We start from the raw sequence: 53,918 nt of genomic DNA on the forward strand, positions 1-53,918 counted from the left end.
CCGGCATTCATTGAACATTTACTTTGGGTCTAAGCACAATCATTAAGACGTATTAAATAATACCCACCATAATACTATATTACTTATCATAGTATTTATTTGTGAAGTAGGAATTTTAATTACCCTCATTTTACAGATGAGAAAACTGAGGCGGAGACCAAGTTGGCTGACCGAAAGCCCACATTCCTTACCACCACACTATGTTGCCCATGATAGCACCAGTCATAGTGATGATCGCTCATACTTAGTGAGCATGTGCACGACACTGGACACTTTACAAATGTAATACAAAGAGGGAATTCACTGATTAGGAAAAAAAAAAAAAACAGCTTCTAAAATGTCCACACTTTAAGGAAGGAGCAAAATTTATCTCAGAGATACATGGTGGTTTTGTTTATTTCAGTGGTTTTCTATCCTACTTACATATTAGAACCACTTTGTAGTTTTTAAAAATACCAACATCCCCCCCCCCCGAAAAAAAAAACCCAACATCCAGAGACACCTGGCTGGTTCAATTGGTTGAGTGTCCAACTTCAGCTCAGGTCATGAGCTCACTATTTGTGAGTTTGAGCCTCATGTCGGGCTCTGCTGATAGCTCAGAGCCTGGAGCCTGCTTCAGATTCTGTGTCTCCCTCTCTTTCTGCCCCCTGCCCTTCTCACACTCTGTCTTTCTCTCTCAAAAATAAATAAACATTAAAAAATTTAAGAAATAATGAATAAAATAAAAATAAAAATACCAACATCCAGAGGCACCTGGCTGGCTCATAAAGTATATGACTCTTGACCTCAGGGTTGTGAGTTCAAGTCCCACAATGGGCATGGAGCCTAGTTAAAATTTTATATATATATATATATATATATATATATATATATATACCAGTATCCAAAACCTACTCCCGGTCCTGGGGGTGGGACCCAAGCATCAGTCTTTGGTGGTTGTTGTTGTTGTTTTAAAGAAAGGTAGACTACCGGGGCGCCTGGTGGCTCAGTTGGTTGAGCCTCTGACTTTGGCTCAGGTCATGATCTCACAGTCTGTGAGTTTGAGCCCCACATCGGGCTCTATCCTAACAGCTCAGAGCCTGGAGCTGTTTTGGATTGTGTGTCTCCTCTCTCTCTACTCCTCCCCTGCTTGTGCTCTGTATCTCTCTCAAAAATTTTAAAAAAATAAAAAAAAAAAGAAAGGTAGACTACCATATAAATACTTCATTTGGTTGTGTCTGGAGTCTTGGAGGCTTGACTACCCTATGTTCTCCTACTAATGGACCTTGAGAGCTTATTTGGAGTTTATAGCAGGGTAGTGCAGCTACTTGTATATCCTTGACCAAAGAAAGATTCTCTTCTATTGGGGAAGGTCGTCCTCTTGGACCAAGCACGCAGCTTCGGGAGGGACGCACAAGGAGCAGCGAGAGAGAAAGAGGACATCCGCCTAGACAGCCAGAACAACCAAATCAACCATGGCGATCAATGGGGTGACAGATGTCACAGCCAGATCACCTTAAATTCAGGCATCAGTAATTTTAAGATCTTTGCCAGTGACTCTGATGCCCAAGCAGGTTGAGAACGACTGGTTAACTTTAATCGACACACTTAAGACCATTTTTGTGTGTGTGTGAACATGATTGGGAAGAAAAAAAAAGTCATATATCCTACATCATAACGTTAGGAGACTTTGGAGTCTTCTTCAAGTAGGAAGAAGAGTTGGGAACCCTAGAACAGGGAGAAGAGAATATTTGGAAAGAGATCTAGACAGTCCAGGAGGAAAGACTAAAGATCCACAAACAGGACAGAAGGCGAGACCCTGACAGAAAAGGTGGTATGCTGGGTTACAAAACACAGAGACAACACTTCACTCTTCCCCGAATGCGCACCCTTTGCAATATGATTTGCAACTCCCCTCATCCAAAACTAGAGTCCTCTTCTCCTAGTCTTGAACCTGGGCTAGTCCCGTGGCTTGCATTGACCAGCAGATGCAGCGGGAGTGACGCAATGCCGGTTCTAAGCCTAGATCTCAGAGACCTTGCATGCTTCCACTCACTTCCATGTGTGTGAGCCTGGGTTAATCTGCTACAAGTTGAGAGACCGCATGAAACAGACCCTACGCATCCCAGTCCAGCTACCAGACATGTGAGAGTTCAGCCGAGATCAGCAAAGGGACCCACAACTAACTCAAGACCCACGTGAGAGTCCAGCTGAAACCAGAAGAACCACATTGTTGACCCTCAACTGCTAATGCACAGAATTGTGACCACTGCGTTTTGGGATGATTTGTTATGTAGCAGTAGCTAACCAATACAGATGACTAGGGGGATGGCCTGTAGAACAGTGGAGGATCACAAGAAGGTTGACATCTAATCCTGTTTTAGGTTGTCTGGTCTGTGCTGTAAACCCTCTTGCACCACCCACAATGGGGCCCAAATCTGCAGACACAACCACCTTGGTAGATGACATTTCCCACTGAATAAAGGGGATCCGGGTGATGAGTAACAGGAGCACAGTCACAGCAGGAGAGGTGCAGAGGGGCTTGAAAATCTTGCAGAAGCAGGAAATCAAAGTGGGGGCCATTAGGAGGAAAACAAATCCCCCCAAGAACTCAGAGGACAATGTGGAACAGGTCTCAAGTGAGCCTTCCAGGATATCAAAGGAAAAGGTGAGTCTGTTAGGCTGGAGGGCTCAGGAACACACCTGCAGCAGCCCCAAGGGTCTGTTGGTATTATTCGTCACATCAGCCCTAACTGGGAGATGTTTATGACCTTCATATTATAAGGGTAAGGATTACAAGGTTAAATAACTTCCCCAGGATGACTCATCAGGAAGGAAGTGGAACCAGGCCTCTCTGCCTTGAGGGCTCTCTGGATAAATCTAATTAGGTGGTGAGAGCTCTGACCACCTATTCTTGAAACTCCAAACCCCCAGGCCTTCCAGGATGTGGTGATTCACAGCATGCTGGCCTTATTTGAAGGCTAGGTAAAGTGACCCCCAAACCACCGGATTTAAATCATCCCGTCCCACTCAAATGGGGACCGTTTCACTCTAGTGGACGGTTCCATTGGCCTCCCTCATCCCGTCCACCCTAATTCCAGCAAAAGCCAGTGCTTCGGGGTCCCTGTGACCACCCTGCCCTCCCGGACCCGGTGGGATCAGGCCCTCAGGTCAGGAGCTGGGACCGGCCTGGGGTCGCATTAGCATCGCCCCCCTGCCCCCTCACTCCAGTGATCTAATTCCATCCAAGATGTGGCACTTCTTCCCCAGAGACTGCACCTGTCTGTGACACTGAGAGCAAGCCTCAAGCACTCCAGGATGTTCACCGATCCTCCGCATTGTCTGGGACGTGAAACCAAGACATGGGCATGCTAAAGAGGGGGGGTCACAGGGAATATCAGGCACCCAGAAGGAGCCCCATTCATGTCTTGTGTTTCTCTCTCTCTCTCTCTCTCTCTGCCAGTGCAAGGTCAAAATCATCTGTATACAAGTGAAATTTCCCCGTTTAAGAATTACACTTTCTTCATTAAAACACACACACATATATATACACGTGTATACACACACACACACACACACACAAACACACATATATATGAATGATGCTTTCTTGAGAAAAAAAAAAAACTGTGCCATCTGATTTCTCTTTCAGATTCCAAAAGTACAGGCTTGATTTTACCTCCGCAGATCTCCAGAGGGTGGGAAAGAGGACAATTAAGCTCATTAGATGCCCATCTGCTCGGTTTGCACATCTCACAAACACACTCTGCAGTCTGGAAAGACCCAGAGCTGCAATCCCCCTTAGGCCCTGGCGGAGAATGTAATCCTTACAGCACGAGCAGAGCCTTGCCTTAGGAGACCAGACAGGTCAGATAAAAATTAGTTGAATGTGAAGCACCTTTTCCTCTTCCTAATTGCAAAACTAGTTTCAAGCCTCACATTTGTAAGGAAGTTTTCTTACAATTAATCATGTATTTTATGGGAGGGCAGCTGTGGAGACAGCTGTGGAGACATCTTGGTTCTGGTCTCTGGGTTTCAGATCATGCCTGTGAGTCTCTCCTGCGGTGACTCACACATGCATGCCTCACACCCATCTCTACGAAGGCCATGACTTTCCTCCGTTAGCATCTGTCACCTGAGGGTGACTTCACCGGCCTTCAGAGCCTCCTTTCCCGGAGACCTACGGCTTGTGGATTCATCTCCGGACTGCTCTGCTTACTCTATCCATAACTGTCCCCGAGCTGCTGGCTACCTTAGAAGGTCTCTTTGGAGCCTCTGCATAGCCCACACACTTCCTGTTGCTAACAAGTGACTCTAAGCTAATCACAGCAGCTTGCAAGATAATTAAAATCCAGGGCCTGGAGGGTCAGCCATTGATGGGCAATTAGGACCCCAATTACCAGCCACCCACCATAAAGGACCATCTGTGCTTCACTCATATCCGGTGAACTCAACCTTACTTTGAACCCTACAAGTGTGGAAAGTCACAGGAAGATACAGCAGGACACAGTGAAGGGAATGAGAAGGTCCTGAGTTTGAATCCTGCCCTTCGGCCCTCTGGCCGAGCGGCCTTGGGCAGGTTAGTGAACCTCTCCAAGTGTGAGGCTCCTCATTTGTAGAATGGGGACACTACTCCCTGCCTCACAGGGTTGTCGTGGATGAGATAAAGTTCCTATCAGCAAACCACAGGTGTGAGTGAATGATGCTTACCCACGTTGCTGGGCAGCCCATCCTGCCCTCAGAAACTAAGGTCAGGGCTTTGAAGCCTGGCTCCCTCTGTCAGTGATTAGCGAGATGACCAAGATCTAGTCCCTTTAAACATACACTCCCCATATGCATATTAGGGGTGCACCCCACTACTGTTCAGCCTTCCCACAATGGCGTGAGGCCAAGCAGAAACCCCAAGGCAAGGGTGCTCCCCCGCCAGAGGTTAATTCGTTCTCAGAGCTTTCAAGTGCTGGATAAAGAGAGCACCACGGGCAGGCTTTAGGAAGAGGAAAGTCCTCTTGGTTGGCCTGAGTGTGGGAGCAGGGAGCCCAGGATGGCGGGCACAGGGAGAAAGGGAGGGCCTCCGTCCCCAGAAGCAGCTTCCCCAGCCAGCACACATCATCTCTTCTGGAAAACGACAGGGTGCTCCCACCTTTCAGCTGACTTCGATTGGGACATCTAGATCTATGGGACCTGGGGGTGTCTCAGGAGCCTTGGATGTCTGACATGAAGTTTCCCCCATGAAGACTCCGGTCTCAGGGCCTTCAACCCCAAAGCGGGCCCTGGCCAAGGCCTCTTCACAATCAGCTCCCTGGAGTCTTCTGGCTCTCTCCCCATCCTCCAGTGGGAGCCCAGGAAAGACCATACCAACCTTCATCTCTGCAGGACAGAACTGAGTCCACTGCACCCCCAGTCATCTCTCTCAAAGATTCCAGAGGACAGTATAGCAAAACAGCCCCAGAGCAGACCTAGCATCAAATGCCCCTGATAAGCTGCACAACTCTGTGCAAGACCCTCAACCTCTCTGAGCCCCAGTTTCCTCCTCTGTGAGATGACAATAATAATTGTACCTATTGAGGTTGCTGCGAGATTTCCCTGAGAATGCATGTAGTAGGACCTAAAGTAAGTGCTTGGAAAATGATAGCTATTTTTCCACAGGGTGGAAAAAATCTGGAAGGAGGGAGCATCATAGATACTAAGGAGGAGAGTCATAGACAGCAAGCTACAGGGCAGAGAGCACAGGACTGACAATCAGAAAATCTGGATTCAAATCCAGTTCCATTGTTTAGTAGCCGTGTGGCCTTAGACAAGTCATCTGACACCCACACAGTGGGAAGGACAACACATTTCACAGTGCAGGCACGATTATGCATGTGAAAGTGCAGCGTTCAAGGACTACAGTAGGGGAGGCGTTATTTTACAGACTCAGACAAGAGACCTTGGGAATTATCTTCACAAGGGCATGTACCTTGCTTTATTTAATGTCACATCCCTCTAGCACAGAGCCTGGTGCCTAACCAAAGCTCAGTAAATGTTTATTTTCGAATTAATAGATTTATCCCAACACACTTCACTTTACCAAAGAAAAAACCCTGAAGCACAGAGGTGACCAGACATTCGAGGAAGGGCTGAGGCAGGTGCCATGTGTCCAATTTCCTGCCTGCTGGTTCACATTCTAGAAAACACCATTCTGAGCACCAGGAATATTCCCACTGCCCATTCTCGTTGGTCCTAGCTTATTGTACTCAGCCGGTCCTTCATCCCAACCCTGACCCTCAGAGCCTTAAAGGGCTCCTACAAAAACCCCAGTTGCTCCCTTCCAAAACCTGTCTTCAGAGAGTCCCAAATCAGCCTGCCAATTGGCCCTAAGTTTTGGAATTAAAAACCAGTCATTTCCACCTGACCAGTCCTGGTGGACAGCCACTGATTTCTCGAACTCCAGGATTTGTGAAAAAAGAGAAATATGGGTGCCGACATGGAATTTAGAGAAGCAACAGAAAATAAAAGGCACTGGTTCTGAAAGTCACAGAAGGTTCCCAAATCAGTGACTGGATTCCCAGCTGTGCCCTGGGGAAGACAAGCCCTTGCCCAGCCCCCACATCTATCTGCTCCTAATCACGTCAAGCCACAAGCCTGTCAGACACTAAGACTTAGCAAACCAGGCACTTGGCCAAGGTCATGCCAATACCTGTCAGGCCACAATTGCCAGACTCCTCTGTATTTACAAGGACTTCCAGAACACAGCTCTACACAGGTTTGTCACGGCGAATTTAATCAGGATAGGAACACTGAACCCTATTGAACCCTGTTGCTACTTTAGAAGTATGCTGTCCATTTTTGGAAGCTGGGAGACCAACTATAGAGTTTCAAAGACTGAGCTCTTTCTACCCGCTGGAGACTTGTCAGCCCTTTGTCCCAAGGTCTAGACCAATGCTCATCAAAGTATGGTCAGAAGACCTGCTGTATCAGACTCTCCTGGGGAGCTTGCTCTGGGCCCCATTCTGGTACTGGAGCAGAACCTCTGGAGACAGGGCCATGGATCTTAAAAAACCCCTGGGGCACTGAATTTGACTACCAGTCTGCAATCCCCTTACCCCAAGGGTTAGTGCTGGATCACTGTGTTCCAGAGGAGGGAATAGAGGCATTGATGCTTTGAGGTAAGAAACAGAAATTACTCGATGTCAAACGAAATGGGAGTCCCAGAGCTTGTGGAGGAGATGGGGTTCCTGCAGGGCTGTCCCAGGCTCGCACTATGCCACCCCCATGGGCTAGCGGACTTCAGTTGGGGTGTGGCTTCCTGGGCACCTGCAGAGGCAGGATGCTAAGAGATTTGGGAAGCCACACTAAGAGTCCTGTGCCAAGCCTGAAGTCAGGGAAGAAGCATACAGTAGAGGGCATCTTAGGAACCCACCCAGAGTGTGGGTGCCCAATACATGCTGGGGACCAGCACCCAGGGTGGGGAATGAGTATCAGAAAGAACAGTAGGGATAAAGGTAACCATTCCCTAAAGACCAGTTATTTTGGCCTCAAATCCCCTGGTTTCATGAATAGTCCAAAGGAGTGGAGGTCTTCCAAAAAGACCAGCCTGCTGAGGAACGGCTTAGATGTAATTTTCCTTTAAAAAATAAAGAAATGTGTCATTCTTCACGTCTCAGTGTCACAGAGAAATTTGTACTCATCACATAGATAATATGCCCACCAAAAAAAATTCATGAACCATATTTCTGCTTGGCTTATGTGAGGTCATCATTCAAGCTGTGAGTTTATGAAAGAATTCCTCAAGTCTGACTCTCAGCTTCCCAGCATGACCTTGGAAAGTCCTAACCCACTGCTGCTCAGCACTTGCACGTGTGCGACATGTGTCCTCGCCTTTTATGTAAGATGGGTCTGATTTACACACTGAAGAAAAAAGCCAAGCAGGACTGAATTCGCTCTTGTACAAGTACAGAGTTCTTTTTATTAGCATGTGAGATCATTTCCCAAAACACGTCCCATGGAACATTAATTCTGAAAGATATACTAAAGGGTGTCTCGGGCCAATAGATGCGAGAAACATTGCATACTCTGTTCCTCCCTACCAGGGATTCACGATGTAGTACCGCAGCTCTGAGAAAGTTTTTCGGTGAAGCATTTACTGTTTGGCCTGCTCAGTACCCCTCCCCATCTGTCCCCACTTTTATAACAGCATTCTAGCTTTCCTTTAGGGAAATACTCCCTCCCTCCCCCTCGCCCCACTCAACCATGAAGTTCATGTGGCTTTGCTTATTGAAACCATTCAGTGACAATGCTGCCTCATCCTCAACACACACACACACACACACACACACACACACACACACACACACTTCCCTTACAGGTAACACAGCCAAACACAATATCCAGCACAGAAGTACACACGCACAAGATTATTGGAGCTGAGTCATATTTTGTACCTCCAGAGATTTTACCATTCATGTTTTCCCTTAATTCTTACAAACTATCTAGAATTATTCCATTTATTAGCCTCTGTCTGTTTCTGTTGCTTGCAACCCAAAAACTCTAGATGAAGCAAGAGACCTATTTTCCACAGGCAAAAAACATGAAGTTGGACCCTTACCCTACACCTTATACAAAAATTCATTCAAAATAGATCAAAGACCTAAACATAAAAGTTAAGACTATGAAACCCTAGAAGAAAACACTTTAATAACATGGGATTCAGCAACGATTTCTTAGCCATAACACCAAAAACACAAGCAACACGGGAAAAAATTAGACTTATCAAAATTAAAAATGTTTGTTCAGTAGAGAACACTATAAGCCGAGTGAAACCCCACAGAACGGGAGAAAATATTTGCAAATCATATGTCTAATGAGGGATTAATATCCAGAATATATAAAGAACTCCTATAATTCAACAACAGCAAAAAATACATAACCCAATTTAAAAATGGGCGAAGGACTTTACCAGACATTCCTCCAAAAATAGCATATAAATGACCAATAAGCACATGGAAAGGTGTTCAATGTTACTAACCATTAGGGAAATGCAAATCAAAACCACAATGAGACATTACTTCACACTCAGGATGGCTATCATAAAAAAGAAAAAAAACAGGAAGTGCTGGCAAGAATGTGGGGAAAGTGAAGGCCTGCACTTCACTGGTGGGAATATAAAATGGTACAGTCACTGTGGAAAATGGCATGGAGAGTTCTCAAAAAATTAAAGACAGAATTAACCAAATGATCCAGCAATTCTGCTTCTGGGTATATTCTCAGAAGAATTGAAGGGCACCTGGGTGGCTCAGTTGGTTGAGCCTCAGACTGTTGGTTTCAGCTCAGGTCATGATCTCCCTCTCTGCCTTCCCCCCACTCAGGCATGCTCTCTCTTCTTCTCTTTCTCTCTCTCTCTCTTTCAAAATAAAAAAAAAAAAAGAACAATATTTTTATTTTAAAAAGGTAGAAGAAACCCAGGTGTCCATTGATGGATGAATGGATAAACAAAAGGTAGAATACATTTGTCTATACATACAATAGAACATTATTCAGCCTTAAAAAGGAATGAAATTCAGGCACATGCTACTACATGGATGAATCTTGAAGACATTATGCTATATGAAACAAGCCAGTCACAAAAGGAAATATCATATGATTCCTCTTATATAACATACCTGGAATAGTCAAATTCACAGGGACAGAAAGTAGAGGGTGGTTGCCAAGGGCTCGGGAGAAGGGGCATGGGATGTTATTGCTTAATGCACACAGGGATTCAGTTGGGGTACATGGAAAAGTTCTGAGGAGGGGTGGCTGTGATGGTTGCACAACAATGTGAAGAGACTTAATGCCACTGAACTACACAGTGAATGGTAAGTTTCATCTTATGCATATTTTATCACAATAAAAAAGAAGCCTATTTCACTTTCTATAACCAAAATTTCCCTGGATGCATCTGACCACAGACTTCTCCCTTTCACCAGAACTGCACATGAATAACACACAAAGCAAGGATCCCAGAGAATATCCTTTGGGAAAGGCCAGTATGTCATGTTGTGGCTGAACCTTCAAGGATAAAATCCCAGGGTGGAAGAGAGCAAGGGTCTCATCTAATGCAGGGAAGAAACACTGGGCCAGTCATCTAGGGAAGGAAGAGGGCTTCGTGTCAGTCAGTAAACGAGGATTCAGAGAGAAAGCACGCAATAGCAGAGCGCAGAGGAGACACCTGCTTCTCTGGGCCTTCATATCAAGATATCGATGAGGTAGCTCCCAAGTGGGAGAACCTAAGGATCCTTCTTCTGGAAGCAGGTTTGCAAGGTTGGAAATAAGAGACCCAGGCAAGAGGACTGAGACAATGCACCCCAATATGCATCCCCAGGGACTGGGGGCTAATTACCTCCACCATTATAGACTGTACTGTTTACACGCAGAACACAAGTTGCTTAGCAATCTCAGAACTTAAAAAAGGCTTTTTGAAATGTTTAGCGGTTCTCAGCCACTGAGCGGAACTCCTTTGGCAGGGAGTTTGATCCACCCCTTGGCCAGGGCATTCGGGCCGGAATGGCATTGAGATTGCCCAAGGGAAAGATGACAATTTAGGATAATAGTGTAGAAGTCTCTTGTTAAGTAGCCCCTCCCTCATTGCAGGCTTCCTCCTAAAACTAATCTCTGAAGGCTCTTAGTTTTCATTTGCATAAAGAAAGTAATAAAACATAATTAAAAGCGTTGAGCTTTTCGTCATGTGCCAGCAGTTGGCTTTGTATGCATTTTCCCATTTCCTGTAAAGAACTAAGAAGTAGATAACTTTGTAACTCATTTCCTCGATTTCTTCATTCAGATGAAAAACCTGAGCCTAAGAAAGATTAAGTTATTTGTCCAGGTTTCCCAGCTGGGAGCCAGGATCAAACCCAGGCAACTGGACCCCAGAACGGACCCTTTTCTCAGCCACTTCATCCCTCTTTCCAGCCGCTCGTGTACAGAGCCTCACAGTCTGCATCTTCCTTCTCAGTCACAAAGGAAGTGGATTCTTTATGTCCATTTCCGTCTTCTTTCTCATATGCACAATTATAACCGAAAGCACCTGTGAAACCCTCACGTCCCATTTATCTGTTGCATGGAGCACTTGTCTGCATAAAAGCAAGGGAATGGACAAGGTCACTATCAACCTGATTTTTTATGAGTCAAAAGTCCTCATCTTCAACACCTAAAATAGCATTTCTCATTGCCCATTGTCTGTACAGGGACTCTCAAAGACACAATTAAGGAAATCAAATGAAGAGTTCCTTTCTTCTGCTGCCGCAAGAGATAGCATTGGCATTTTCCCAGCTGCTAATGTTTTTCAGCTGGCTTTACACATTCCAAGAGACAGCGATCAGGGCCAGTCCAATATATCAGCAAAGTAGGCGAATGTCTACATTCTGGGGTCCAAAGGGTAAGCTGGGGGAGGGCACTGAGACACCCACCTATTTCAAAAGATCTTTCCCACGTGCCAGTCACACGCGTAACTGTAATTCTCCCTCAAACACTGTTGAAGTAATTGATGTGCCAACAGGCCCTAATACCACCTCATATGTGTATAACACTTTAATAACCCTGTAGAGGTTTGAATATTCTGAGGTTCCAAAACACTTTTACTTATCACATTTTGTCATCTTAAAAACGCTGCGAGGTTCATATCGCTTTTCCTATTTTATATGAGGATTTTCGAGCTCACTAGTAACTAGCAAAGCCAGGGCTAGTATCTAAGGCTTCTTTTTTTTTAACTCCAAGACCAATGTTCTCTGGATGTAAGATATTTTCACTCATCAACACTTCTTGCACAATTCCTTCATCTGCCAGAAGCCTGAGCCTAAGACAGGTAAGTTTCAGTAGCTGTACTAAGACAAGCCAACTCTGGTTGGAATTGACCAATCCGGCCTTAGCCTGGGAACCCCAAAGCACGAACTCTAATAAAGGCACATGCCCCAGGGCCTGCTTCTCTTTCTGCCTGCACCCTGCCTTGACCTCCCCATGCGGCCCCCCGAGGAATGCCTGGTTGGTATTTTGTCCAGGACTTGTGCAAAACTCAATTTCAATTTCTCTTGTGGTCTGTTTTTGAACCGTGGCTCCCTATCTGGCCCCCTGTACTTCACCTAAGAAATGCTAACTTAAACGGTTGTAACAATTAGCACTACTATCCTTATCAATAATAATCTTGGCTGTGACTTGCAGAATTTACAGTTAATAGTGACCATTCAAATGTGCCCTTCACCTGGTGCTAAGAGAAGGTATACACGGGGCCACCAGCCTGCTGGCCAGGGTTGCTTATTCATGGTCTTGCGATTCTTACCCAAAAGACACCTGGAGGGCCTGGTTTCACTTTTTTTCAACCGAGGCTCAGAAAGGCTTTTGCCCAACCATTCCTCAGATAACCCAAGCTCCTCACACTGCTGTTTCCAAATAGTGAAACACATCATGGCAGGCCACCAGTTCCATCTTTAATCAAATAGATGAATCGCAAGGCGACTTCCTTTGGCTTTTTTTAAAATAAGATTTCCACTCCTACCTCATGGCCTTGTCCAGCCTGACGTTTACAAAAAAAAAAAGAAATTACTGCTTTCAAGTACACCCGATGGCGTTTGTTGTTGTTGTTTGTCAAATAAAAGTTGACTGCTTGAGTTGCACTCCTCGCAACCCTGTGCCTCGCCCATTTTCTGATGTTTGCACACTTGCGCTCGCTTTGTGTCTCGGGGTGCTCCTGGTAAGGTACCCTTTGCCAACACTCGTCAAAAGGCTGTAATTCCCTCATCAGATATTTATTTCAGAGTATCTGCCGTCTGGACCACATCAACTCCCTGCCTTTAAACAAGGCTGCTGTAAACGTGGATGTGCGTGTGTTGAACACATACATATGCACAGGTAGGTATGTTTATACATGTATAAATATGTATAAACACATATATATGTATACATGCATGTATATGTGTGTGTATGAATATGTATGTAAAATTTCACACACCTTTCAAGAAAGCGCCTTCCAAATCTTTCAAATTCTGCACAAGGCAGCCAGATTTCTCCCAAACAGCTCCCCTAGGGTCTCCAGTGATACCAGGAAGAGCAATTCTCAGTCCCCCTGTGTTTCCATTTTTCTAAAAGCCTGACAGTAAAGGAGAGCTTCTCTGCTTTGATTCAAGTAGTTAAAAACTCCAGCACAACAGAAGACACAGGCACATTTTTGTCATGACTTACTTGACCACCATCCCAGCAAACTTAAATTACAACTCGTCTTGGGGCGCCAGGGTGGTTCAGTCGATTAAGTGTCTGACTTCAGCTCAGGTCATGATCTCATGGTTGGTGAGATTGAACCGTGCTTCCGGCTCTGCGCTGACAGCTCAGAGCCTGGAGCCCGCTTGGGTTTCTGTGTCTCTTTCGCTCTCTGCCCCTCCCCCGCTTGTGCTCTGTCTCTCTCTCTCAGAAATAAACATTGAAACAAAAATTTCTTTATTACAACTTGTCTTGACTTTTAGAAAAGACGTGCACTTCTTGAATACTTCATTTCCCTGAAAGACATTAAAATAAATAAGACCACTGACCGCAGCGGCATTTGGGGCATATACTGAAGAGTAGAGCAAGATGAGAGTCCGGTTGATACTTGAAGTTACTCTACTTTTTCTTTAACTGTGAGGCATCTCTCCCCACCCCCCGCCGTACCCCTCCCCAACATACACACACATATACATGCACACTCGCATGCACACGTGCGTGCCCACACGTGCACAGCCACGCAGAGTCACCTGCGCGTCCAATAGCATTCTTTGGCCGAAAGCCGCAAGTCCCTGTTTGCATACATGTTTCCCTAGCCATTTCACAAGAAAAGCAGGTGTGCGGTATTGACTTCCTCATTTCCCCAGAAGTTAAGCTGGACAAGGGCTGACGGTTTAGGGTCTCTCATTTTTTGACTGTTTTCCAGGCAGTCAAAGTCAGAATCCGCGCCCTCGCTGCAGTGCAATCTTGTGACTGGGGCCTCGGCTAACCCTTGGGACTCCCCCACTCAGCTGCCTTCCCCGCCCCCACCCCACCGCCCATTTGCTCTGCTATCTGCTGTTGTAAGGTGCCGGGCCCGTTGCTTCGTGAGCGCTCCTTGTACAAAACCTGAACGGGGCCAGATACAGATACACGCTCTGTACGCCCATCCTCAGACTCTCTTGAGGCGCTGTTTCTCCCAATGAACGACTCCCTCCCTCCCTCTGCAGCGCGCGAACTGGGCACACCAGGCTAGGTGTTCTGGTGGCTTCCTCACTGACTCCTGGCAGTGGCTCCTGCCAGTCAGCCCTCCTGAGCCATGTCCTGAAGCAGCGCCACTTGGTCTGTCGCATCCTTATTTGGAAACATTCAAGCTCCAGCGTTGCCTTCTGAACCAGGTGGAAACTTCTCAGGCTGGAGACCAACATATTCCACAACGGCTGTCTATCTTCTCTTGCAGACCGCTCACTTTCCACCTCCTAGACAGACAATAAGCGCTTTACATTTAATCCTCACAATAATCCTTCACCCTTGTTTTCCCAATGAAGAAATTGAGGCTTATAGATGCTAAGTAAGTTGCCCTAAATAACCCAAAGTATTTCATTTCCTAGGACTGTGAGCTTACCATAAACGTGGTGGCTTAAAATAACAGAAATGTATTCTCCTGCAGTTCTGGAGGCTAAAAATCTAAAATCATGGTGTCGGCAGGGCCATACTCCCTTGGAAAACATTAGGGGAGACCCTTCCTTCCCTTTGCAGCTCCTGGTGGGTCCGGATGTTCCTTGGCATTCATTGGCTTACAGCTGTATCACTCCAGTCTCTGCCCCCATCTTCACAAGGCCTTTCTCCCTTGTGTGTCTCTTCTGTGTCCAGATCTCTTTCTATCTCTCCCTCCTTTGTCTTATGAAGATACCACTCATCAGGTTTAGGATCCACCCTAACTCCAGAGTGATTTCATCTTGAGATCCTTAGCTAATTACATCTGGAAGGACCTACTTCCAAATAAGGTCACATTTTGAGGTGCATATGAATTTGGAGAGAACACAATTCAACCCAATACACCCAGCAAGTGAGAATTTAAAACTACTTCTGACTCCAAGCTTCAGACACTTCACTTAACCATCTAGAATGTTCCTCACCACATTGAATTTCTCTCATTTTTCTAAACAGAATTTTCTCTCTTCTGCCTCTCTGCCCTTGCTCAAACTATATACTGTTTTCTTTACATAAACCAACCTCTCCCTTTTTCTTTTCTTCAGCCCATCTCACTTGTGGAAATCTTCAATAGTCTTCATGATCAAGCTCAATGCCACTTCCTCCAGGAAGACATTCATGATTGCACCAACCAACCAAGGAATTCTCTCCCCCACCCAAGCTCCAACTTCTTCACTTGTCTCTGCTGGCCCATCTTATCTTCTCCATCATTCTAGGTTTTTGTGCCATTGTCCTCATTCACCACCGTGCCCACATCCCACCAATATGTCACAGCTCTATCACAAGCTTCTTAAAGGCACAACTACTTTCTCACACTGTCTTCTCCACAGCCCCTTGCACAACAGGAGCTCCTTACAATTAGCTCACATTCATCAAGTGAACTCATAATCATCTCTCTCTCCCTGTATTGAATAGTTCATGTGTTAGTGAGCAAAAATGCAGGATGCTTACAAAACAAATTTCCCCAACATTCCCACTTCCCCAAAATGGAATTTTTAAAAATAGCCCAATTTACTTTTCCACATCGAATCCAATCATTTTACTGATAATTTTTGTCCTTCGTTTGAATTTTGTCTAACAGCAGTAAATCCAGCCCTTTCCAGGTATCATCCTGGTTTTTTTCAGTTTCTTCCTATCTCCCACGCCACCTTCCCTGGCTTCTTAGGACAGGCAAATATACTATTCTCAGGGGCTGTGAGGGCCAGGACAATGTCTCCGTCCTTGTATCCCCAGCACCTAGCGGTGCCCGGGTGCCCAACAACGTCTGAAGGATGACGGGAACGAAGGTGTAAATGCTGCCTTAGAATAGAAGTCCTCAGAGTCCTCTAGGGCTGATCACTTTTGCAGGCCTAACACCATCCTCACTGCAACCCTGTGAAGTAGGTGTCATGGTGGGGGGGAGGGGTGTCATGTGTGGGGAGTGCGGTGGTTCCTGGGGATGAAAAGAGCTGTGTCTATAGGAAACAGTTTGGGACACCAAAAGAAGCAAATGACTCTGAGTCACATCTGGCCTCCACTCCTAGTTCAGATATTGAACATCTGAACAAACGGGGACAGGTCACTTATCCCTCTGAACTTGTTTGCTGTAAAACGGCCTTTCAACCTCATGGGGCCACAGGGAAGAGCTATTCAAGAAGAAACACTATAGGGGTGTCGGGGTGGCTCAGTTAAACATCCATCTCTTGATCTCAGCTCAGGTCTTGATCACACAGTCATGAGTTCAAGTCCCACATTGGGCTGTGCACTGGGCATGAAACCTACATCAAAAGAAGAGGAAGTAGGAGAAGGAGAAGAAGAAACAACATTATAAAAGCCCAATATAGGGGCGCCTGGGTGGCTCAGTCGGTTAAGTGGCCGACTTCAGCTCAGGTCACAATCTCGTGGTTCGTGAGTTCGAGACCTGCGTTGGGCTCTGTGCTGACAGCTCAGAGCCTGGAGCTGCTTCGGATTCTGTGTCTCCCTCTCTCTCTGACCCTCGCCCACTTGCGCACTCTCTCTCAAAAATAAACAAACATTAAAAAAAAAAGCCCAATATAAACAAAACACCATATTGAGGAGTATAGGGCTAAAAAAGGAAAAGAAGTAGTGGTCCCTGATTTTAAGGAGTTTCCATTCTGTTTGGGGGAAGGTAGACGTATAAAACTGATTTATGCAGAATGGAAGGTGTATGACAATGAAGACTGACATCTCTCGAGCTCTTCGTGGTATGGCAGATTAAAAGATGTTCATCTCAAACCTTATAAGGTAGGTATTAGTTAGCAACCCCATCTTACAGATAGGAAAAGTGATGGTTGCAAACGTTTCGCCTTTACTCCAAAGACACACTGACGTTAAATGACATTGATATTAAAAGGCCTGGGAAACCAGAATCTTCTCTCTTATCACCTCCCTGTACTGCTTCCTTGAGCATTTCAAAGAGGCAAAGCACACAGAGACGGGAACGTTTGTGCTCAATTTGGAAAAAGGAGAACGGGCCAGCAACACTGAATTATAAGGCTGTTGCTTTCGGCAATATTGAGGTCCCATGATTGTTGCTATTAGTGTGTGCCTGATTGCAAACTCAGAAACACAGGGAGTGGGAGTAAAAGAGGGTGCATGTAGGGGGCCAGAGATGTGAAAGGGGGACACCAGATGGTTCCATTCCAGCCAGGGGTCACACACCACCACCGGGCAGATGCCACGTAGGAAGGTCAAACCATATTAATGACACAGAGGAGAATTTGGTTAAAGCCTTGCCTAGCTGGATCCAGGCTGAAAATCACCAGTTTCCTTTTTTTTTTTTTTTTTTTTTTGGACCCATAATCCTTTATCATTTCCTCTAATGCTTTAGCTTAGGACCATGAGCCTTCAGGGAGCAAGGGCACATCTGTTCAGTCAGGAATTTGCCAAAGTAAAAGATCAATCTGGCTTTTACTAGAACTTAACATCTAGAGGAACCCAAATACTTCGCAACTGTATTAGCCAAAACTAACTTTGCATCATTATGAATCATGACTCCAAAGGAGAGGTGTCAAGGATACTCTGAAACAAATAACAACTGGGCTATCACCAAAGAAAAGAAGAAATAAAATAACAGGCATGTTTCTTTAGAGAGTGCTTGCCCTAAATGCTATATGGAAAGAATCATAATTGTATTATTTGGGGAGGAAAAACATTTAAGAATGCCTTTTTTGGGGATGGCTGGGTGGCTCAGTTGGTTGGGCGTCCAACTTCAGCTCAGGTCATGATCTCACGGTTCACGAGTTCGATCCCCGTGTTGGGCTCTGTGCTGACAGCTCAGAGCCTGGAGCCTGCTTCTGATTCTGTGTCTCCTCTCTCTGTTCCTCCCCGGCTTGCTCTCTCTCTCTCAAAAATAAATAAAGATTAAAAAAAACTTTAAAGAATGTCTTTTTTTCCCAAAGATTTTATTTCTTTTATTATAAGACACATAGGTAAAAACTTGCATATTCTGAAAAAGGTAGAAAATGGTAATAAAATGGACATTTTTCCTATTAAGAAATATGCTCATAAATATGCTTTATCAAATGTTAAAATGGTTATTGTTTTGCAAAATAACAATAAATAGAGCAGAGCTGTGGCATACAATGGTCAACCCAAAGTACTGGAAGTATTTATGTTTTGTGTTTTATAAAAATTCAGACCTTTGATCATATTTCAAAATTTGGCATTTTGCACTCCAGGTTATCAATAATTCAAATTTTTAAAATATTTTCATGACGGCCCCATGACTTTAAAAACAATGAAACATAAAAGGTGGTTTGACCGAGTAGAATTTGATTAAAATAATTTTCCCCTAAACAAAAAATTACAAGACACAGAAGCAAAGACATGACTTTTTGATCCCGTAAGTAGTATCTGTATCAGTTCCCAATTCTACAAATTTCTGGATCCCCGACTGTGGGCGCTGAACAAAAATTGTTCACTAAGCTTTAGCTTCCAGCAAGGTGCACCATTTCATTTCACAGCTTGATGGAGCCATGATGGTCATGATTATGATGAGCCCGGTTCTATAATTCTAGCTCCATGAATACAAGGTACAGAGAAAGAAGTTCTCCCTCCTTTGAATAAATCCCTTGAAGGCTTTTCTACATTTGTGTATGACCTAATGGCCTCAAATTCATGTATCAGAACACTGGGTGAAATTTTAATGATGAAAAGTTCTCGTTCTGAGCATTCTTTTGTAGGCTTCAATTCTCTACTATCCAAAGGAGAGAGGAACACAAGTGAACACCAAACATGTCCTCTAATGAGTCTTGGGTATTCAAGCAGCCAGGTCAGGCTTTTTCCTGTAAATAAATACTGATTTTACAAAGATCTTTCATTTCCCATGCATTATGTTGCCCTTAAGGCTAACACATTAATTCCCAGCTACAATGGGGGAAGCCATATGTAATAATACTTAAGGATCCAATCTAATATAGATTATCAGTCCCAATGGTGTTCGATGACGTCCATCAGGGGGACATCTGGGCGACTCTGGGTGCCTAGAGCACAGAGAGGTCATGGCAGGATTTGGACTTGAGCTTGAAGGCCATATTCTTGTTGTTTTTGGCCACGATCTTGCCCCAGAAGCGCCTGGCTTTCCTGGGGATGCTCTCCCTCCTTTTCTGGTAGGCCAGCCGCCGCTCATTCTTCTCCTTGCTGTCCCGCCGAAGGCGGACCTGCCGCACGATGCCCTCAAACAGCTCCTTCACATTGTGCTGGACAGCTGCGGAGGTCTCAATGAACTTGCAGTCGAACACCACAGCACACGCTCTCCCTTCTGGAAAGAAAAGGAGGGGAGAAGAAAGTCAGAGGAGCTACACAGGACACAGCCAAGCTGATGATTCTTGACCTCAAGCTGTCTCCAGGTAACTCTAGGTCAGTCACACATGTGATGGATATAGGAGGCCACTCCCAGAGCACAGAAAGAGGCAGAGTCACAGGAAGCAGGAGAGATGGACTTTAGATCTGGCCATCATAAATTCACTATGCAAAAGTCCAATTTCATCAAATACGGTAACATTAATTATAACAATAAAAACCACAGCCTTAATTTATTGTACTTACTATGTGCCAGGAACTGAGTTAAATACTTTTTTATAAACATTTTTTTAATGTTCAAAACAATCTTGAAAAATACACTATCCCTTTCAGATGGATGAAGGAACTGAGGTGGGGGGGTGGTCTTTTAAAAATATGAAGGCATTCACATAGCCTGTAAGTGGCAGGGGTAAAGCCAAGCCTGCTTCTTCCTCAAGTTCAGATTCTTAACTCTTTCTCCTAACTGAGTTTCCTGAATTGGAAAAGAATCCTACTATCTGACTTTCCTCTCTTAGAAAACAATTTTAAAGCTCTGATGAGGTACCTTGAAAAACTTTTTGATGATTTCACACATGTACAATACAGTGACAGCAAACTATACAAACAGGCTTTCTGGAGCAGCCTCAATGTCAAATGTTCCACCGTGTTCAACGGCCATGTATCCAAGTTTTGGTTAGGGAAAAAAAAAAAAAGATTACTACAGACAGTCCTTTCCTAAGAGTAAGACATTCCCAAACTAGTTGTATACCTTAAGTCTTCATCAGGTTTCTTTCCTCCTGAATGAGGCCTAGCAATGCAGTATTTTATTTTTTACCATGGTACCAGGAACCAAATCTATAGTAGGCCAAAAAAATCTCAAAGGCCCCAAAAGCAAATAGGCAGTATCTCTGAACTAGGCATGAAAAAGTATATGTGACACCATCAGGCTGATGCCTTAACTGAAATTTAGGAAGCAAAAGGCAGGGGACAGGAAGGAGTTTCTAGGGTCTCCAGGAACCAGAGGCAGCCAGAGTAGAATCCTTATTCTCATTGAAACTCTTGGAGTTTTCATCTTTCTTGCATAAAGAGACTACTTTTATTTCCCTGAACTCTTGAGAGCTCCCAGGAGAATAGAAAAGGACAAGGAATAAAGGCTGGGGAGTGCCAGTAAATCCCTGAGCACGATCTTTTCCCTAAAGGAATTGCAGGAAGGGGAAAGTGGAATCCTGCAAGTCGACCAGATGGATCAGGGAGCAACAACCAGCACAGAAACAATCTGCTGGGAATGCGGGAATCTTAGACACAAAACTCCAGGGAGCATTTTAATGAGTCCCTGGTTCCGGCTTCATGAAGGAAGAAAAGAGCACCTATCTGAAGAAAACCAGGTGACCCAGAGACGGTTTCTATGACACTGGCACCGCTCCCCTTACCTGATACAGACACTTCCCGGCACCGCACCAGGTCACTTTTGTTGCCGACCAAAATTATAGGAATGTCCTCTGTCTGCCGAGCCCGGCGGAGCTGGATTCGCAGCTCAGATGCCTTCTCAAAGCTGGCTCGGTCCGTGATGGAGTAGACAATCAAGTAGGCATCCCCGACCTGCATGCAGTGATCTTGGAGCCATTCATTCTCTCCCTGGTAAAAGGAGAACCTCCCTGAGCTCAGGCTGGTCTGGTACATGAAGCATCGGGGGAAACAGTACATGTATCCTATGTACCCTTGCTGATATGAGGAAGAAAGGAAACGTATTCCAGCTCCCCACATGCATGCCTCCCATGCCTGTACTATGTCTGGTGGCTATAAGCTAGCCCATCGGGTATTTCTGCCAAAAAGTTTTTACTGTCCAATTCCTCCTACAGCTTGAGTTGATAAATTATACAATGACTCTGCCAAACCACATTTCCAATTTTTATCCAATCTACCAAAAATGAGCCTTTTCTGACTTCCAAAAACTCCCTTTTGCCTTTCCCAAGTGATGAAATTTAGAGTCCTTCTGTGAGAACAGGAGACTTCTCAGTAAACAGAAGGTCTAGCAAATATCCTCAGGAGCCCAAAATCTTTAAAAAGCACATGTTGAAGACTAGTATTAAGATTGTCAATTCCACATAATCTGGTTTTATATATAGCTTTAAATTATCATCCATATTTGGCACTTGCCCTAAAGCGGATATATGTTTTTGTATTTTTTTTAATTGAACTGAGGGCAAATCACTGTCACTTGCTTAATATTCAGAGCTCATTTGCGAATGACCTGTTCCTTAGAACAGCCTCTTACTTCAGAAAAAGAAAGCTTTTAATCAAGAAAATGAGCCCACCTCACCTAGAACACTAAAAAGGACAAGGTCACCCTTGCATCAGACAGCCTGTTGGAAGGCAAGCCTTGACAGAACTTACAGAGAGCTGTGAGCTCTGCATACCTTGTTTTCCCACATGTCCAGGAGTATAATTGTTGCACTTTCCCCGTCAACAATCAGGGTTCGTTCGTATGTGTCTTCTAGAAAAGCAAGAACAGTGACACTGGAGTCAGGAAATTAGGCAACGCTTTTCCGTAAGCATCACGTAGAAAATTACACTAGAAAATTAGCTTACTAAATATGCAATCAGTTATGCAAATATATAGATATTCACAAAGGCAAATTACTACTTTTTAATCACCTTTAACAACATTTTACGTATATTCTTCCACTACCTCCTAAGCAGAACCCCTATGTCTTCTGCATGTGTCACCAAAAACCACTTGAAATGAAAAGCTTTTGTTTTCATCATTCCTGGACCTTTTATATAGAAAAACCATTTATAAGGATAAACCCACTGAGAGCTTTTGACTCTGATTCATTGGATGATGCCATGAGAGAACACTAACTGCCCAGTGGAACTCTAAGCCTCATTCATAAGCCTTACATGGAAATCCACTGTACCTTTCAGTAGGGTGCTTAACTGGCAATTTCAGGAGCTCTAAGCTCAGAGACATTTTTCCTGTTTTGAAACATGCAAGAAAAAAATCTTGCGACCCTGTTTTGGCTGAAGTTCTCTTCCTTTAAAAAAAACATTCAGCTCCCTAGGAATAAACAGGCTTATTCTTCCATCTCAAGTCAGCAGGACAGCCTCCAGGCCTCCTTGGTAATGGAAACTCTCCTCCCTACACTTGAGCCCAGACTGAGTGTAGGTGAAGGGTGAGCAGTACCATGCGCCAGAGCAGCTCCAGCCCAGAGAAACCAGTTGGCAGGGGCGAGGTGGGGAGGCAAGGGGGAGAGTTGGCTGAGTTAACTGGGATTTTGCAAGAGGGATTCCCATCAACTCCATGCACATGAGCCCATCCCCACTCTGTTTCCACAACGAGGTTTCCTGTTTCGAGTTTCATCATTTGAGAATTATTATTTTTGTAATGATTTTTTTTCTTTACCATTTTTCTTGCTGCTCCTTTTGCCTGAAACCTGTTCCCTGGGATATCCAACAGGCGTGTGCCCTCACCTCTTTCCAAGGGAAGTGTTCCCTCACCAGCTACTTAAAATTGCAACACATCTCCCCTACCAGTATTGCTTACTCCTTTCCATTTTCATTTTTCTTCGTCGTACTTGTAAGTACCCCACATGCAATCCACTTAACCTATTTTATTCACCTATCTTATTCTTTTCTGTCCCTCTCGGCCCCCGAATATTAAGGCAGAGATCTGCTGCTATGTCCCCCGGAACCCAGCGCAGTGCTTAGCATACTGCAGGTGGGCAACCAACACTTATCGAATGAATGAATGAATGATAACTATAGCACTGGGGATATAAACACAAGCAAACCTGAATTAGAATCTGAATGCCATCTCTTATTAACTATGTGGCTCTGGACCATTTACTGAAGTGCTCTGGGCCTCAGTTTCTTCATCTGTGAAATGGGACTGATAACAGTATTCATGCCTTGGGGCAATTACATAGGCTAGGCATGGGCACGGGGTAGAAATGCAATAAATATTAGCTGTTGTCATCACTCGCTCTGATGGAGGAAGCCGGTTCTTGCCATAGTTGGTGTTTCCTACCATAGGTAAATCCTAGCTTAAAAACACTACATTGGGGAAACCAAGGCATCTCTTGTTTTATAATAACAAGGGATTTATAAAAAGCAATGCTCCCAGTTTAAATGTTTCTTCATCTAGGAAATGGAATCAGCAGAGGCAAAGGAAGGAAAACGTGGACAAATGAAAAGGCTCTTTCTGTCAATTTCCGTGCCTCCATAAGGTGTCATTCTAATCAATGGTAATGGTGTCCCACTGGGGGATTAAGTCTGTTATCCCCATCCTGTCTGCCATCCACAATGTGCAGCATGAATGGGATCACAGTGGGACGCACAATCTGGATTTCTGCAGAGTAGGGTCTCCTGACTCAACAGGCAAATTTTACAACCAAATGGAAATGATCAGAGCCTGAGCAGCACAAAAGGGGGGTTGGCTGACTGCCCCTTACTACCTCGGAGTTTTTCCCTTTTCTCTAAAAGCCTTCCCTGTTCTCAAAAAATCCAAAACAGCACTTTCTCTGCCCTCAGCCCACCACTCATCATCCAGAAGCAGGTACAAGGGACTGAGACCCCAGCAGTTCAAGTAGAAACCTACTACATTCCAATAGCTAGGGGGGAAAAGCAAACTCACGCTTCCCCTTGGTTTAAGAGATGTCTGAACATTAGCCTAGAGAAAATGGGGATTATACCTTAAAAAGTAGACGCCTAACTGCTTTGACATTCTGGAAGATTCCTGGACTTAGCCCTGCCTGAAAATCATTACGCTGCAAATCCTAAAACAATATATCTCCGCCCTGCTTCACCGCATATGCCCCACACCTAGTTTATTTTTATTTGCCAGTGGGATGGGGCGGGGGAGGGGGGGGGGGAACACGCGCGCGCGCGCGCGCGCGCGCGCGCGCGCGCGCACGAGTGGGGAGGGGGGGAGGGAGAGGAGGGAGAGGGAGAGAGAGAGAGAGAGAGAGAGACAGAGAATCTTAAGTAGGCTAAGAGCCCAATGCAGGTCTCAATCTCACAACTCTGAGATCCTGACCTGAGCCAAAATCATGAGTAGGATGCTTAACCAACTGAGCCACCCAGGAGCCCCCACACCCAGATTTATATACAGCCTCTGACTACTCCCCCCCACTCCCCACAGATTCTTCAGACACACAAAGTATCCTGCTTCACGGCCCTCTGCTAACCAGGAGAGGGCCTGCCTGCAACCAAAGTTCTAGTTTCTCTTACTCCCCTTTGTCACTCACCTTTTAGCTTTCTCAAGAGCTAATCAGGTGAGGAGAGGAGAAATAAAAGAACATGAAATTCTAGAAAAGTCCTTTGAAATTTGCCCTGGTTAAGGTGTGTGGAGAAAGGGTCGAGGCCTACAGGCTTATAGAGCTTTTCAGTATCGTGGGTCTGGAGAAGCCCTCACTTCTCCAGTGCTCTCAGTAAAAGCTGGGGGTGAACACGCACACTCTGGAATGAGAGAGATCATCCTGAGGGATGGGATGGATGTCACCTGGTTGGGTGACAGGAGCTATTCTCCCTGGACTAGTACACCTTAATGTGTCTTTAACTTAACCCTCACGGTGCTCAGAGACCCTTCTGTCCAAGATTGGCTCGCATGCTGTGTGGAAGCTGCACAGGAGTTCTCTCCCACACTAGAACGGGCTCCTGCAGCCTCTCAAAGGCTGGGAGGCTCCAACATCCCTCTCCCCCAAACTCTCAACTGCTTCCAGCTTCCATAGCCCAGGAAGGGAAGCCCACTCTAGGAACACCGTCCTCTCCTCTTGTGGCACGTTTCCTCTGCACGTCTCACGGGGCCCTAGCCAAGAGGGGCCAGAGTGGATGGGGACTACAAGCAACAAAAGTGCCAGTTTGAGAAGATAAATCCAGGCACAGGAAATGGTAGATTCAGAATCAGCTCTAACACTCATTCCGTACGTCTTATGTGCCAGGCACTATGCTACATGCTTATATGCTACCTCTGTCAATCCTCCAGTGCCCTATGAGGTAGGCATCATCTCTATCTCCCTAGTGAGGAGTTTGGGGGGGGTCAGCACCTTGTGCAGGAGCACTCAGCTACATCGTGTCAAAGCTGGGCTCCAAACCCACATCACCAGACTGAAGTCCAGTGCTCTTCCCATACTTCCTGTGTGCACGTGCCGTACCTTCTCACCGACTCAGGGCTTCCAAATCCTAGTCATCCTTAGGATCCAGCTCAGAGGCCACCTCTTCTATGAATCCTTTACTGACTTCCACAGTCAGAAGTAATCTTTTCTCCTCTCAATTCCTACAGCACGGTCCCTCTACCTCTTCAAGCCACTCATCACATCCTATCTTGATTTAGTTGGTGCACATCTGATCTCTATTGCACATACTGGAAGCATCTTTAGGGGGGAGCCCTAGGACTCCTGGCACGCCCCCGCAGTGTCTCACCAAGTTCCATGGTGTATGTTCAGTAACTACTTAGGAATGAATATTGCATGAATGAATGGATGAATAAATGAACGAATGGCATTAAATGTATACAGAGAGTCATAAGATTATTGCAATAGAGCTGTAACAACATCCATCTTTATTAGGAGAGATACTGATGAGAGTATTGTGTAGAGGTTTTTTTATGGTTAATGCTGAAAAAAGAACAATGTGAGGGCATGACTTGGAAAACCTTCTTCCAAGTTTCCAGCTGTAGTGATTCCAACAGCTGCCTATGGATAAGAGATGTAATCCTAGACAGTATAAATTAAGTTACTCAAATAGGACACATTAAATAGGTTGGGTCACCTGAGGAGTTTCTTGCCAAAGATTCTATTCAAGGAGGTAAGGAAAGGATTCTCCCTCTCCTTTCCCCCCATTAAGCAAAATGAGTTTTCCCAAATATAGAAGCATGCCTTCCCAAATTCCAGTTATGAGTCGGTCTTCCGGCACCATATGCCTATAGGGGTACCACCCTCCAGATAAGTACTTCTCCACTCTAACTGACAAGCATTTTTGAAAGCCTGCCACCCAGCTCTTTTAAGACCTCCCTCGAAAAACAAACAAAACTCCTGGTTGATCTCTTCCTTATGTCAATCTCCCCAAACACTTTATTGTTAACTTCATAAGGTATTCACTAATTTTACCCTGCTCTGAATTATAGCCACTGACACTTCACCCCTTCCTAAAAGGGTATTTACTACCACTGGGTACCCCAGAGCCTAGCCCAGAGCCAGGCACGTGCCTGACACTAGGAGTATGTAGATGCTACGCCCACGGGCTTCAGGGTACAACGAATGCACACAACTAGGTCTGACTTGTGGCCATACCGTGGACTAGCTTTATCACTCTGGGAAAGTTACTTGATGTCATAAGCCTCCATTTCTTCACCTGTAAAATAGGGATATTAATACCAAATTGGTTCAGTTTTTGCATTATCAGAAAAAACTTATGAGAAGTACTTAGCATAGTGCCTGGCACATCGCAGGTACCCTGTCAATGGCACTATAAGAGTAACACCGAACTAAGATTATAAAATCCTGAGTTCTCATTCCAGCTACCCCACTGATTCTAGGTAAGCCACGTGGTATTCTGTAGACTCAGTTTACTCATATGAGTACAGGAATTTTGTGAGTACCAAAATAAAAGGGATCAAATATAAGATGCCCAACAAAGCACCTCTCCCATTGCAAATGTGCTTTCTAGACAGTAGTTCCTCTCTCCCTTTCTCCCATACCGACAGTCAACCACCAGCCCTTACTGAGAAAGAGAAAAACCAGCCTTCTAAGACTGAGGTCACTATTTCTCCTTGACTCTCGTTTAGCTATAGTCCCTGAGACTTCCAGAAGTGAGGAGAGAAATCAATGTCCTATCAATGAGTCATCATGTATAGTCCAGTTCAGGAGCTGCCTCGTAAGCAGTGAACTCCCGAACGCTGGAGATGATCAAGATGAAACATTTAGCCAAAATGGGCTCACAGTAGCAGTGGGGAAGGAGCAGCATTCCAGTGCATCAAGCGGAGGGCAGAACTGACTCCTCACTAAGGCATCTTCCTACCCTGGGGGTCTGTGATTCAGCTCTGAGTTGCAACTGAGAGCACAGACACATCGTGCCACTTGGGCAAGCACTAGAAGGTTCTTCCTTCATTTCTGTAGCTGCAAATAAGGACATCCAGCTCCCCTTGTCAGGTATGCTACGAGGGAAGCTGTGGCTGAGAAACACTGTATGAATACCACTGACAGTTGGGATCCTCATACTACTTCCCAGAATGCAGCGCTATGCTTTACGTGTATTCGAGGAACACATGCATTTTTGCGACTATGTCACCTCAAATCAGTTTTGGAAATAGGCAGGTCTTGAATATTTTCAATGAGATTATACACGGAAAATCGTCTTGAAAACATATGTATCACACACACAAACATATGTATCACCATTGTTATACTCAAAAAAAATTTTTTTTGACATTGTACTATTTTAAACTATTTTACAACCTTGAAAGACTCTAATAACGGTAGAAACTGATGAATCCATCCTAATACTTTTTCAAATCGGGTTGGTATTAGGTATAATCGTGGGAAAAAGCTATGTCTGCACTGAGCTCTTGAAAAATCCAGGTCAGCGCTGGCAAAAACCAGAGGTGGGATCCTGACCCTCTGACTCTGCCCTCTTTAACCACTCTACCCCCAGTCCCTGTGGAGCTGGAATCTAAGAAATCCCCTTTCTGGCCCAGGTTCCATCTGGAACAGGATGAATCTTCATTCTCTTGTCCTGAGGACCCATGCCAGCAGGCTGTTCTGGGGACTCAGCTTGCCCAGCCAGTGCCAGGAATGCATAATCACCACTCCCAACTCTGCAGATAAATGGCGCACCCACTCGCTCTTTCCGACTGGACCACCGCTAACGGAAAGACGCCCACTGGGGTCGGGCCACCTACCTCCCAGCACCTCGCAGTCGCTGTCCATGCTGTCATGCACACCTGCAAAGATGTTGGCCAGAGTGGACTTGCCCACCCCCTGCTCCCCTATGAGCACCACCCGGTAGTAGGTGTTCCCCGACTCGGAGGAGATGACTGAGTCTGTGGAGTCGGAAGACCAGCTCCGGCGGCAGTGGTCCTCCGGGGCAGCAGAGTGACGGCTGCGCTGGCCGTACTGGTGGGGCTCCTTCTGAACCATCAGATGCCTGCCGTCCGCTGGGATGCTCCAGCGCTGCTGCTGCGGCTGCATGGCCACGGTGCCCTGGCGCATGGTGACATTGTTCAGAGTCATCGCTGGGTCCTGGAGAGCAAAGCAGCCAAGATGTAAGCATCATAAGCAGGAGCGAGAGCTCGGGGGCTCAACCACACAGTCAGTCATCAGAGATATTTGATCAGATGGGGTGAGACCCGGTAACCCTGACATGAGGAACCCCAAGGAAACAGTCCCCAAACCCAAGAGGCTTTCAACTGGACACACACACATGCATACACTTCGTAACAGGCTCCTCAGGAGGACTGTCATTTGCAAAAAGAAAAAAGTACCGTCAACATCACCCACTGCCCTCGGGCTTCCTCCATCCTCAAGGAAGCCTTGGGACCCCTCACTCAGCACTGACACAGAGGCAGCCAGAAGAAACTAACAGCCTTCAGAGATGGCTGGAAAAGCAACAAGTTAATGGAGCTGGGGACCAGCTGGCCAGGTTAGCTGCTCTTGTCTAAACATGGCTCTTAATTGCACCAGCGTCCAGCAGGCTTTTGTGCCTGGGTGGGAAACACGTGGCAATGACATCACTCCTCTGGCTGGACTGGACAAGCACTTATTGGAACTTCCATGTTTAGTAAAGTCGCCCTGATGCTCTCCAGCTGCTTGAATAAGCTATTATTTGGGGGCAAAAAAAAAAAAGAATTTTCTGTTTGAGGTTTATGCCTCAGCTCTGCCCTCTTGCCCACAGACATCATGTGTAAAAAAACCCAGCCCCAAGCCCTGTTGTTCTCGCAGGTTAAGGACCTACTCACGTTCCGACCTATCCCATTTGCAAAGAAAATGCTTCCCTCTTCTGAAACCACATTCACTCCAAGAGTTTTAAAATTCAACGCAGATTTCCACCTTCTTGAAGAAAATCAGAAGGCCAAGGACTCTCCCAAAATGACATTCAACAACTCTGCCACAACTTTCCCTTTGCAAGACTCCCTCCCCTTGCACGAAGGTCTGTTCCCGAAGGCTACTTGAGATAAAGTAGAAGCCGTCTCATTTTCATCAGCAAGATCATTCGTGAGAGCCGGCCACTAACGGGGAGGACCAGCCGGTTTTTCGATCTTACAAGCACAGCCTCAGTTGGCTGACTTGCATTCAAACAACAAAAGCATGACGTATCAGTCAGGGCTGCCCTCTGACCACACAGTCTGTAGGAGGAGGTCACGCTCCTACCGAGCCGAACTAAGGAACCTGCTAACGACAAATAGCATCTTCAGCACCTTAAACTCTGCCCCTGACCGGAAAACCACGGCGCAGACCGCAAGTTTCAGGGGCTCTTCTCTCAAGTTAGAAAGTTCTGCGGGCTGGGAACGCCCACCTGGTGTCCGCCCGCCCCCCGCCCCGCCCGGCTTCAGGAGGACCCCCGCCCCAAACCGCCCGCTTACTCGGCTCGGCAGCGTGGGCGCCCGCGGGTCCGCGTGTGCTGCGTGGGTGCGCGCTGCGATCCCGGGCCGCCGAGCGCTGGGTGCTCGCGCCGTGCCCGCCGTCCGTGCCGCCGCCCGCAGCCGCCGCGGCCCCGCCGTTTATAGCGCGCCGGCCGGTCCGCGCCGGGGCTTTTCCGTGACGTCAGCGCCCCCGCTGGGAGGGGGCGGCTCTGCAGCAAACTCCGACTTGCAGCCACTTCACCGAACCGGTTACTCGCAGTCATGTGACCCCCTTCTCCCCTTTTAAAAAATAACAACAGTTCCATCCCGGGCTCCTTTTATTTTGTTGTATTTTATTTTTACGAGGCGGACACAAGAAGATGGAAAGATACGCTAAGTGCCACTTAATCACGCTTCCCACGATGGCGAGCTGTCGGGACACAGGATGGAGAAGGAGGCAGGTTTGAGTTGGGAACCCAGCTTTGAAGGAAAACAGGGATGGGCCAGGTGCCCACGGAGACTTTAGCCTCTAGGATGGGGCTGCGGCCACCTTGAGTGGCCAGGGCTTGTGTCAGCCGCGTACTCTGCCCTGAAAACTGCCTCTTCCTGCGTCCTGTCACCCTCTCTCTGGAGGACAGAGGGAGGAAAGCCCCACACCGCTTTATTTCCCTTCTCTGGCAGGGACCCACAGAGAAGGGGCCAGAGAGAGGTGACGAAAAGGGACAAGACCTTGAAAAGGGCAGTTCTGAAAAATAACTTAATTAGGGGTTCAAGCAGATTGTGCTAAATGCTGCTGGCGGCACTGTCGGCCAGGATGCTGAGGCTCCTCTATCAGGGAATTCAATCAGCGCCCCAATCAGCAGCATCTCTGTACCAGGCTCCCTGGCACTGCTGGGCCTGGGCATGGAGCCCGTGTCTCCCAGCCATGGAGAGGAGCCCTGAGCCAAACACCACGGCCCCATTCCCCCATCCCCACCCCAGAGACTCCTGTGAATAAAGGGCACAGGGTTAATAATAACAATAGCAACTACTACCATCATTTACTAAGTACCTCTGAGTACCTACACTCAGTAGGTACTGTTTGGCCTCTGCAGTACCTCAATCCCACTACAATTCTGCAAGGTAGATACATTGCCACCCCATTCTATGGAGAAAAACGACACTTGGCCAGAGAGCTTGCCCAAGGTCATGCAGCTCTTGTAAGTGGCAAAGTCAGGATTCAAAACCTGGTTTGCCTGACTCTTTGCACTGCACCACCAGCTGAAGGGTTTCAGTGACCTCTTTCTGGGGACATGGGCATTTCCCAGATGCTGTGTTTGGAGATGACACTGGCCTTTCCAACACATCCATTTGCTTTTCCAGCCAGCTTCATCTCTTGGTTGGCTGGTGGCTCCGGGAAGCAGCCAAAGGCCCCAGCGTCTATTTGAGTGGCTGGCCTCTGCTGTGATTACAGTCCATTCTCAGCTCTCCTGCATGCAGTTATGTGCTTTGGGGATTATCCAAGTGACCAGCTGCAGAGACCCGCCAGGCCCCAAGCTGGCAGAGGTGGGATCCACAGAGTAATGAAAATTGGGAGTTCATTTAGACCCAGGTGCCTTGGCCCCAATCTCCTACTTTATACATAAGGAAGTTGAGACCCAGAGGGATGACAACCAGTCAGTAGTAACTGGAGCTGGACCTAGAACCTGGGTATCATAATCTCCTGGATGGTACCCTCCCTCCATTGCCATCCAGTTTTCCTTCTGGGCTTAGCCAGGAGGGGATGGCCGCCGAGGTGAGGAGAGGAAAAGATTGGGGTGGGGGTGGGGGGGTGCATGGGGGAGAAGACAGAGATCATCCCTGACTATACAGCTGACTTCATGCTAAAACACATGTAACGTAATTTGTGAATTACCTGCATTTCAGAATTTACCATGCTTTTTCCGTGCTGAGCCTCCCACTCTGTCAACCGGTCTCAACAGAAACATTATGAGACTAAAAACTAAGAATAAATCAGAGTCTATAAGCACTTCATATAGCCTCTCAATTCTATTTTTGCCATTGATGAAGAACCTAATTCTTCACATTAACAAGAACCTAATTCTATGCCTAGGCGATATCTGCCATGAACTGTTTTTCATTGGTATGAGTGAGACATACCAAAGAAAACAAATTCTAAAGATCGGTGGGGGTTGGCAGGGGGTGCTTTCAGTTCACTATTGATTAGGTACGTACAGCAATGTTGTGTTTGAATAAAAGAATCTGCCTTCTTTAATTTTCTGCCCCACAAAAAGCCAGATGGGAAAACAACTGCTTAGCAAAAGTTTCAACTGAATGACAGTTAAGTTGGAGTATTTACACAAAAATCACAGTTACACCCCTCAAAAAGCACATTTCAGAGCCAAATCTTAGCCAGCAGAATCCCAGCTACCTTGTCCAGAATTCCAACTCACTGGAACCATCTGAGGGTATGGAACCGGAGGAAAAAAACAGGTAGAATCAGGGCATTTGGACAAGTGGCAAGTTCTGAAAAAAAAATATTGGCAGAATATTATAGTTTCTTGTTCTATGAATTATCCTCTCCATATTCCTTCTGGCAGCATTTGTAGGCTTCCTCGGGTTCTAACACGAAGATGAGTATAGTTAGAAGGCAGAGCTCACAATAAAAACAACTAACATTTACCGAACAATACACATGCCTTAGCTCAGTTAATCCGCGTCACCCCTGCACTTCTCCATGTCTTATGGATGAAGATGATGAGGAAAGAGGTGGAATCACTTGTCCAAGGTCACAGAGCTACTAGGTAGGAGAGCTGTGCTCTCCAGGGTCACAATCTTAACCTGTTCTACTCAGAGTAGGGGACACGCTTCAGCCCCATTCGCATGCTAGCCCCACCTCAGCCCATGCCCTCCCTAACTCCCCCCTCCCAAAAGAGGAGTTTTTATCTGATTGGCCAAAGGCCATGACCTTCACTGAGCCACATTTCACTCATGGGCAGGCTTTTTCTACTTAAATGCAGTGGGCTGTCCTCTTCCTCTCCTTCTCAGGGCTCTTTCCCCCATGCCCTGGATGAGAAGGTGAACTTGGGGTTCCTTTAAGGCCCTGACTACCTCTCTGTCTCTGTCACTGTCACTCTTTCTCTCAGAATATAGACCAAGTCCCATGATTTCAAAAAGGGATGAGAAAGGGTAGAAAGAGGTGGGGATGAAGTAGAGCCTCTGATAAGGGCTGCAGTTTAGGGAACCAGGGACTTGTACAACCATTAATGTAATATTACTTTGAATCTCATTCCTTGAAAACTTTAAGGGATGTGAGATGATGGGTAGACCCAAGATCCATACATCCTTCAGTCGTTAACACTACCCTAAGAGCAAGGGAACCAGTCGACCTCTAACATACCATACTGCCTCATCTACCCTGGAGACCTACTGCAACCAAGGTGTGCTTGCTCATGCCACCAGGCCATGATACTCCGTGGTAAAGGTGACATGGACTATATGCTCTCCCTTTTCCAGCATCGAAAGATAGACTGTAGACTGGGCACTGTGTAGGTGATAAAATAAATGGGTTTTTTAACTACTTTTTATACGTATTGCGTTTCAACGCCTTTAGGCAAAGCATGTTCTCCAATTCCCCACAACCCTCACTACCCCAGCCAGCTTCTTTCATTTGACTATACAGCTGGCCCCAAGGGCATCTGAGCTTGTAACTCCTGCAAGAGCCGTAAGAAAAAGTATGAGGAGATTTAGCGTCAGAAAAGCAAGTTCAAACCCAGGCCTTCTTGGACACCTGATGCTGGGATGTCACCAGACCCCAGGGGTCTTGGCTTCTGTCGTTCTGAAAGACTCAGGAGCTACTGAGCATGGAAGTGCTTTGTCAACCATTGGAGCACCATGTCAATGAGAGTGATTAGGATTATGACGCAGGATCCAAAGACTGGAGCTAGGCCACCTGCCCTCGGTTTTGCTGCCTCTTAAGGCTCAAGTTAAATTAAGCCAGCAGAATTCAGGACACATGAGGCACAGGGAGGAAGGGTGGGAAATGTGCTCATTGATGTTACTAGGAAAAAAATAATTAGCAACGAGAATGCTATGGTTATGTTCTCTGGAAACAAACACGGAGATGGGGTCAAATACTCAGCTCACAGAATAGGTCTCCACCAGCCACAAAAGCACCCGGGAGGAGCTGGGTGGGAGGCAATGTGCAAAGTGTCTGAGCACAAAAAGAACCACCCACCCCCTCCGGGAAGTCTAAAGAAGGAAAGAATTACTATATGGAAAATCATTGCTTTACAGAAGGGGGAAAAAAGGCTCCAATTGCAAAATCAAGAGAGCCCTGATTAAGAGAAAATAAAGACTGAAGAAAAGATGGCTAAGAATAACCTCTCAACACCCAGAGGGCTGTGGGATCCAGATGGACACTCCTTCCAGCTGCATCCTCCCTCGCTGGCCCCAGCTTCTCATCAGACTCCTGCTGAGCAGATTCAATTTTCCATTGAGAAAATTCTTAGCTTTCACCCTTCCTCCAGTGTTAGCTCAGCGTCAGCAGGCTGCCGGCTTACCACTCCAGTGGCAGAGCTTGCTGGAGCCCCTCCTTCTAAAATCCTGCAGGGTAAGTGAAGAGTACAGAGTCCAACTCAGAAAGCCAAGAGGAGATTCCTGAAGAAAGCAGCTGTTCTCTGACCAGCATCCTTCATTCATTCATTCATTCTTTCCACAAATAATTACTGAGCATCTACCTTATGCCAGGCCCTAGGAATAGGTACTTACAACTCATGGAACTTAAATTCTGGGGGGGAGAAATAATAAACAAAATATCACCATATTCATTCATCCATCATTCATTCACTCATTCTCTGGGCACTCCACTTTTTAGTCTCAGTTTTCTCATCTATAAAAGGGAATGACAGGGGCACCTGGGTGGCTCAGTCAGTTAAGCGTCCGACTTCCGGTCATGATCTCATGGTTGGTGGGTTCAAGCCCCATGTCGGGCTCTGTGCTGACCGCTCAGAGCCTGGAACCTGCTTCGGATTCTGTGTCTCCCTTGCCCATTGCCCCTCCCCACTCATGCTCTGTTTCTCTCTGTCTCAAAAATAAATAAACATAAAAAAAATTTTAAGGGAATGACAATACCAGAGAGAATGTATTAAGTAGGGGGTCATACCCATTCAGAAGTCTGGCAATGCCAATGCTGGTGAAAATGTAAAGGGAGGTTCTTTTGCCTTGTTTGGGGTAGTGTAAGTTGGTATGGCCATTTTGGAGATCAACCATCAACATCCAAGATATGACCTAGGAATTCCACTTGTAATTGTGCATCTTCTATACGATACAAGGAGATGGATACAAGAATGCTCATCAAAGCACTGTTTGTGAAAACCACCACCTAATGATCACCAATGAATAAGTACATGGTGGTATATTTACACAAGGAAATTATTATGCAGCGGTACAAATGAAAGACCTAGACCTACTTGTATCGACATCAATAAATATTGAGATCATAATAGTAACTTGAAAGAGCAAATAGCAGTTTATCTACAGGGTAGTAATTTATATAATTGTTTTAAACTCCACACTAATATTTTATAGTGAAATACATTTAGTAGGGGTGCCTGGGTGGCTCAGGTAGTTAAGCGACTGACTCTTGCTTTTGGCTCAGATCATGATCTCACAGTTCTTGAGTTCAAGCCCCATATCAGGCTCTTTGCTGACAGCATGGAGCCTGCTAGGGATTCTCTGTCCATTCCACACCCCCGCTCTACCCTTCCCCTGCTCATGTTCTCTCTCTCTCAAAATAAATAAACATTAAAAAAATAAATACATACATACATGCATTTAGTAAAAGTATAAAAACATGGATGAGAAAAATACACACCAACTTTAGAATAAAGATTACCCCTGAGAAAGACGGGAATGGCAATTAGATGGACAGCAGACTTCTCAAAACAACCCAGAAGCCAGTAGACAGTTGCTCATAAGATCAAAGTGCTTAGCAAAAAAAAACAAAAACAAAAAACAAAAAACCCGTCAACCTGGAATTTTATGCTGAGCTTAACTATTGTTCAGTAGTGTGAGTTAAACAAATATATATTACATACTTATTATTACAACACAATATCCCAAGCCCCAGGGACACACAGTTATATAAAACCAGGTTCTTATCCTCAAAGAGCATAAAGTCTGGTGTTCTTGTCCCTGGCAACTACCAAACACATGAAGGGATCATCCAAGAGTTGCCCAAAGTAATCTGGTTTCATAACCAACACAATCCTTTCCCTAAAGTTCCCTTCTCCAGCAACAGAAAAATCAATGAGACTATTGAACACAGGAGTCAAAATCAACCTAAGACAAAGGTCTTGATTTACCCAATTATAGTGACATAAGAATTCTTCAATGATATACTTTAAAAGGCCAAAAGAATGAATAGTTGTGTTGAGGACACACACAGTTAACACCTTTCATGCTGGGTATAAGTATTCCCACTGTCCTGCTTTGTTTTCCATTTCCAGTGCACATCGTCCTGATTGCCTACATCTTTAGCAATTGGATGGTTTCTCCAACACCTAAAAGGCAGCAAGACTTTTTGGCTTTGATAGAAGGCATTTAACTCATCCCTGCAATGAATATCATCCAGATTTTTGTAATGAATCAAGCCCTTAATCGATGAAAATGTAGAAGTCTAAGTTACTGTTATTTTTAAAAGCTTCCTTCATAACCAATTTAAAAATTGGGCAAAAACCTTTGACTAACAAACATATGCTTTGTTTTCTAAATAAGCAAGTTCTATCATTTGTAACGGAGAATGGTGCATTTATTGGAGGTGTGAAGCTAATAATGGAAAAATGTAAGAGTGGCTGACACATATTATCTGACTTAATCTTCACAACTCTATGAAGTCAGTACCACCATTCCCTGGCTGAGATTAGGAAAAAAGTTTTATAGCTCGGAATTGGCAGATTCAACGGGTCTAACTCTCATCCAACACTCTGGCCTATGTGATGAGATTCTTCACAGCTCCTTAAGGGCGGACACTGGCACCGCTCCCCCCACCCCCGGGGAGCAGGAAGAGAGTGAGCAAAATCGGACAACGTTCCATTAGCAGGGGCAGAAGTGGCATGGGAGTGGGAGCTGCTCAAAGGCCAGGAGACTGTCATGTCCACCTCTGTATCCCAGCTCCTAAGAGACGTGGCACACAGTAAGGACTCAATACGGGTCTGTGATCAACAACCATGTGCTGGCCCTTACTGTGTGCAAGGACATTTGTGAGGCTGCAGGGTGCACAGCCAGGGGTCCAAGGTCTCACATTCAAGGAGCTCAGGACCCAGAGGGAGAGGAAGCCAGGGAGCGTGATCAGATGCAGCCAATGGTGTGAAGCTAGGAGAGACGTGCACACAAGGAATAAGACGGAGACCATCTGGCCTCTGTTGCAGAAGAAACTTCCCTCCTGCTCCCAGCATGTCTGCCTGGGCTCACGCAGCACAATAGCCTAATTTAGTTGTCTCTCCCTTGGGAAAAACAACACTGGGAAGCACCTCTGCCCTGGACTCCTTGCAATGGAGAAGGAATGACTTTTATAACTGGTAAGATCAGGGAAGAAACTGAACGTGTGAAATCAGGCCTCCTTACTTCTTGTTCCTGGGGGGCCAGGCTGCCTGGGTGGCCCTTTTCCTCCTGCTGTCCTTCCAACAGCATCCAAGCTGTGGTAGGGAAAGTTGCACGCTCTCTGCAGCAACAGTGTGGCAGTCACTGGGATGGCCTTCCCGCAGCTCTTCCTCCCCTCTGCCCTCTGGTAGAGACCTGTTCTGGTAGTAGACGGAGGGCCCCTGCATCAGAGAATGAAGTGGTCTGAGCTGGGCAAGGTAAGCTCACCCCCTTTGCAGAGGATTGGTCTAAATATGGCCATGTGATCCTGTCCTGGCCAATACCATGTAAAAGGATGTCTCCTGAGACAGAATTTCCTCACTAATAAAAAGAAAGCCCCGGTGGTCATCTGGCACTTCCTTCCCCCTGGGAATACAGGTATGAGGATAGCTCCAACATGGAACTGGAGCTACCGTCTTAAGACAACAAGGCAACACATGGATGACGAAAAGCAAGAGTCTGGATCTTTAATAATACCACTTAGCTGCAGAAGAAACCTGAAATCACCCTCCTCCAGACTTTTTATCAGGTAATAAGCCACCATTAGCTAAGTTTTCTATTCATCACAGCCAACACCAACTGATAGCCAAATGAGTTTAATTCTCATTAAGGAAGGTAGCGGAAAACCTAATTTGGGCCAACGGCATCATGTTCCACAATCCAGCAAAATCAGCTAGAAAGGTAATATTTTGATCTCCATCTATCTGTCTCCTGAATCAATATCTCAATGGGTTTGGAACTCTGAGAACAGGCTGAGGAATGTCACTCCCTCAAACCCAAACGTACACCACGGTGAAAATCCTATAGGATATATTTACCACTACACAGCTTGTGTCTAGCCTGGTGCCTGTCTTCTGGTTGGCATTTAATAATTATATTGGATGACTGAATAAAGAATGAGATCACTTTCAGCTAGAGTGACTGAGAAAGACTTAGTCTTAGGTAGTGACATTTAAGATGAGCCTTTAAATGAAATAACTCATAACATTAGTAAGAATAATATCAACTAACATTGATTGAGATCTTTCCATATTCCAGGTACTGTGAAAGTAGGGTATCTCTTTTAATCGTCTCAACTACCCTATGAGCTAGGTACTATCATAATTACCGTTTTGCAGATGAAGAAACCAAAACATAGAAAGTTGAATTAACTTGCCCAAGGTTCCACAGCTAGAAACTGGTAAAATTAAGATTTGGACTCCAACTTCTGATTCCAGAGAACATGGACTTAATCTAAGAAGCTACTGGGAGCCATCAGGACAATTCAACTCAACAAAACAATTTGAAAGATCTATTTCATGCCAGTCTCTAGAAATACAGGGTGTGCTAGAAACAGTCCCTGTGCATGGCTGGGGAGAAAAACTGAGGAGTTAATAATATTAATAGCTGCCCTTTATTGAGTCGAATATTTTGTTTGGTGATTTACACATAACATCTCACTTAATTTTCCCAGCATCCTTATGTGGTCATTATTAATTCTATCACCATTTTATAAATTAGGAGACTGAGGCATAGAGAGATTCAGTAACTTTCCCAGGATCCCACGGCCCATGATAGAGCTATGATTTGTAACCAAGCAACTTGACTTCGGAGCCAGACCTCTCACCCAAAACTGTCTTTGCAAAGTGACATGACAGACACTGTCATAGAATACGTGTGCAGAATACTAGGGCAGCAAGACAGAGGCGATGAAGTATCCAGGGGGTCAGAGAACACCTCACAGAGAGAATTTGAGTCTGAGTTTTAAAGTACACAGCGAAGGGACATCTGGGTGGCTCAGTTGGTTAAGCATCTGACTCAGGTCATGATCTCATGGCTCGTGAGTTCGAGTCCCGCATCGGGCACCGTGCTGACAGCTCAGGGTCTGGAGCCTGCTTCGGATTCTGTGTCTCCCTCTCTCTCTCTCTGCCCCTCCCCCACTCATGCTCTGTCTGTGTCTCTCTCTCAAAAATAAATAAACATTAAAAAAATTTAAAGTATGCAGGGAAATTGGCAGGATGGGGTATGTATGTATTCACATTTGTGCTCTGTGCATATGGACGCACTACTAAGTGAACAGGGGCTGGAAACAGGAAGCACTCTAAACTAAAAAAAAAAAAAAATATGCAGAGGCTCAGAAGTATGGGCATTTGGGGGACCACAAGTAATTTGGGGTAGCTGGAGAGCATGGAAAGTGTGGGAGAAATGAGAGATAGGGCCAGAAAGGTAGTTAGGGGGTGCTTCTGTAAATTCTGAGCTACAGAGAGACAAGCCCAATGCTCAGTTTAGTGTGACCCCAGGAGCTCAAAGTCCCGGCAGGAGCTCAGGTGATGGGAGGCAGAGAGAAACCTCTCAAGGTAGAGGGGCAAACAAGGAGCAGCCAGCACTGTCAGCTTTGAAGGCCGAATGGGTATGAAAGACACAACACACAGGTGCACATCCACCCTTTCCCATACAAGGGGCGAGAGGCACCCACAACCTTTATGAGGGAGCAGCTCCATAAAATGGAGCTAAGAGGTTCATTGACTGTGCTTCCAGAGGAAGGAGAAAGGCCTGGGATCTACTGGGACCACACACAACACCAGGAGGGACAGGTCAACACAAGGCACCACCAGGAGGAGCAGGGAAACGCTTCCTGCTCAAACACCCACCTTCTCCTCCCTACTCCCTTCTTCACTCCTACCCACTTCTTTGTCCTTGGTCTACACTGTTTTTCTGAGCAGCTAATAAATAGCAAATATAGTAAGCACTCAGCCGGATTCTCATCTATACCCAATGCAAACATCACGGCTGGATGGGGAACAGATGTTTCCACCCATTAAAATCTATATGAAAACTATAAACGTTCCTCTGACAAGTGAAATAAGTAGAAGCCTCCAAGACACTGTGAAGCCTTCCCCCCGCCCCCCTCCCCCCCCCCCCTGGGGGAACTCAGCAGGAGTGATGCATGACTTGGTAGCAACTGGGCTGGCTTGCTATCTTTCTTTCAAAATTAAAGCACAGTCTTGGGGAGAGAAAAACAAGCTCCTCGCAAGTGACACCTAGACCCAATATTCGTATCTATGTTCCTGCACTAGGGAATTCACACCTTGACGGCTAGGAAATTGCACAGTGAAGATACCATCATCATAATTAATACCCTAAGGAATTTTATTAGGCATCTATTCATTTTTATGCTCAGGTTATATAATTTAGTAAGTGGCTTGGTTTCAGACTTTACATTCTGTTTTCTGTACCTTCCAGTTGCCACTGATAAAAATGATTTATTCAGTCTTTCACTCGATACATTTTGATGAAGGGCTTATTAGGTATTGGGCCAAGTGCTAGGCTCTAGGGCACACAAAATGAATGCAATACAATCCCTGTCTCAATAAAGTCACAATCATTGAACCCGCATTTAGTACTGAAGTCTCTGTTCATCGAGAATACCAAGTCTGGTCAGGACAGATGGACAGGATCACAGGAAACCTTCAAATGGGGAATCCCTGAACCTGAGAAATTAGGCATGAGTCTCCCCTATTCCTACTGCGCCTAGACAGCCTCTGCCCTCCAAAAACAAACATATACAAAGTAAAGGGTAATGAGAAGAGAAAATAGCAAAAATATTTTCAAACAGAAATCGGTATTTGGTGTTTGAGGCTCTAACGCCATTAGTTCCACATCCCATTATTATTATGTCAGGCTCTCCAGGTATGTTTGTTTGTTAGTGCCTTCCAGATTGCAAGAAAGTGACACATACTCAGCTGGGAGCTTATTGTAAGAGACGCAAGAAACCATCTTGACAGTTGCCCTGCTGGGCTTCGTGGAGAACCCAAATTTCATACAAGTTACCACACCAGTTCTATGTTCTCATGGAGAGTCTTCATTGCAAACACTGGATACCACTACCTCAAGCCACTTTAATGGAAAAAAAAATGGTGGTATGCATTGTAAAAATACAAGGATCTTAGGGTGCCTGGGTGGCTCAGTTGGTTAAGTGTCTGACTTCGGCTCAGGTCATGATCTCACGGCTCATGAATTTGAGCCCCACGTCAGGCTCTGTGCTGACAGCTTGGAGCCTGGAGCCTGCTTCGGATTCTGTGTCTCCCTCTCTCTCTGCACCACCCCCGCTTGCGCACTCTCTCTGTCTCTCAAAAATGAATAAACGTTAAAAAATTTTTTTAAACTGTGAGGATCTTGAGGCCCTCTTAAAGGACTTCCTTGTGGGATCAGAATCAGGAAATGGAAAACCAGCAGTATACAACAAGACTCTCATACTCTCTCCCTCTCTCCACATGGCCTCTCCATATCTGCTTTCACTATACATCTGTTTCTCTATTTTCTCTCTACATACCAGCTCTGTCTTCTCATCCCACAGCTCTACTATGTCCCTTTGCTCCCGCCACAGGCTGAGGTACACTATGTCCAAGAGTCAATCTAAAGTCCCAGGATAGAGCATTTGATTGGTTCAGTTTGGATGAAACTGCCACCCTTGGTCCAATCAGGGATAGGCAGCACAAACCTGACTGCCACAGGAGAGCCTTAAGAGCGTGAAAGAAGGACATTCTCAAAGGAAAGCGGTTGCTGTGAACTGAGCAACACCACAAGAAGTGTCTACTAGTCCCTGGCTATCCTGTCATCTCTCTATAGAGGCTTCCCTTGTTCCCTGTCCCGGGGCACTGTTTTATAGTGACCCAGGTACTGATAGTTTCTACATTCACAGTTTTTCTTCTCTCTTATTTTCTACCTCATGCTTCTGCTTACCTGTGGCTACTACCGTTTCACGTTTTCTACTTACTGACTGTCTCCATGTCTCTTGGCTTCTGTGCCACCATCTCTCTGAGTGAATGGACTTTGCTCTCCCCAAAAGTATACTGGATTGGATCTCAACTCACATGTGGCTCTCTTTGGGTCAGTCATCAACCCATGAGTCAGTCCATCAATCCTGGGTCCCATCAGTATGGCCGGGGTAGTGGGGTTACAGGCTACAGAATAGAAACCAAAAATAAGGAACTGTCTGCTTCTGCTTTTCCCATAAAAGAGACATGGGCCTGGCAGGCTTTGTTTTTTTTTTTTTTAATATTTGTTTATTTTTGAGAGACAGAGACAGAGCATGAGCAGGGGAGAGACAGAGACAGAGAGAGGGAGACACAGAATCCAAAGCAGGCTCCAGGCTCTGAGCTGTCAGCACAGAGCCTGATGCAGGACTTAAACTCACGATCATGACCTGAGTCAATGCCAGATGCTTAACTGACTGAGCCACCCAGGCACCCCCTGATAGTTTTCCTCAAAAAATGCCATGAACTTCTAGCACTGATATCACAAAAGACCTATCCTGTCTCCAAATACTCTCTGGACATAAAATGAGCTCCTTAGGAATCTCTCTGAGCATTTTAATTTTCAAACAATAAGTAGTTTGGGATTTCATATATATTTAACAAAATTACTACTGTTCTGCTCAGTGTACTATTGTATCCTCAACTGGTATTTTAATAAGACTTATTCTCCGCAGATACCTACTTCTGAGAATCTTGAAGTGAAATACTTTACGTAATTGATAGATTAAAGCAAAAAACTTCTCTCACTTCACAAAATCATTTATGACTGCTACATACCTTCTCGGTGACTAAGGCCGCATGATCTTGGTGGTAAGATTGCAAGTCTTCTTGTAAAATCTTCTGTAAACTGCTTACTTAAACAAGTAGAGTCAAGCAGTATACTCTCGCTCCTAGAAATATAAGCTAATTAATATTAAATGTTACAGTGCCTCAATTCTTGCCACAAGTTAGGAAGAAATATAACACACAAACATGAAGTAAGAGGAAAGAATACATCACTGAGAACCAATGAGAATCTAAGAAAAGACAGACACGTCATGTTACACAAAAGATCCTAAATATTTTGATCTCCTAGATACAAGCCCAGCTTTCAATTCATTTATGACCTAAAGCATCTAGTCACTGGTAAGCGCGTCCCTATAACCAAAGAAGCAAATTCCTGCCAACAGGAAGTTCTATTATCCATGACTAGAGACAAACTCACATGCCAGCCTAGACAGGGCTTCTGGCTAGGCAAAGCTCCATTATGGTCTGGTGAGTTTTATCTGATTGATAACCACAAAAGAGCAGTCTCTCCTCCATGTCAGGCAAGATTAAGATTTCCTTTGGGGGCTCATTTGCATCCTTGAAATGTAAAGTACTATTTTAAATGGTAGTGGAGCACAAAGCAAGATCCAACTTCATACACTCTTTCCATAAGGAGGTCAGAATTACTCTCATGCTCAGGTCCAGATGAAGGACTCTAGAACACTCAGGCTCAGAAGTCAAGAAAAGCGACCTGTCCAAAGACTACAGCCCTGTCTCTTGCAATGAACCCAAATCCAGATAAATATTCCCTCCCAGTCACAGTTCCCTCCCTCCCAACTTAGTATAAAACATCTTTTGCCAAGGAGTCCAACATATTCCTAATGTAATTTCTCTTGAGATGCTGGATCCAACATTGAATAAATCCTATTAACAAAACCCAAAGTAGCTCATGATATCCAGACAATCTGGACTAAAGGACAAAAAAACAAAATATAATATGTCAATGTAAGAAATCCAATGAATTGAATTACCTAAATATAGAGTTCCTAGGTAAATCTTTTAGAATGGAAAAGCCATTGGAAATACACTCATTATACAGTGAGCCACTCAATGACAGTTATCTATTGTGTTGTTACAAACCACCTCAAAATGTTAGTGGCTTAAAACAACTATAATTTATTAGTTTATAATACTTTGGGTCTTCAGTTTGGGCTAGACTAAGAAGGGTGGTTCTTTGCTTGGTCTCATTTAGGCTTACTCATGTCACAACAATCAGCTGGCAATTCAGCCAGGACTGGATGATGCAAAATGGCCTCACTCATAAGACTAGAAGTTAGTGTTGGCTCTCAGCTGGGCTTCTCTCTGTCTCCATGTGGTTTCTCACTACCAAGGAGGCTGGCCTTGGCTTCTTCCCATAGCAGGAGCAGAATTCCAAGAACGCAAGACTAGAGGCTATAAGACCTGAAACTCCATAGCTGAAAACTCCCACAAATGTCTCTCTTGCCACATTTTATCAGAGAAAGTGAGTAAGAAGGTCAAGCCACATTCAAGATGGTGGAAAATAGACTTTGCCTACTGATGGAAGGAGAGGCAAAGTCACATTGCTAAGGGAACAGGACACAGGGATGGGAGGAATTCTTAGCAATTTATTTCAGTCTACACTAGAGGGACATATCTCATGAGCTGTAGTCTCCCCAGCACCTCGTATAAAGTTTGGCATACATGGAAGATATTTCAAGTTCTGCTGTTCAATGAAAACATGTCTTTGGAAATATATCCCATCAGTTGCCAGCTAGGTGAAAGACAAATTTCAAAATAAAAACTGCCAGTACTTTTTAAAACTATGATACTAACATCTTGATCAACTCTCATGCCATCATATTTCCCTTTTTTCTACTTTCGTCGGCATGAAAAGTTGTTTCCTTCAAATAACTAAGCTTGGATGAGGATAATTTTGACATGTCCTTGAAAAAATGTTCTGGTTCTCTATATTCTCTTCCAGTATTATCAAAATATCACGAATTATTCTAGATATGACTCTATAAACAGTTTGTAAATATAACTGATATTCTGTTCCACAACATCTGGAAGCACATGCAACCACAATCCATTACCAAAAGAACGCAGGCGTACCTGTAGCTCATCACAAACTGAGGGCCCATTTCACACCAAGTCCGTATAGGAAGGAAACCCACAGATATCCTACTTCCTTTTCCCCTTTCTTGAAAGGCAACACCTGTTTGCAGCTGAGTAGTTTTATTGGCATGCTTCCAACCTCTAGAATTTTGGGCATCCAACGGCTTTTTCTCATTTCATTCTGTCCCTTTCAGTCTGAGCTGTATAAAACTAGCAAGAACATTGTATGTCCGCAGGGTTAGCAAGAGGCCTGCCCACAGATCTTTACTAGATAATCCCATCTCTGATTTCCCTTTTGCTGAAATGGTGGAGAGACCTTGCCCTTAAGCAGCCTTTTGTGTGACTGAAATACTCTGACCTTTTGATCTTTCTGAGGTATTAGCAAAAGGTTGTATAGCCACACCCTCAGCTTGTTCTTCAGAGCGTGCTTTCCAAACAATAAATCTCTCCATTTTAGCATCCTTTTGCCATCTGGATAGGCTGAAAGTTTCCCAAAACATCAAGTCTTGGGGCTTTTTTGTTTAACCGTCGTCTTTCTCCTCTTGCATTTTCCTATAAGCAGCAAGGAGAAACTAAGCTGCGCCTTCAACACACTGCATGAAATCTCCTGAGCTAAGTACCCAAGTTCATCGTGCACAAATTCTGCTTTCCACAGGGATGTAAGTCACAATCCTGCTAACCTTCCTGCAACTATATAACAAGGATCCACTTGCCTCCCATTTCCAGTACCATGTTCTTCACTTCCCTCTGAGTCCTCACCAGAGGTGTCCTTCAAGTCCGGATTTCTATTAACAGTCTCTTTACAACCATGTAGGTTTTCTCTAAGATGATTCTTCAGAGCCCTCATAGCAGAGACTTTAATATCCATATTTCTACCATCAGTATGTCTAAGGCAATCTAGCCCCCTCAAAATTCTTCCCACCTCTGCCCACTGCTCAATTCCAAAGCCATTTTAACCTTTTTGAAATTTAAAAAAAAATATTTATGTATTTTTGAGAGAGAGACAGAGTGTGAGCAGGGGAGGGGCAGAGAGAGAGAGAGGGAGACACAAAACTCCAAGCAGGCTCCAGGCTCCAAACTGACGGCACAGAGCCCAACGCAGGGCTTGAACTCATGAACCCCGAGATCATGACCTGAGCGGAAGTCCGGGCTTAACCGACTGAGCCACCCAGGTGCCCCACAATTTCAACATTTTTTTTTAAATTATTTTTTAACGTTTATTTATTATTTTTGAGACAGAGAGAGACAGAGCATGAACGGAGGAGGGACAGAGAGAGAGGGAGACACAGAATCGGAAGCAGGCTCCAGGCTCCGAGCCATCAGCCCAGAGCCCGACGTGGGGCTCGAACTCACGGACCCTGAGATCGTGACCTGAGTCGAAGTCGGACGCTTAACTGACTGAGCCACCCAGGTGCCCCATAATTTCAACATTTTTAAGTGTTGGTTATAGCAGCTCCCTCTCTCAGGTACCAAAATCTTTATTAGTGTCCTATTGCTGCTCTAATATATTAACACAAATTAAGTGGCTTAAGACAACATGTGTTTATTATTTGGAGTTCTATGGGCCAGAGGTGGGACTAACATGGAAGTGCTGACAGGGCTAAGTCCCTTCTGGACATTTGTGGGGAGAATCTGTTTTCTTGCCTTTTCCACCTTCTAGAGGCTAACACAATCCTTGGCTTATGGTTCCATCCTTCTGTTTTCAAAACCAGCAACGGCAGCAGGTTGAGCCTTTCTCATGACGATCTCTCTGACCCCCTTTCCTCATCAAATCCTTCTCTGACCGCAGCCAGGAAAGGTTCTCCACTTTTAAGAGCTTACCCAGATCTTATAGGATAACCTCCCTGTCACAGGTTTGTAACCTTAATCATATCTGCAAAATTCCCTTTTCCATGTAAGGTAACATTCACAAGTTCTGGAGATTGAGACATAGATATTTGGAAGAGGCCATTACTCTATCACAGAAATTTCGATCTTGCCAAAGTCACTATGACTTTGGCCTTTGCAACAGCAACCGAACTAGTATCCTAACTGATACAATCTTCCTGCCCAGTTTCAAGGTTTTCACTAGTGACTTCCTGCCCTTTTCAAGTGGTGTCTATAAAACAGAACAAGGTAACAGTCTTCTCAGAAGAAGAAATAATAAACAACACCCTGTGTAATCCAAATGTACCTCACGTTAGGTAAGAGTTACCAGAAAGTGTATTTATGATTGTTATAAACTGAATTATGTTTTAAATACACTAAGAGAACTTACTATGGAGAATCATTTATAAAGTGAAACATTTTGTAAAGTGAATAAGCATTACCTAATACCTTGTTAAGCCAGATTTTTACATAGTTTGTTTGGCTAAAGTAGGACATACCATACCTATGTATAAGATATAAACATATTATGTAGCAACTCTTTCTTTTTGGACACTTATAAGTTACTTGGTGTTTCACACATCTGCTCTAGGTGATTTATGAAACTCAAAAGATTTTTAATAGAGTATGCAACATGTATTTTATTTTTACAATTTTCAGCTCTGCTAGAAAAGACAATAGAAACAAGTGGGATAGATAAAACCCACAAAATGGAAATAAGCTATATGAGATATAAGTTAAACTCATAGGAGAAGTTAAATATAGATAATGAGTCAACAAGTAGACTTGTAAGAATTCTTAAGATACTTTAAATGTAAGGAATATATAAATCGGTAGCCTGTCAGATCTGTTAAAAATAGAATATATGGAATATAGGCTATAATAGGCAAGAGTGTTACTTATAGATGGAAAAAAAAGATCAAAAGACCAAGTCCTAAGGTACGGTTATGCTGCCTTTTTTGAGCTACCATCCATGGTACCCCTAAATTGACCAACCAGTTGTGGCAGTCACCATGCTCTCATCCCAACCCCACATACGCACAGATCAAATCCATCGGGACATGTCAGTTACCTGGCAAACTACAGCCATGGCCAGGACCTGTCACTACATCTTGTTGGTGGAACAGGATATGTGTTGGCCCAGGTCCCTTTCATCTGTTGTTACTCACACTTCAACTTTGTCCTCAAAACACACCATCAGCAGGGACGGTAATGAGGCAGAGAGAGACAAGGCAGGCAGACACTGGATCACCCAGGACTGGGGCAGCGTGGTCCTGGCACCCTATCTTAAGTGTGTAACCAGCCCCATCTCTTTCTCTTCGCTTCTTGTTGTGTGTTTTATTTATTTATTTTTAATTTTTTTTAATGTTTATTTATTTTTGAGACAGAGAGAGACAGAGCATGAATGGGGGAGGGTCAGAGAGAGGGGGACACAGAATCTGAAACAGGCTTCAGGCTCTGAGCCGTCAGCACAGAGCCCGACACGGGGCTCGAACTCACGGACCGCGAGATCATGACCTGAGCCGAAGTCGGCCGCCCAACCGAATGAGCCACCCAGGCGCCCCTCTTGCTGTGTGTTTTAAATTGATATAATAACCCATGTGATTTGAGCATCTTAATTTTTCCCATGAGCTATTCTGGATCTGGGGATGACATGGTGTTGTTTTTGGAAGCAACCATTGCACAACAGAACAAAATCACAATATAAAAGGGGCAGCAGGAAGAGAGACCCGAAAAAGGGAGAACCCTAAGACAGACTCCTGAGCTGCATCTGAGGGCTCACACTGTCAGAAGGTGCTTTTTACCCTTAGGTTAACCCCTCACTGAGTGCCCCCTCTCAGTGGACGCACACTCATCTATTTGGCTACAAACAGAAATTCAGGAGTCAGTCTTGACTCTTCCTTCTCTTGCCTTCCTCACACCCAATCCATCACAAAGTCCGGTTGATACTACTTCAAAACAGGTCTTGATATCCTGCACTTCTCTCCATTTCTCCCAGGATGACCTCTAGTCCAAATGAATATCAGCAATTGCCACCTACCAGGGTTCTCTCAGAATTCACAGACCACAGAGTTATTGGTTAAAAACATAAATCTCAGAAAAAATAAATAAATAAGAGGAACCCTCGTGCACTGCTTGGTGGGAATGCAAACTGGTGCAGCCACTCTGGAAAACAGTATGGAGGTTCCTCAAAAAATTAAAAATAGAACTACCCTATGACCCAGCAACTGCACTACTAGGTATTTATCCAAGGGATACAGGTGTGCTGTTTCAAAGGCACACATGCACCCCAATGTTTATAGCAGCACTACCTACGATAGCCAAAGTATAGAAAGAGCCCAAATATCCATTGACTGATGAATGGATAAAGAAGATGTGGTATACACGTACACACACATACACACACACACACACACACACACACACACACACACACACACACAATGGAGTATTGCTCGGCAATCAAAAAGAATGAAATCTTGCTATTTGCAACTACGTGGATGGAACTAGAGGATATTATGCTAAGTGAAATTAGTCAGAGAAAGACAAATATATGACTTCATTCATATGAGGACTTTAAGATACAAAACAGATGAACATAAGGGAAGGGAAGCAAAAATAATATAAAAACAAGGAGGGGGAGAAGAGACTCTTAAATACAGAGAACAAACTGAGGATTGCTGGAGGGGTTGTGGGTAGGGGATGGGCTAAATGGGTAAGGGGTAAGGGGAGGACACTCGTTGGGATGAGCACTGGGTGTTATACATAGGGGATGAATCACCGGAATCTACTCCTAAAATCATTATTGCACTACATGCTAACTAACTTGGATGTAAATAAATAAATAAATAAATAAATAAAATTTTAAAAAAAGAAATAAAAGGGAAAAAACATAAATCTTGGGGCATCTGGGTGGCACAGTCAGTTGAGCATCCAACTCTTGATTTCAGCTCAGGTAGTGATCCCATGGTTCGTGGGTTTGCCCCCAAGTTGGACTCCATGCTAAGGACACGGAGCCTGTTTGGGATTTTCTCTCTCTCTCTCTCTCTCTCTCTCTGCCCCTTCCCTGCTCATGTGCGCATGCTCTCTCCCTCTCAAAAGTAAATAAACTTTCATTAAAACAATAAATAAAACATAAATCTCATCTTGACCTTCCCTTGCTCAAAGCCCTTCACTGGCTCCCGCTCACTCTTAGGATAAAGCCCCCAATCTTTCTAAAGTTCCCTAAGCCTCTGTCACACAGCCCCTGCCTCCCTCTCTACTCCTACCTCCCTCCATGTTCCTGCCACCCCTCTTGCTAAGCTATTCAAGTATTCTCTCCTGCTTTCAGTTGCTGAAACATGCCAAGTTCTTTCCTTCCTCAATCCCTGAACTTGGGACACTCGTTTCCCGCCTCTCCCAAGTTAATTCTTACTTATCCTTCAGATCTTGGCTCAAACACCACTTGCTCAGGGAAGCCCACAACCCTCAAAGCTCTGCTGGGTCCCCTGATACTCTTGGACCTTTCTGGACTTTTCCTTCCTGGGGATTACCCAAGTGTGACAAGTATTTATTAAGGGTTCATTGGGCATTCTAGGCACCATGGATGCAGCAGTAACAAGACACAGTCTCTTCTGTCACTTTACATGCTACCATATTAACTTAAGTGGTATTTGGATAATATCCATCTTTGCCTCTAGTCTACAAGCTCCATGTGGACAGGCACCATACTGACTTACTCACTATTATATCCCTAGTGCCGTGCATTGTGCCAGACACAGAGAAGGTGCTTAGTGAATATTCATTGAACAAATAAATGCACCTTGGAGCCAACACTCCCTAAGCACAGAGCATACCTTATCATTAAAGTCTGGTTTCTGTCCCAGAATTAGTTTTTCTAGAGGCCGTGGGCTTAAGGCAATTTGAAGTGCTGTTTCAACAGTGTTGTTTCAACTGACCCTTCTGAATTATAGCTTTCGTTTAGATGATAGTTTGCAAGGTGTTTTTTTTTAATATCACCTTTATGACAGCCAGGTGAAGAAGGCAAAGCAGTGTTCCTAGCCTCATTTTTCAGATGTGGAAACTAAGGCTTGAATACCTCCCAGAGGTCACACACTAGTAAGTAATAAGGCTAAGGCTAAAATCTCAGGTCTCTGGATCTCTATATTAAAAAAATTATATATATGTATATATATATATATATATATATATATATATATATATATGCACCTGGGTCGTTTGGTCAGTTAAGTGTCCAACTGTTGATTTTGGCTCAGATCATGAACTCACAGTCCATGGGATCAAACCCCATGTCGGGCTCTGTGCTGACAGTGCAGAGCCTGCTTGGGATTCTGTCTCCCTCGCTCTCTGCCCCTCCCCCACTCATGCACATGTGTGCGCTTGCTCTCTCTCTCTCTCTCTCTCAAAATAAATAAATAAACATTTTAAAATATCATATATATATAATTCTTATATAAGAATAATTATTATATATACAAGAATTCTATATATTCTATAATATATATTATATATTTATAATATTATATATATTCTAGGTTCCCTCTCTTTCCTAAAGCTAAAATGTCATTTAGCTGGTAGGTTATCAGAATAGAGGGAACCTGGGGCACCTGGGTGGCTCAGTCGGTTAAGTGTCCAACTTCGGCTCAGATCATGATCTCACGGTTTGTGAGTTCGAGCCCTGCATCAGGCTCTGTGCTGACAGCTCAGAGCCTGAAGCCTGCTTAGGCTTCTGTGTCTGCTTCTCTTTCTGCCCCTCCCCACTTGTGTTCTGTCTATGTCTCTCAAAAATAAATAAATGAAATAAAATAAAATAAAATAATATAAAATAAAATAGAATAGGGGGAATCTAAGCCTTTGAGAATTTAACAGATCCTCATTTATTTCTTTGGGGAGATGACAGAAGGAAGTTTTCCTTAAAATTTAGCATCCAAACAAGCATAAAAGTCAAAGGAGAAGACGAATGTGGAGAGGTCTGTCAGCACTGAGCTCAGCCCAGTTGGCAGAGGATAGTAGGAGACTATGGCCCCTTATACCTGGATCAATAGAAGGCCAACTGATAAAATCTGAACATAGCTTTACATAAATAGTAAATCTTCCCTCCATCTTGAGCAAGGAAAAGGCTAGGGGTTTCCCATCTAATGTTCAACAAATGTGGGTTATTTGCCAAGAACAAAGAAGCCTTTAAAATCAATCGTCCATGGAAATATTCAAAGAAATCAAGAGATGAATCTATCCACTAAAACTTCTGATACAAGATGGCAGACTGAACAGGACTTTACTTCCCCTCTTCCTAAAATTATTGACATGCCAGTGAAGAAGGAAAAAGGGAATATATCATGTGAAGGGAGCCTGCAGAAGGTCAGAAATTTGATAGATTTCTCAAAATAAGGAGAACAGACAAAATTGTCCTAGCAGATAAAACAGAGAGGAAGCAGCAACAGCCCAGAATGTAAAGCAGAGTAAGCTGTAGCTAAGGTTTGAGTCATTCTGGGAGGGTTCTGAGGTCAAGGTCAGCAGGAATAGAGAATGGAGTGGGAAGTAGAACAGAAATCAGCATGGCGAACTGAAGACCTGTCCCTGGAACAACTGGAGAGTAAGGCACATTCCCACTTTTACCTTTGGAGAACTGTCAGCTGAGAAATTACTCCTTGGAAAAAAAACAAGACATACTTAACAAAGAGATAGAATGGTTTTTTTTAGGGATAAGAAACAAGTTTCCTGGTTCATGTGCTAGAACCTGCAATGGGCACTGGCTGTTTTGCCTGCCCTGCATTTATTCCTCTTTCTTTTAGAACCCAGATTTTGTTTTGAGGAACCACTCATCTTGCATTGCCTCTAGTCTGGTCAATCAAGAAACTGTGGACCAAACTGCCTTCCTCTCTTGGCCAAGGGGTGGACACCCGACCCAAGTGAGGCCAGTCAGATCACCTCTCTAATAGACTGGCACAAAGACTCAACATGGCTCAAGTTCTTTCTTCCATCCTGAAGAGACCATTGGTTCCTAAACCTTGGTTTTGCCTTGAGGTAAACCCCTGGAAATGTTCTGGTTGCTGTGGGTCCCAGCTCCTGTCCTGCCCTGATCCTGATTCTTTCCACTTACCCTAGACTTTATACACTATTCCATATCTTTCTTTTAAGTTTCCCTCACATCCAAAGAACCATGACTAATATATAAACCTAGAGTCAAGCCTAGTAAGCATTTGCCTCCTCACTCATAAGTAAGGCTACCGGTCCGCACATGCTAGTTCCCGGCTGACAATGGAAGCTTCCATTCAAAGGAGTGACAGGCCTACACAATAGGGAAACGCTAACAGCACAAAATAGAAGGACCTATCTAGATGATCCAATATCTGACCTCAAAAGAAACAGCTAATTAAATGACAAGAAGACAACCTAAAACTAATTGTAATCAGTATACCTAGAGAGATTTAAGACAACTAAGCCTAAAAAACCTAGGGCAGACTTCAGTAAAAAAAAAAAAAAAAAAAAAAAAAAAAAAATTAAAAAAAAACAACGGTATTTTTTTAAGTTACTAGAAAGGCTACAAGAAAAAGCCATATAGATCTCCTGGAATATAGAGCAAAAATCAAAGAAATGGAAACTATAACCAGAATGTTAAGAGTCATATAGAGGACTTGTGTGGGAAGTCTCCCCAACATGAGTTTCAGAAGGAGAAAATAGTGCAAATACAGGAGAAGAAAATAGGAAATAAATAAAAGAAGGAAATTTCTCAGAGCTGAAGAAAGATATATGGTTTCAGA

At 44.7% G+C, this 53,918-nt stretch overlaps 1 protein-coding gene across 2 annotated transcripts; it reads right to left on the bottom strand.

The window, feature by feature from the left end:
- Window positions 1-18,043: 18,043 nt before the first annotated feature.
- Window positions 18,044-30,143, bottom strand: GEM (GTP binding protein overexpressed in skeletal muscle). 2 transcript variants are annotated; one of them, XM_019453479.2, is made up of 5 exons: window positions 30,014-30,143; window positions 28,334-28,673; window positions 21,855-21,931; window positions 20,868-21,072; window positions 18,044-19,417 (listed from the first exon to the last, which is right to left on the bottom strand). In XM_019453479.2, the coding sequence occupies exons 2-5, from the start codon at window positions 28,662-28,664 to the stop codon at window positions 19,140-19,142; spliced, it is 891 nt and encodes a 296-aa protein (XP_019309024.1). In that variant the 5' UTR covers window positions 28,665-28,673; window positions 30,014-30,143; the 3' UTR covers window positions 18,044-19,139. The 2 variants fall into 2 exon arrangements, with proteins under 2 accessions (XP_019309024.1, XP_019309023.1); XM_019453478.2 differs by lacking the exon at window positions 30,014-30,143 and adding an exon at window positions 28,916-29,225.
- Window positions 30,144-53,918: the final 23,775 nt, after the last annotated feature.

The sequence above is a fragment of the Panthera pardus genome, unplaced genomic scaffold (genome assembly GCF_024362965.1).
Source record: "Panthera pardus isolate Hobbes unplaced genomic scaffold, ASM2436296v1 HiC_scaffold_7, whole genome shotgun sequence".
Classification (NCBI taxonomy): domain Eukaryota; kingdom Metazoa; phylum Chordata; class Mammalia; order Carnivora; family Felidae; genus Panthera; species Panthera pardus.

Excerpts from the sequence above, each read along its gene's own strand:
- GEM (XM_019453478.2), bottom strand. The coding sequence starts at position 28,951 with ATGGAGGAAGCCCGAGGGCAGTGGGTGATGTTGACG. Across the intron at positions 21,073-21,854 it reads TGGACATGTGGGAAAACAAG|GGAGAGAATGAATGGCTCCA; the intron begins GTATGCAGAGCT and ends TCCTTTTACCAG. Across the intron at positions 19,418-20,867 it reads CCGGGAAGTGTCTGTATCAG|AAGGGAGAGCGTGTGCTGTG; the intron begins GTAAGGGGAGCG and ends TTTTCTTTCCAG.